This window comes from Arachis ipaensis, chromosome B5, assembly GCF_059453495.1.
Source record: "Arachis ipaensis isolate K30076 ecotype BB chromosome B5, ASM5945349v1, whole genome shotgun sequence".
Taxonomy (NCBI): Eukaryota; Viridiplantae; Streptophyta; class Magnoliopsida; order Fabales; family Fabaceae; genus Arachis; species Arachis ipaensis.
In genome coordinates, this window is record NC_142440.1 from 11,573,882 (window position 1) to 11,644,945 (window position 71,064).

At 34.3% G+C, this 71,064-nt stretch overlaps 7 protein-coding genes, 1 non-coding gene and 2 pseudogenes across 9 annotated transcripts; 5 read left to right on the forward strand and 5 right to left on the reverse strand.

Annotated features, from left to right (window-relative positions):
* The first annotated feature begins 4,777 nt into the window (after positions 1–4,777).
* On the forward strand, positions 4,778–10,514 carry LOC107641692 (NAD(P)H dehydrogenase (quinone) FQR1 pseudogene; annotated as a pseudogene).
* Positions 10,515–14,423: 3,909 nt separating this feature from the next.
* LOC107642891 (Galactose mutarotase-like superfamily protein) lies at positions 14,424–17,409 on the forward strand. 2 transcript variants are annotated; one of them, XM_088488094.1, is made up of 10 exons: positions 14,424–14,754; positions 14,836–14,961; positions 15,050–15,163; positions 15,248–15,299; positions 15,586–15,723; positions 15,850–15,948; positions 16,158–16,255; positions 16,664–16,771; positions 16,859–16,940; positions 17,116–17,409. In XM_088488094.1, the coding sequence occupies exons 1-10, from the start codon at positions 14,702–14,704 to the stop codon at positions 17,179–17,181; spliced, it is 936 nt and encodes a 311-aa protein (XP_088344220.1). In that variant the 5' UTR covers positions 14,424–14,701; the 3' UTR covers positions 17,182–17,409. The 2 variants fall into 2 exon arrangements, with proteins under 2 accessions (XP_088344220.1, XP_088344221.1); XM_088488095.1 differs by having other exon boundaries at positions 14,447–14,754; positions 14,842–14,961.
* LOC107642890 (Tetratricopeptide repeat (TPR)-like superfamily protein) lies at positions 17,318–19,152 on the reverse strand. The gene has a single exon (XM_016346393.3). The coding sequence runs from the start codon at positions 19,029–19,031 to the stop codon at positions 17,475–17,477; it is 1,557 nt and encodes a 518-aa protein (XP_016201879.1). The 5' UTR covers positions 19,032–19,152; the 3' UTR covers positions 17,318–17,474.
* Positions 19,153–19,691: 539 nt separating this feature from the next.
* SYP112 (syntaxin of plants 112) lies at positions 19,692–21,254 on the reverse strand. The gene is made up of 3 exons (XM_088488562.1): positions 21,146–21,254; positions 20,818–20,896; positions 19,692–20,668 (listed from the first exon to the last, which is right to left on the reverse strand). Exon 3 carries the CDS (start codon positions 20,638–20,640, stop codon positions 19,738–19,740), a length of 903 nt encoding a protein of 300 aa, XP_088344688.1. The 5' UTR covers positions 20,641–20,668; positions 20,818–20,896; positions 21,146–21,254; the 3' UTR covers positions 19,692–19,737.
* A 797-nt stretch (positions 21,255–22,051) lies between these two features.
* LOC107640141 (phosphopantetheine adenylyltransferase) lies at positions 22,052–24,987 on the reverse strand. Its single transcript, XM_088488563.1, has 7 exons — positions 24,738–24,987; positions 24,527–24,654; positions 24,370–24,441; positions 23,273–23,332; positions 22,787–22,881; positions 22,518–22,587; positions 22,052–22,406 (listed from the first exon to the last, which is right to left on the reverse strand). The coding sequence occupies exons 1-7, from the start codon at positions 24,772–24,774 to the stop codon at positions 22,290–22,292; spliced, it is 579 nt and encodes a 192-aa protein (XP_088344689.1). The 5' UTR covers positions 24,775–24,987; the 3' UTR covers positions 22,052–22,289.
* Positions 24,988–25,429: 442 nt separating this feature from the next.
* On the reverse strand, positions 25,430–27,257 carry LOC107642892 (alpha/beta-Hydrolases superfamily protein). The gene is made up of 4 exons (XM_016346396.3): positions 26,415–27,257; positions 26,209–26,311; positions 25,939–26,120; positions 25,430–25,844 (listed from the first exon to the last, which is right to left on the reverse strand). Exons 1-4 carry the CDS (start codon positions 27,065–27,067, stop codon positions 25,571–25,573), a joined length of 1,212 nt encoding a protein of 403 aa, XP_016201882.1. The 5' UTR covers positions 27,068–27,257; the 3' UTR covers positions 25,430–25,570.
* Positions 27,258–28,181: 924 nt separating this feature from the next.
* LOC148563381 (phenylcoumaran benzylic ether reductase TP7-like) lies at positions 28,182–41,708 on the forward strand (annotated as a pseudogene).
* On the reverse strand, positions 34,988–35,095 carry LOC148563382 (small nucleolar RNA R71). The gene has a single exon (XR_015885585.1). It is a non-coding gene; the product is annotated as a small nucleolar RNA R71 (small nucleolar RNA).
* Positions 41,709–51,341: 9,633 nt separating the features above from the next.
* Positions 51,342–53,115, forward strand: LOC107642893 (phenylcoumaran benzylic ether reductase Pyrc5). Its single transcript, XM_016346398.3, has 5 exons — positions 51,342–51,775; positions 51,895–52,029; positions 52,103–52,340; positions 52,435–52,638; positions 52,744–53,115. The coding sequence occupies exons 1-5, from the start codon at positions 51,593–51,595 to the stop codon at positions 52,908–52,910; spliced, it is 927 nt and encodes a 308-aa protein (XP_016201884.1). The 5' UTR covers positions 51,342–51,592; the 3' UTR covers positions 52,911–53,115.
* Positions 53,116–53,626: 511 nt separating this feature from the next.
* Positions 53,627–55,087, forward strand: LOC107642894 (isoflavone reductase homolog A622-like). Its single transcript, XM_088488038.1, has 5 exons — positions 53,627–53,981; positions 54,064–54,198; positions 54,321–54,558; positions 54,639–54,842; positions 54,918–55,087. Exons 1-5 carry the CDS (start codon positions 53,799–53,801, stop codon positions 55,082–55,084), a joined length of 927 nt encoding a protein of 308 aa, XP_088344164.1. The 5' UTR covers positions 53,627–53,798; the 3' UTR covers positions 55,085–55,087.
* The last annotated feature ends 15,977 nt before the right edge of the window (positions 55,088–71,064 follow it).

Genomic DNA, 71,064 nt, shown 5'->3' on the forward strand with positions numbered 1-71,064 from the left:
GAAAACTTGAGACTGAGCGGTTAAAGTCAAGGTCCAAAGCAAAAAAAAGAGTGTGCTTAAGAACCCTGGACACCTCTAATTGGGGACTTTAGCAAAGCTGAGTCACAATCTGAAAAGGTTCACCCAATTATGTGTCTGTGGCATTTATGTATCCGGTGGTAATACTGGAAAACAAAGTGCTTAGGGCCACGGCCAAGACTCATAAAGAAGCTGTGTTCAAGAATCATCATACTGAACTAGGAGAGTCAATAACACTATCTGAACTCTGAGTTCCTATAGATGCCAATCATTCTGAACCTCAATGGATAAAGTAAGATGCCAAAACTATTCAAGAGACAAAAAGCTACAAGTCCCGCTCATCTGATTGAAGCTATGTTTCATTGATAGTTTGGAATTTATAGTATATTCTCTTCTTTTTATCCTATTTGATTTTCAGTTGCTTGGGGACAAGCAACAATTTAAGTTTGGTGTTGTGATGAGCGGATAATTTATACGCTTTTTGGCATTATTTTTAGTATGTTTTTAGTAGGATCTAGTTACTTTTAGGGATGTTTTCATTAGTTTTTATGTTAAATTCACATTTCTGAACTTTACTATGAGTTTGTGTGTTTTTCTGTGATTTCAGGTATTTTCTGGCTGAAATTGAGGGACTTGAGCAAAAATCAGATTCAGAGGTTGAAGAAGGACTGCTGATGTTGTTGGATTCTGACCTCCCTGCACTCAAAATGGATTTTCTGGAGCTACAGAAATCAAAATGGCGCGCTTCAAATTACGTTGGAAAGTAGACATCCAGCGCTTTCTAGCAATGTATAATAGTCCATACTTTGGCCGAGTTTAGACGACATAAAAGGGCGTTGAACGCCAGTTCTACGCTGCTGTCTGGAGTTAAACGCCAGAAACAAGTCACAAACCAGAGTTGAACGCCAGAAATACGTTACAACCTGGCTTTCAACTCCAGAAAGAGCCTCTGCACGTGTAACATTCAAGCTCAGCCCAAGCACACACCAAGTGGGCCCCGGAAGTAGATTTATGCATCAATTACTTACTTTTGTAAACCCTAGTAGCTAGTTTATTATAAATAGGATCTTTTACTATTGTATTAGATATCTTTGATCAATTGTATGCGATCTTTTGATCATTTTTAGATCTCTAGACTCCCATGGGAGGCTGGCCACTCAGCCATGCTTACCCTCTATTATCACTTATGTATTTTCATACGGTAGAGTTTCTACACTCCATAGATTAAGGTGTGGAGCTCTGCTGTTCCTCAAAGATTAATGCAAAGTACTACTATTTTCTATTCAATTCATCTTATTTCACTTCTAAGATATTCATTCGTACTTCAACCTGAATGTGATGAACGTGACAATCATCATCATTCCCTATGAACGCGTGCTTGACAACCACTTTCGTTCTACCTTCGACTGAATGAGTATCTCTTAGATTTCTTAATCAGAATCTTCGTGGTGTAACCTAGAATGATGGCGGCATTCAAGAGAATCCGGAAAGTCTAAACCTTGTCTGTGGTATTCCGAGTAGGATTCAATGATTGAATGACTGTGACGAGCTTCAAACTCGCGAGTGCTGGGCGTAGTGACAGACGCAAAAGGAGGGTGAATCCTATTCCAGAATGATCGGGAACCTCAGATGATTAGCCGTGCCGTGACAGGGCATCTTGGACCATTTTCACAAGAGGAGGGGATGTAGCCACTGACAACGGTGATGCCCTTGCATAAAGCCAGCCATAGAAAGGAGTAAGACTGATTGGATGAAGACAGCAAAAAAGCAGAGGTTCAGAGGAACGATTGCATCTCCATACGCTTATCTGAAATTCTCACCAATGATTTACATAAGTATTTCTATCCTTCTTTTATTACTTATTTTCAAAAACCCCATAACTATTTTATATCTGCCTGACTGAGATTTACAAGGTGACCATAGCTTGCTTCATACCAACAATCTCCGTGGGATTCGACCCTTACTCACGTAAGGTATTACTTGGACGACCCAGTGCACTTGCTGGTTAGTTATGCGAAGTTGTGAAGATATGTTTAGACCATGGTTCTGTGCATCCGTTTTTGGTGCCATCGCCAGGGAATCAATTTCGAACAATAATTCACAACCTGAGTAACAATTTCGCATACCAACCATATAAAGATCTTTGCAATTTAACTGAGTATAACCCCTATGAATATTCATTAAATGGTTTAGATATCTTTAATCCTTCAGGGACTTTCATATAGATATCACGATCTAATGATCCGTATAAATAGGCTGTTACCACATCCATTAAATGCATATGAAGTTTATGGTATGCAAATAAACTGACCAAATAACGTAATGTTATCGCATCCACTACAAGGGAATAGGTTTCTTCATAATCTAGCCGGGCCTTTGTGAAAAATCTTGTGCCACAAGCCGAGCTTTGTAGCGTACAACTTCATTTTTCTCATTTCGTTTTCTCACAAATACCCATCAGTATCCAACAGGTTTTACATCTTCTGGTGTATGGACTACAGGTCCAAAGACTTCACATTTTGCAAGTAAGTCTAACTCAGCCTTCATGGCTTCTTTCCATTTTGACCAATCATTTCTTTATCGACATTCTTCGACTGATCTTGGCTCAAGATCCTTACTTTCATGCATAATATTTAATGCCAAATTATATGCAAATATTTCATTGACAATTGTCTTATTTCGATCCCATTTCTCTCTTGTAAAGACATAATTTATCGAGATATCATCATTTTCATAATTTTTAGGTACCTGAACGTCTTCTGGCATTAAAACTACATCAGAGTTTTGGACAATTGTAGGTGTCTCTACTATGTCTTTTTCAATAGGAATAGTATTTACCTCTCTTCTTTTTCGAAGATTTTTGTCTTTGTAACCGACAGGCCTGCCACGCTTCTGGCGTGAATTTGCTTCGGTGGCAATTTATCCGACTGGAACATCAACTTGAATCAGAGCATTTTCAGCCGGTATATAGGATTTAGTAATCCTTTTCGTATCAGAAAATGCGTCAGACGATTCATTTGCTATTTTTTGCAAATGTATAATCTTTTGAACTTCTAGTTCACATTGCCCTGATCGAGGATCTAAATGCATCAAGGATAAGGATGGCAATTTTCCCTGGCGGGGCGGGTATCTGCGGGGATTTACCTGCCGGGGAGCAGATATGGAGAGTATTTTTTCCCCATGGGGGGCGGGGACGGGTACCTGTCTATTAAATGGAGCGGGGACAGGGGAAGAGGTACCCGCCCCGCGGGTACCTGTATAAGACCCACAAATATAAAATTACATAAATGCCCATATATATATATATGTTAAAGTTAATAACCCTAATGTTACCCTAGCAGCCTCACACTCACGCCCTCACTTCAGATTCACTCTCAGGCTCTCTCCTTCACCCAGCACCAGCAGCCTCACTTTGACCTAGCCACCTCCTTCTTCCTCTGCCTCCAGCTGCTGCTTCTCTTCTCTAACAACAGCGTCGCCACCGTCTTCCTTCTACATCGTCACCTCGCCAGCCACTCCAAGGTTCTCCACTACTTACAAGTCTCACCGTTGGTCACTGCCTCCCTCCCTCATTCACATCGCAAATCACCGCCGCCTCATCATCGCCGCCTCCTGCTCCTTGCTCGTTCATCATCATTGCAGCCTACTAATCGGTCTTCCTCATCTCTGCCTCCTCAAGCAGAATCGTCACCGCCACCAGCACAATCGTCACCGCCACCAGCACAATCGTCGTCGCCTCCAACAGCCTCTTCGCCGCTCATCGTCGCTGTCTCCCGAAGCCTCGTCGTCGCCGCATCAATAAGCCCCTTTCTCTTTGATTAGTTTCTTTCAAGTTTTTTGTTTCAACATTTGGGGTTTAGGGTTTGTTCAACGTTTCAAATTGTTTATCTTCTGTGTTTATATCTTTATTTCTGCAATTGTTGTTGAATTTTAATTTGAGAATTCATGATTTGTTCAATTGCTAATTTTCTGTAATTGAAATTGTTTGAAATTGTTAATCTTCTGAATTTTATTTCTGTTTGGACAATTGTTGTTAAATTTTTATTTGGAAATTTAGGATTTGTTCAATTGTTAACGTTCTGTGCTTGAAATTGTTAAGGTTCTGTGTTTGAGATTGTTAATTTGTAAAATCCGCGGATATCCGTGGATATCCAGGTCCCCGGCGGATACGGGGTCCCCGTCACCCGTGGCGGAGACGGGGCAGGGACGGGGGGCAGATTGTGGTGACGGGGGCGGGGGGCATGTCCCCGCCCCCATGGGGACCCGTTGCCATCCCTAATCAAGGATGATGCATTCCAATTAAGTTCCTTTTCAGGAAGCTTATTCTCTCCCCTTAATGTTAGAAATTTTGATTCATCAAAATGACAATCTGCAAACCGGGCTTTAAATACATCTCCACTTCTCCAGTTTGTATCTCAAGATACCTCACTATAGAGAGAGAATCATATCCAATATATATCCTAAATTTTCTTTGGGGTCCCATTTTGGTGCGAGAAGGTGGTGCAATGAAAACATATATCGCACACCCAAATATTCTTAAATGGGAAACATTTGACTGCTGGCCAGAAGCTAATTGCATAGGAGAGAACTGATGGTAACTCGTTGGCCTCAAATGAATAAGTGTTGCAGCATGTAAAATAGCATGCCCCCAATCCGAAGTTGGGAGATTTGTTCTCATAAATAAAGGTCTAGCAATTAATTGGAGGCATTTAATAAGTGATTCTGCTAACCCATTTTGTGTGTGAACATAAGCTACTAGATGTTCAACATTTATTCCATTAGCCATACAATAAGCATCAAAAGCTTGGGAAGTAAATTCACCAGTATTATCAAGACGAATTGCTTTGATTGGATTTTCTGGAAACTGTGCTTTTAATCGAATAATTTGAGCAAGTAATCTCGCAAACGTCAGGTTGCGAGAAGACAATAAGCACACATGTGACCATCTCGAAGATGCGTCTATTAGGACCATAAAATATCTAAAAGATCCACATGGTGGATGAATAGGTCCATATATATCGCCTTGAATCCTTTCTAGGAATTCCGGGGACTCAAATCTAATCTTTACTGGTGATGGCCTTAAAATTAACTTTCTCTGAGAACATGCAGCACAACGAAATTCACTAGATTTAAGAATCTTCTGGTTCTTTAGTGAATGTCCATGGGAGTTTTCAATAATTCTCCACATCATGGTTGTTCCCGAATGACCCAATCGGTCGTGCCAAATTATGAATTCATTTGCGCTGGTAAACTTCTGGTTTACAATGGCATGTGATTTAATTGCACTAATTATAGTATAATACAACCCAGATGAAAGTGGGTAAGTTTTCTAATATAACCTTTTTATTTGAATCATGGGTTGTGATATACAAATACTCATGATTTCCCTCATTCATTGTTTCAATATGATATCTATTTCGGCGAATATCTTTGAAACTCAACAAGTTCCTCAGAGACTTGGTAGATAATAGTGCATTATTTATTATGAATTTTGTTTCTCCAGGAAACAAAATTATAGCTCTTCCGGAGCTACCATTACATAAAAAAAATTCAAAAATAAATTCAAAAAATAGGTATTCAACTAGTGCTATATTTTTTGTAATCAACTCAAAAACCATTATCTCAAAAAGATTATCATATACTTAAAAATGTTTCATCAACTTTGAAAAACAAACAAAAAATTTAACTCGTTACCTATTTTGGCATATCAACTTCAGGCAGCGAGGCGCGGCCCGGCGAGGGAACGCAACGAAACCCACGAACGAATAACGTGGAGCAGAGCAGAGCAGACGGACGAATAGTACAGAGCAGACCAGAAGCGACGGAAGACCACCACCCGACGTACGCTTACATCTCCATGGACAATGACGCAGATGGACGATGACACCAACGAACGGAGGAGAAACGCCAAGAAGATGGAGTGCGTATTTGGCTTGGTGGGTAACGGGTTCACGATCGTGGTGGCGGACATGTCGGCGGTTCACAGCGTCCTTGTGCACAAGTCCAACGAAGACAAAGAAAGTTAGGGCTGGCAATGGATCTCTCATTTTGGGAACCAAGGGTTGTTTTGGTATTTTAAAAAATAAAGGTGTGTTTAATTAGTTATTCTAAACTAATTATGAGAATATTCGATTTTTAACAGAATATTCTGTCATCTCAAATGGTTTTGTCATGAAAGAGACTAAATTGAAAAAAATTTAACATCTAGGGACCCAATTGAAAAGAAAAAAGTATAGGGACCTAATTAAAAATTCGGTGAAACTATAGGGATCTGCACAGTAATTAAACCTTATCCTTAAAGACAAAATGGGAGTATATGCCGAGTAGTCTATCACGTTCCTATTCAAAACAAGCAACAACCAATCCGAGTATGATGCCTTTTAGCCGGTCTACAGCTGGCCAAAGAAATGAACATTCAGCACCTTAAAGTCTACTGCGATTCATTATTGATCGTCCAACAAGTAAATAGTAACTTTCAGGTAAGAGATCTCCTCTTAGAACAATATTTAAACATTGCAAAAAGCTTGATTCAAACTTTACAATATTTTGAGATCACTCATATAACTCGAAAAGATAACAATAAGCCAGATATTCTATCCAAATTAGCTACCTTTAGGACTTTAGACGCAACACCAACTTTATCACAACTAACGCTTGAGGAACCGAGCATATGTAGTATCCATGTTTTTGCTTTATCACATACAACAGATTGGAGAACACCCTACGTTGACTACTTGAGATCGGGAAAGATCCCAGCATCAGAAGAAAATCCAAAGCTGTTCAAGAAAAGGGCAAGTCATTTCACCTTAATTGGAGATGACCTATACAGGAGAGGATTCTCCAGAACATTGTTAAAATGCCTCAGAACCGATGAGTCTGACCTTGCAATGTCGAAAGTACATGTAGAAATTTGCGGAACATACATCGGAGGACGAAGTCTAGCCTCAAAGCTTCTACGAGCAGGCTACTTTTGGCCCTCACTCAAAAGCGACTGTATGAGAAAACTACAACACTGTGACAATTGCCAGAAATTTGCACCAACAATTCATACTCCTGCCGAGCTGTTGCATACGTCTGATATAGGATGGCCTTTTCACAGGTGGGGGCTCGACACTCTTGGACCCTTTTCAGTATCCAGAGGTCAGGTAAATTTTTTACTAGTTGCCATTGATTACTTTACAAAATGGATAGAGGCGCAACTGCTAGCCAAAATAACCTCGAACAAGGTACGATCTTCCATATGGAAATTTATCATATGTAGATATGAGTTACCACATGATATTGTCACTGACAATGGTAGGCAGTTCATTGATAAGAAGATAGCATCTTTCCTAAATAATCTAAATATTAAACATCATTTCTCCTCTATTGAGCACACACAAACTAATGGGCTTGCCGGGGCTGCTAACAAAATCATTTTGCAGGCCTTATAAAAAAAATTAGCAGACGCCAAAGGGCAATGGGCCAAGCTCATCCCTGAGATTTTGTGGAGCTATAACACCACACCACATTCAACAACAAAAGAAATACCTTTCCGACTAGTTTATGGAGCATAATTGTAATACCCTCACTATCAAAATGTCACACTTCTAGCTGCGTCATTCTGATAGTGAGAATATCATGACGACTCCCATATATTTAATAATAAGATATGAGTTTTTAACTTGAAACCGTATCGCTGTTTTCTTTGAAAAACCGGAAATACTTTTTATTTCAATCAAACTTGCATATATAATCCATTTCAAATCACAATTTCATAAGATAGATACATATACATACAAAACTTCTTATACAAGAAACTTACAAATATACATACATACATATCATTACAATTCCTATCCCTCTTACAAATATAGTAACAAAGGCGAGGAAAAACTATAACTGTATATACAATAATATAGAATATAATCGGATGTTAAAAAAACACTCCTTAATCAACTCAAAACACTTCATGAACCACTTCCATTAATCTACCCATAGCAACTCTAATCGTAACATATAATAACCAAAACTCAATCTTATAGCAATTAACGCCACAAAACCTTAGCGTAAGATAACAAAACAGCGACAAAAAGGGTTTCCGAAATGAAAATGCTTACCGTACTAAGAAGTAACAACTGAACCAAGTAGCAACAGCTCCGGAGGTGCCTCCGGTGGCCACAACAACTTCCCTGGTGGCCATACGCGACAGAAAACAACCACTGCAGTAGTTGGGAGGGCGGCGGCCATGGTGGCAGCTTCTAACAGCGATAGGAGCTCCTTCGACGGTGACGATCGAGGGCTCAACGACGACGGCGATCGGCATCTTTTTCTCCTATCTGGCGCGACATTCTTCTCCGTCTTTCCCCCTGTTTCGTGCGATGGCGGCGGCAGCTCGATGGAACGGTGGCGACAGATCAGTGGCGTGGTCTCCCTTCCCTTTGCTCGACAGATCGGCGGCGGCAGTAGCAGAATGCGGTGGCGGCGAGCTGGGCGCGACAATGGCGCAGTGGCGACATGACGACGACGCTCTTCCTCCCTCCTCTTCTCTGCTCTCTCGGATCTCTCTCTCTTCTCCCCTCCCCGATCGGTTTTTTCCTTTTCTCTCTTCCTTTTTTTTTTCTTTTTCTGTTTTTTCATGGGTGAGGGTTTTGGGGGGTGAGTGGCGACTGAGAAGAGAAATTAGGGTTAGAGTTGTGTATGTTGAGTTTTAGGGTTAGGGTTTGGATAGTTTAGGCAATTTTAATAAAATTTAGGGTAATAGAATAACTAAAAATCAATTTAAATCAAACAAATAACTATATATAAAAATATCATTTATTCATCAACTTACAATTTATTTTCAAATAGTATTTTAATTTAGTAATTAGAAATTATCAAATTAATTTTTTTAATTATAAAATAAAATTTAAAATTTTAATTATTCAAATTAAAATATATAAAATTTTTATTATTTTTAAATTATTAAAATTTTAAATTAAGAATAAAAAAATGTTCAATTAATATAAGAAAAAATATATGAAACCAAGAATAATCGGCCAATTTTTTAAACAACTTTATTTAATAATTAATTTTAAATTTTTTAAATTTAAATTTGAATAATTAAAAACTGATTAAATAAATCCTAATTAAAAAGGGTAGAAACTCTTCCTTTTCTCTCTCTCATTTTCATAGCCACGGACAGAAACTCTTTCCCCTCTTTTCCTCTCCCACTCCCACAGCCGCACCCTCCACACTCCTCTCCAATTGGCACAGCCACCACGACACCCAGAACCGCGCCATTAGGCGACACCTCACATCCGCCTCTCCTCCGTCGCGAAGGAAATCAGAAATAGCTCCGGAAGGAGCGCCACCGGCAACCACCGTTCAACAGCGCGGGCATCGTCCTCTCGCGCCGCAGCCACCTCCGCACACCACTCCTATCACGGCTTCCTCCACTGTCGCAGCAACCACCGACGACGCAGCAACCTCCGCCTTGACGTGTACCCCAGTCGATCAACCGCGTCTCCTCCCCAGCGACCTGGGTTTTTTTTCCTTCCCATCTTAGAACTTTAGTTTAACTTGTGTTTTTTATTATGAATGTTTTTTTTTATGTTTTTAATCGATATTGTTTTGAGAATTAAACTCTTATAGTGTTGGATATTTCTTTTTGAGATAATTTGTAGTTTCTTTTTAGTGTTACTCTTTCTTTGTACAGTTTATTTCTTTTTCACTTAGGGTTCTCCATGCCTTCTTTATTAGGTTTTAGTAATCAGGATTTAGTTTAGAATAATTCATTCTTCTAAATTTGATTAATTATTATGCATTTGTGAATGAAGGTGGATGTTGGGGATTAACTGAATACATTTAATCTTTGATTTAATAACTATTGATAGTGTTTACTTGGTTTCTATATTTTTTATAGGTTCTGAGATATTCTTGATTGAATAATGTGTCTTTGCTTATGGCTAAATGCACCACCAAAGAGTAATTTACCAATCATTGAACCTAATATGCTCAATAGAGCTGATGGCCTTATCTTTGGCTTTCCCACGTGGTTCGGAATGAAGGCTGCCTATTTCATGGATTTTCTTGACAAAACTAGACCTCTTTGATTGCAACAAGGCCTTGTAGGCAAGCCTATTGGACTCTTCTACAGCACCAGTTTGCAAGGCGATGGACAAGAAACAACACCGTAAGAAAACAAGCTTTGATATTTATCTTAACCCTGTTCCTTATTAGATATCACTATGTAGTATGTACTTATTAGTTGCTGATCAAACTTGTCATGATTTATGTATAGCCTTACTGCTATAACAATGCTGGCACATCAAGGAATGATATATGTTCTCATCGGATACACGTTCAGCCATTGCATGTTCAAGATGGAAAAAGTGAAAGGTGGTGGAAGCCCTTATGGAGCAGGGACTTATGCTAGTGATGGAACAAGACAGGTTTCTGAGATTGAATTGCTGCAAGCATTCCACCAGGAGAATATTCTTGCCACCATCACCAAGAAGCTCAAAGATGCTGCATAAAGCATATAATATTTTTGTCTCAGTGAAAGAAACACTATACCATCACAATGATCGAAGGATTTTGGCAATTTTTTCTTTTCAAGGTAATATTGATTTGGATGGAGTTCTATTCTAGTACTTCTTGTCATCTTTTGTATTCTGTGTTTATCAAGCACACAAATAGATTAAAGTTTTATTTTAGTCCTTTAAACTTTATGAATTAGTCACTTGTCATGGATGAGGTTGAGGATGAGGACTTTATATTTACTTTGGAGACAGTTATAGCCAAATTTGGGAAAGAAATGGCACTATATGCATTGGGCTGCTTCTATAAATATTTACTATATTCAAATATTAGATTATTTTAGGTTGAATAATAATTGTGTCTTTTATTTTTAAAAGTAGATGTTTTTTTGTATATGATTGTTGATGTTTCTTTGTTTTTATAATTGTCATTAGATGGCTGTTTCTTTGTTTTTTAGATAGAATTTCTTTGCTTATGGCTGCATATGTGTCTTTGCTTGTGGTTGGAGATGGATGATTGCAGAAAGTCTACTTTAAAATGATTGATAAATTTGAACTGATTGAAAAGGAATTTGAAACAGTTGATGAATTGGATGAAGTGAAAGAGACGTGATCCAAGTGTAGCAACTAGAAAGTTATTCTTTGTTTAGCTAGTTGTATAGTAATGATATACCCATTTTCTAAACAATGTAACTTCACTCCCTCTAACAAAATATAAAGTTTACTAAACGATGTAACTTCACTTTCTAGGGGCATCCTGAAGAGGCGAAAGCAATATGCAAAAATCTACGTCAGATGTTTCTTTTGTTAAACAAATAGATGTTTTTTTTATACTAAATGGATTATTCTTTTTGTATTACTTTTGGTCATGATGAATTCTTGTATCGACAGTGTTGCAAATTGTATGGATAAGTTGAATGAATATCATGATTCCTTTCATTGCATTTTAGCATGATGACAAATTTATAGTTACTTATGTAGAATAAGCTTTTTTTATTTTTCATTACCATGGCTTCTGATAAAGTAACATCTATTTAGTATGAAAAAGGAACATCCTGATGCTTAACAGAAGTAACATCCACTTAGATCTTTGCAAAAATAATTAGGTACCTAACAGAAGTTACTTGTATTTATTCTTTACTACAAAGATGATTCAATTGATAGTGAATACAAGTATCATAAAAGAAAAAAAATTTTTTTTGTCTTTATCCTAATGCTTGTTTAACAAAATTTAAAGAAGGAAAAAAAAAGATTAAAAAAAAGAACAACAACAGTATCTGGTTATTTGCTTTTTCAAGAGCAATCAAAGTGTTTTGACAGTTTTTCTTTTACCCACTATTTGCTTTATGCGATTATTATACTTGAACTTTGGACTCCAGAGTCCACATACACAACATACTATTTGGTACTATTTAGTGATGAACTTATTAGACAAGTATTACTTCCATGATTAAATTTATTATCTAGTGGTCAGGGTGTATGCAAAAAATGAATAGCCATCTATGCCTATTATATATTAACTATAAAAATGCTCATAAGTCACAACAATTGAATCAATAAGTACAATATATGTTCAATTACATCAAAGTTAGTTTCCACCTAAAATGATGATTCATTTCAAAGAATCATCCATTTAGTATAAAAAGAATCATCCATTTGTTTAACATAAGAAACATCTGATGTAGATTTTTGTATAGAGGAATGCTAGGGGCCAGCAATTTTAGTGTTTTGTAACCATCAATTGGTCATCAATAGTGTTTTTAATGGTGTGAGATTACATCTAATGGTGGGAGATCACTCACTTTTGTTTTGATGGTTAAGTGCTGGCCAAAAAACACAAAAGTTGCTGGCCCCCTAGACTTTTCCTTTTGTATATTGCACTCGCCTCTTCAGGATGCCCCTGCAAAGTGAAAGCAAAACAAAGCATTTATGGTCAACGTGTATGCAATAGATTAATAGCCATCTAGTCTATTATATATTAACTATAAAAATATTCATAAGTCACAACAATTGAATCAATAAGTACAATATGGATTCAATTACTTCAAAGTTAATTCCCTTCTTAAATGATGATTCCTTTTAAAAGAATCATTCATATAGGTATAAAAAAGAAGCATATATTTGTTTAACAAAAAAAATACGTGACGTAAATTTTTGCATAAACATTCAAGTTGCCTACAAAAAGAAAGATATTAAGCCATATGAAACCATCTTAGATTTTCTCCCCTGCCTCAAAAATGAAAAGCCAAATCTTTGTCCTACTTTTAACATTCATATTTTTTTTACCATATTTTTGCACTCGAAGAATTTATAGTGGTGTAAACGCTAGCTTCAATGTTGTTGACTATAGTGCTTTAGAAAATGGTCAAACTGATGATTCACAAGTATATGTTTTTAATTTATATGTTAATATATAAATAATATTATTTGAACCTTTTGCTTTTTTTTTTAATTTCATTCTTGTTTTATCTTTTTTCTTCATATAATTCTAATTAAATGGCAATGTTTGAAGGCATTTTTGAAAGTATGGTAACAAGTGTGTGGAGCAACTCAAGAAATTCCAACACTCATTGTAAACTTAGTCCATTACTTGGCATGTTAACAACAAATCATTTCTATCACAGTATCATAGTTATAAGTTTAGTTTCATATATCCTAAGCAGAAAAGGATTAATGTTGTTGTTGTGCTACCCAACCACAGATTAAGAAAACAATCACTAGAGTGAGTTTTTCTAGTTCAGAAAACTGATATCTGATAAGAATTTAAAAAACTAGATTCAAGTCAAGGCAAGTTGAGGCTAAACTGACAAAAATAAAGGAATTTTAGGACAAATTCTAAGGCAATTAATCAATAGTTAGAACATATATTATAATTCAATCAAAATTATTCAATGTGACAAAGCATATTGATATTACTAAGCCTATAAATTCACAAGACAAGCCCTATTACAAATATCTAGTAGCTCAAGCCAATGAACTAGTGTTTATACCAAAAAAGAACAACAAGATTCATACGAGTAATAACATATTTTCATCTTGTCTTACCTTAATAACAAGTATTGTGTAGTCACCACACTCAACAAAGTGACACTTTTTTAAAAAGGAACAGCCAACACCGACATGCAAGGGAATTCGAGGTTGGAGAAGGGGACGTCCTACTGCGTTCGGCGGAGCAGAGCAGGGAGGCTTCAACGGCACTGCCAACACCGACATGCAGCAACAGCAGCAGCGGCCTGCCCTGAGTAAGAAGGAGAAACACCTTGTTCCTCGTACCTGGGTGGAATGACATCCCTGTGGCTGAGATTGGGGAAGCTCCAATTAACGCGCGAAGAAGCACGTTGAGGAGATGGGAGCGTCGCGGCGTTCTGGAGCGGTCTACCTGCCGACTGTTGCCATCACGTGGTGGACGGAGGCGCGACGTCTGATGAAGGCAGAGGAGAAGTTTACCCGATGATCCTTGTACTCTGGCCCGGCCGTGGATGGTTTTCAAATTCTGCTGCAGTGAAACGGTGAAAAGAGAGGATAGGGTTTGGTTAGGGTGATTTTTGTTTACCTGGGTGAATTTTGGGATGTTGCTGAAATGAGGTGGATTTTGAAGACCCAACCCAAGAAGAATTGGCAAATTTTTGGCGGGAGTGAATCATCTCCAATGAAAAAAAATTGGATGGTGTCTAGTGTTTAATCTCATTCTTTATTGCTCTCTCTCCTATTTAATTTTAGTCTCACTTATAGAATTAAAGGTGAGAGATCACACTTTATTCTCTCCAAGTATTAAAAACATGGAGAGAACATTTCTATTTCTGGCTGAACCCGTCTTGGTCCTAGCATTATTGTTAATATAAAAATTTTTAAAAATATATTTTTAAATAAATAAAATGAATCATAAATATTCTAGTATTTAATTTCGAGAAATCTAGGGTCCTGAGATTATTCATGTGGCACGCTAAATCTTGTCGCATCCCTTTGGAACATAAATGGTGGAGCCAAGAGGAAGAAGAGGCAATTGAGTAATAGGGGAATATCCGAATTTGCGCAGGCACAGATAACATTAACAAATAGCAACAACACAACAACCATAAGAAATTCAGCTGAAAATAATAATAATACGAAATATAAATAGTGATGGTCGAGTGACGAAGAATTGAAGTGATTCATTTGCCAGTTAGCGATAGCATCCATCATCCATGGCATTCTCCGTCAACACCATCACTTTTCCCAACATTAGTCGAGTCAACAGGTTAGATTACTCTAGCATACAATTTCGTTTCGTCCGTAATTTCTTAATGATCTAATAAAGTTTGGATTTTGGAATGTGTAGAAGCAGATACCCAGCAGGAATGGCATTCGCAACTATGAGCAACAAAACAATCACCTCTTCCGGAGTTCAACTCACTGAAGGCCAAGGAAACTTGCCTAAACTTGTTCTTACTTCACCCTCTGGTAGGTACGTCATACATGTAACTCTTTCAAAATTCTGATCAACTTTTCTCTTCAGTTTCGCTTGAATCTGAATTCAAGTCTGTTGGTTGCAGTGAGGCTGAGATATACTTGTATGGAGGGTGTGTTACCTCTTGGAAACTTCCCGCTGGCAAGGACCTTCTTTTTGTTCGCCCAGATGCTGTTTTCAATAAGAAGAAACCAATCAGGTGTTCTATTCATACACCCCTCATGCAAAACCATATATAGTTTCGATTTTTCGCTGTATACTGATTAGTTTTCTGTTGGGGCAGTGGAGGTATCCCACATTGTTTTCCTCAGTTTGGTCCTGGCTCAATTCAGCAGGTATCACCCTCTAATCAACTCTGTTTTCTTGTACTCCATGTTATTCTGTATGAAAAGTAAGAAATGAGTGTGTTCTGAATGAACTATAGCACAGACTAGATGGGCTCTAGGAGTATACATGTATTCTGTTTTTTCTAAGATGATTTTCTTTAGATAGATGCAAAAAGTCTGATTGAATTACAGTGGTTCTGCACACTTCTTTGTGGTAAAATCATGAGTGCTTTGTTGACTATACTGCTCTTCTATTCCATTGTATACTAAATTTGGTTGCTTGAGTTCTTGGCAGCATGGATTTGCACGGAATATGGATTGGACCGTTGCTGATTCTGAAAATGTGGAGGGAGATCCTGCTGTTACTCTGGAACTGAAGGATGATTCCTATAGTCGCGCTATGTGGGATTTCGGTTTCCATGCCTTATTCAAGGTCAAGGGCTTATTTTCTTTGACCAGAGTTCTCTCCCCTTTGCAATGCTGCCGTACTGCTAGTACTCATTCTTGACATGTTTCATTACCTGCTTGATGATAAAATTTCGTGCTTCCTGTTTTGCAGGTCACACTTAATTCTAAGAGTCTTTCGACTGAGTTAAAAGTTAAAAATACAGACAACAAGGCATTTTCATTTACTACTGCCCTGCACACGTATTTTAGTGTAAGATTTTATATCTGTTCTTATATGTCATCATTATCATTTTGTATAGGATTTTCCCGAGTTATGAGTTCAAATTAAGTGTCCAATCCAATGAAAATTATGTTCCTTTCAATAATTAGTTTAATTAATTAGAATTCTTCTAATACAAGTTATTTTGACTCAATTTATTGCTTACAATTAGAAATAATCATTTTAGCATTGTCACACAGGCTTCTGTGAGTGGTGCATCAGTAAAGGGATTGAAAGGATGCAAAACACTGAACAAAGATCCAGATCCTAAAAATCCAGTGGAGGGTACAGAAGAAAGGTCTGTATGTTATTTTCTGTCTGTGAATTCTTATAAAGAAATAAAACATAGTACTATTTGCTACGAGATTAGAATGAAACTACTGAAGTTGCTTTCCTTAGTCCAAAGGTTGGATAAAAATCTGCACTAGCTATTGAGTATCTTCAACTATCTTTACATGTGGGATATACAATGACATTCGTTTTTTACCTAAGGTCTACTTTTATTTCCCTTATTTTGCCTGAATTTAAACTAGAGTTCTGTAACATTGCATCCACTTAGTGGCCAATTTTTACCTTTTTCCTAATAGACAAGTATATTGTGTCAATATAACTTATTTAATACCAGAATTGCCTTGAATAAGGACCAGTCAAATCTTAGCTTTGAGTTTGTAAGTTTGCAAAATAGACAATAATCTTTATAATGCAGGGATGTGGTCACTTTCCCGGCATTTGTAGATTGCATTTATCTTGGAGCTCCTGATGAGTTACAACTTGACAATGGCTTGGGTGATTTAATATCTGTCAAGAATACAAAGTATGTAATTTGCAACTTCTATCATAATTTTATTATTTGGTTTTCCCAAGTCTCTTGCTTATGATCCTTTGGCTCTTGCCCATGTAGTTGGTCAGATGCTGTGTTGTGGAATCCACATCTTCAAATGGAAGCGTGTTACAAAGATTTTGTTTGTGTTGAAAATGCTAAGGTAATGAATTACGCTTTTAAATAGGGTTCAATGGTTATTGAGTTTAAATGGACAATTGTTTTTGAACATATGCGTGAGCATCCTTCAGAAATTGAGCATTCTGGTTACTGACTCTAGTTTTCAAGCCTCCCAGTTGACTCTTACGAATTTTAATTTTATGCTATCACTGTTTCAGATTGAAAGGGTCCAGCTAGAGCCAGAGCAAACTTGGACAGCTGTGCAGCATCTTAGCATTGCTTGAACCGCAACTGAGCTTCTTTATTGTTAAATATTTTTTGTCTTGATTTGTAAACAATACCTTATGTATTAATAATTTCCCGAGCTACTAAGAGTGTAACTGGTGGTGAGGAGTTTATGTAGTTTTGAGAGAGGTCATGTCTCAAAAAAGAAAAATCTCATTGCATCTGTAACATCTTTGTGATGAAAATAAAAGATAAGATAATTTTTCTTTCCACAAGATGGAAAACTACATTCTTCTCATTTTCATTACTTCCATTTTATTCTCCTCTAAACTTCCTCCCAAACGTATCATATCTATTCCTCAATAATATTGGGCATGTCATATATCTCTTGTATATGTGGGTATGAGGATCCAATCCCAGCAAAGAACTCGTGTTCAACCCCATTTAGTGTTATGCTGCTGTATCCTGGAAGATTCAGCAGTCCCCTATGTTTGATCTGGTTTCTTACTTTAACTGCTTGGTTCCATTCTCCGGCTGCAGCAAGAATGCTTGCCAGATGAACATAGCGGCCGCTATGATCAGGGTCCATCTCAATAAGAATTTTGCCAACCTCTTTTCCAAGCTCAATTTGTTTGTGCAGGTAGCAGGCATTGAGCAGTGCGCCCCATATTACAGCATTTGGCTTGAAGGGCATTGACTCTATGAACTCCTTTGCTTCTTTCAACAACCCTGCGCGACCGAGAAGGTCCACCATGCATCCATAGTGTTCCATAGAGTGTGCAATGTTGTAAGCAGTACTCATGCTATCAAACATGAACTTTCCTTCTTCAACAAGTCCTGCATGACTACATGCAGTCAAAATCGCAGTGAAAGTTATGGAAGTTGGCTTGATTCCCGCTTTCTGCATTTGGGTAAACCAGTCTAGGGATTCTCTACCCTTCCCATGGACTGCAAAGCCACCAATTATTGCTGTCCATGCATAGACACATTTATTCTCCAAGTTAGTAAACACTTGTAGGGCTCTTTCCATTTCACCACATTTTGCATACATGTCTATAAGAACAGAACCCAAAACTGGATCTATCTTTATTTCATTTATATTGATGTAGTTGTGAATCCACCTTCCTTGCTCCAATGAACCAAGGCCTGCACATGCTGAAAGCAAGCAACTCAGGGTTATTCGATCAGGTTTGATGCCGGCAACCAGCATTTGCTGAAAGAGAGACAGTGCTTCTTTGTGCATGCCTTTCCTAACAAAACCAACAATCATGGTTGTCCAACTGATGACATTTTTCAGTGTCATGTCTTGAAACATCTTATGAGCCACGTCTAAGTTTCCACATTTTATGTACCCATCAATCATTGTATTCCAAGAAACAATATCTCTAGTTGCAAGCTGGTTAAATAGGATGCGAGCCAATGCAATATAGCCTGAAGTCGCATACACACGAAGGAGGGAGTTTGTGGCATAAACCTCAGATCCATAACCCCTTTTGAAAATTTGAGCATGGATTTGCTGGGTTTCTTCAAATGCTGAGAGTGCAGAACATGCTTTGAGAAGGAAAGGGAAAGTGTAGGCATTGTGAGGCACCGAATGGTGAAGCAGTTTATGGTACAAAAGCAGAGCTTCTTCCGGGTCATCACTGTTCGAGTATGCTCTGATCATGGTGTTCCACATGACAATATTAGGTGAATTTATTCTGTCAAAGAGCATACGAGCACAGAACAAGTTGCCAAACTCTTTTGATGCATATGAAGCAAAGAGCCTGCTGGCTGTCATCTCATGCATCATGGTGCCATTTTTCAGTATTTGGCCATGAATCTGCTTCAGTTCTTTTAAGCTTGAACACCTCTCAAGCAGAACCTGGCTCTGCTCCACACTGGGTTGCATTAGCAGCATAGCCACCATTAACAATTAAGGAAGGGAATTGTCCTTCTAATATAAGTTGAAAGAAATTGTAGAAAAGGGAAGAATACATTCTAAATTTGTGGCTTTAAATTGCCAGCACCGCTTTGGGATAAGATCACAAGATATTTGTAGACCGAATAGAATATCCTGTTTAAGACGATAAGAGTTAAAAAAATTAGACTTCCTTCTGCTTCCATGTACCTAGTGTCGTTTATTGACCATTTGTTGAGACAGTTCTTTTCATATTATTGAAAAAGGAAGATTTTCTTCACCTAAGTTTGTATATGGTAACTTATCTTAACATATTCATCCCGTTTTTAATCTCCTACAAAACACACTGCAAATAACAAAAGGAAAGAAGGTGGGTTCTACAAGGTGCTGTAGTAATAAGAATAATTGGCGTTTTGCAGGTTTAACTTGTAATTTCACCACAAAATTTAAGTTAGGGAAAAAGGTCACTGAAAGCGCAACAGAACATGTAAAAAGTGTAAATAGCAGATGCATTTAAAAGGTTCCAATTTCCAAAATTTGTCAATGAATTCTACTAGAGTACTAGTAATATGAAAATTTAATTCTCCAACAATCTGAATGAATTAACAGAACCTATTCCCACAATTCTAGAAAAAACCAAGCATTAGGAGGAAGTGGAAAGAGCTTTTTACAGTCTCAAAAACTCGAAACCTCTCTCCTCAAAAAATTACTCCAGTCAAGAAGTCAACATTGCTATGAAGCACACCAACAGCACAATCAACCCAACAGCACAAACCCAGCACCACCATTTATGGTTCTTCTTCTTCATCTGATTGGCATAGTAAAGACTATTAGTTCCACCATGGATGTAGTTACCAGCACTGGCCATATTATCTTCAATATTGTCCAATTTCTCCCCTTGTGTCTCAACCAGAATAGCCATATCAAGAAACACTTGGTGAAGCTTGTTCAAACTCCTCTGAATATCCATCACAGCCTCATGTCTAACCTGAGTTCCCATGTCAGCATCTGTTTTCCCAGCCAAAAACTCAACTTTGAGACTCCCTGAGATCATCTTGTCCATGACCTCTTCACTCGGAACCTCGCCGGTCGCACTGTAGTACCTTCTCTTCAAATCTTCCTTGTAATCAGACAGTATCTTGTCCCTCAAGGACTGAAACTCATTCATCATGTCCCTAAGCTTGACCCTCAAACCATTTGTGACAGAACTCCTTGTCCTATCAATTGGTGTACCCTCTTTATAGGACTCTGATAAATTTCTATTGGCTATGTTGGATTGGTCCAGGACCTCAAGCCTTGCCTTGATGATCTTGGCCTTGCGAAGCACCGCAACCATGTCAGATTCCATGCGGTCTCTTAGTCCACGGAGGACTTTTGCACTGTGTGTGGACTTTGCTTCTTCATTCAGTTGCTGAAGATCAAATAAGAGATTGGTGATCTCTTCCATTTCAACCTTGATTGCATCCACTTCTTGGAAGAACTGAGTGAGATTAGGGTCTTCTAGTTGTGTGGGGTTGAGTTGCCCTGCTTCAATATCACGTTCATTTTCAAGGTCCTTCATGACCTGTTTCTTCAGTTCAACATAACTTAAGAACGATTTCGTCATCAGATCATTCATCTTTGAAAAAAAATTCAAAACTCAGCACCTGAAAAAGAAAATCAAAACCTACAGAATTAATGTAATGATTTAAATGAAGAATGGAAACAAAACAATAACAACCAAATGAGAATATCTAAGGAAGAAAGCAAGAAACTTGAACGGCTCTAGGTTACATGAAAAGAAAATGAAGCATACCCTCTTGGACAGATTCAAGAAATGAGACAGTTTCTCAATGGATGAAAGTTCTTGTCATGAAGCAAATGCCCAAAGTGATCTAAGAAGAACAAAGATAACAAAATCAGAAATGAGAACCAACAGCCATTTTCAATGCACAGAGAGCCAAGAATTAAGGAAATCGATCATCAAAAATCAAATCTTTAGCGCCATGCATGGAGAAATGCGGTCTCAGAAATAATTTTTACACAGCATGTATGAAAAAAACTTAAGAGATGGTGTCTAACAAAGCCATGCACTTTGAAGAAGAAGAAGAAGAAGAAGAAGAAGAAGAAGAAGAAGATTGAACCTTTGATGAAGGGACGTGGCTATAAGACTTGAGTGACAATCTTGAATGCAATTTTCAAACTTTGAGTCTGTTTTCGTTAAACAAAAACAAACGCATGCATATATGTGAGTAAATTTTGAAATTAATTTGTAATTCTGAAACAAAAGTATCCGTTGCCCTATAATATAGTCTCCTCTTCACTCTTCACTCTTCACGTAACTGTTACAATTTCAACCGCCAAGCGGTCAATGCCCTTGATTTAAAAAAAAAAAAACTATTTTCCCATCATGATCTAATTTTAAACTAGCGTTTTTGAAATTTTTCTAGATTTATATCCAATCATATGTTATTTAGAAAAAAAAAATTATTTGCAAGAGAGTGAATATACTAAGATTACACTTAGTGGAAAAATATTTTTTAAATTGATTCTGAAAGAGTCCCACTAGGGAGACAATGGACTATTTGTACAATGTGACTATCTAGAATAACCATCCGAATACTAGGAATAATAAACATTTTCCCAAAAAGTTTAAACTGATTTTTGGGTTCACCAAGAATTGAATTCTTGACCTTTCGGATCTAAAACTCTAATACCATATCATGATATCACTCATTCCAAAAGCTTCAGCTGATGAAAAAAGGTAACACTAATGGTTATATCTCTAATACTCCCTAAACCTCCATTGTACACATTATACAAATATTCCATTAGCTCCTCATACTTTCCCATTCCGAAAATTCAGTAAACGAGACAAGAACAAAATTACACGAGTTAATCGTTACGCACCAACATCATTAATTAATTTTACCTTATCAGATACTTTAAAGAAAATAGAAAAATTAATTCTAGTAGAGAAAAAACATTCATAATTAAAATGGGTAAAATCAACGTTCGCTTGAAATAAACCACCGTATATGATCTTCGCCTTTAAATAATATATAGTCACATTTCATTAAATAAATTCAATGATACAAATATTATCTGCAGGGAGAAAAGTTCTTCCTTCTCAAGGATTTGCGAGTTTCTCCCTATTTTCCCCACTCCTAAAATGTTTCCTCCATTTTCTGAACTCTGATGAAACAACAACTTGCATGTTGCAATCATGGGCAGTGTAAACAATGTTTGAAAAATAATATATGTATAAGCTGAACAAATTCTTTGTTTCTAAGTCTGTGATATTGTGCTTTGCTGGTTGACTTTTTCAGCCTCAAGCTTCCTTAACATTGATGAACTCAGCTTAACTTCACCCGAACCTCCAGAGACCAAATCTACAACTTCAATCTGCATATGATACATAGAAACAATTTCTAATGTCATAGAAAGGTTTTGACAAATTAGTTTCTTACTTTTTCTATGGTGACAAAAAATAAATAAATAAATAAACAGCTATACCTTTAACTGTGAAAGGCCTCTTTCAGCTCTTTTCCTGTTTACTGCTAATCCTCCAGGTACTGTCTCTTTGCTGTATGAGAACCAACATGAGTCAGGTATCAAAGAATTCACAAAATTATGCTACAATTATTAGAAACCTAAAAGAATTCACAAAATTATGATAGTAATGAACTTGCTCAAGTCTCTATCAGAGCAACACTCTATGATCATGATCAAGATCAGAAAACAACAAATAAAACTGGCATAACACAACCTTGCAGATTACAAACCTTACAACCACAGCCTCCAAATCTGCATCCACGATAGAAGGCCCATAAGGATCTGTGATTGGTACAGCTTGCACTTCCAGTTCTGGCTTGATAGACTGCATGGTTTTGCATACCAATTTCAAATAAAAATTTATATAAGATATTTTTTTCTTTCAAATAAATCTTAAATGATATGCAACTGATGGATGGATGTAGATTAGGACATCATTCATTTTCTTTCCATCCACCCTCAGAAACTAACAATACAAAGACACACCACTTAAAATAGACATGCATATGTCAACAAAATAATATAATAAATAAATTCATCCATCATTAAGAGGGTAAACTTTTCTTGGCTAATAATTATGCTCATTTAAGAGAGAGAGAGAGAGAGAGAGAGAGAGAGAGAGAAGGGGGGGGGGGGTAAAGAAAAGTACATGAAATAGAGGAGATTATTTTTGATAAATTATGTGTAAGAACATAAGGAAAACATTGCCTTTGTACCTTTATGAAAGTTTTAACATTGTGTATCCTTTCCTCAATAGGCTGTATCAGTTCAGCAAACTGCAAAGTAGAGAAGGATCATATAAGGAAACTTCAAACCTAAAAGCAAAAGCAAAGCCTGAAGAGATGAGGGAAAGAGGCTCTTTTGTGAGTAAAATCCATACACCAAAAATTATAACTCGGTAATAAGTTGATCTTTCATCTTATAGTTGAAATTACCAGTTAACAAGCTCCATTATACAATGTTTAAATCAATGAGCTCCTATACAATTTAATAGAGAAACTTTTGTAAAAAAAGTATAATTCCCAAATTTCAAAACTGAATTTCTCTACCAAAAAAATTTCAAGAGACAAAAAATTGAAGTACTTAACAGTTTAGTCAGTTGTAGCATGATACTCAGTTTCACTACTTTATATTTTGCACATTGACTACTGAAAATGAATATATTGTCTGGAATTTGAATTCAGACATACTCTTCTGATTAATCTGAGCAATCCGAAAATAATTTGACTCAGACACCAATAGTAAGCTACAAGAGTTCAGTGAGAGAAGATGACACTGAAAGAGGGGGAAAAAATAAAAATGAAAAAATCAAAGCCTAATTGTTTCTTTCTTGTTTTAGCACTCAAGTCTCAACTAATGAATGATCATGTCTTGGAGGCTCTTCAACCATGACTTTCTGCAACACAAACCATACCTGATTGAAATTGAAGACACAGCAGTGTGGAGCAGATAGAAAAAATTCACATTTTCAATAGAACTAATAGGATAAAAAGAATCCAACTTGCAACAAATCAGCCGGTTCAAAAAAGTTAAATGTTACATAAACACATCCAAATCAAGAACTGGTTGAACTGTAATACTAAAAATTAGTAATCCACAGCATGATGGGAACTGGGTGGGATACACAGCTTAAAACATAAAATTGAAGCTGCAATTATACTACTGGCAGGTACATGAAAAATCTAATTTTGGACATTGACACAAATAAACAAATAAGTTCAGCACAGAGAAGGAAGCTAATCAATTTTGAACGAGACTACGAGAGTAACATTATGATATACGTAAAATGAAAAAAAAAAAAAAAAAGGCTAACCTGCTTCTTTGCGAGCATTGGTCCATCGCAAACTCCGATCACAATCCGGTGCCTTGCCAACTGTGCTGAAGCCTGCTAAAAAAGTTTCAACATTTCACATGACATAGATATATAAACTGGAAATTTCTAAATGAGAGAGAGAGAGAGAGAGAGAGACGGTGAGGAAGAGGCGGTGGCCATCGTGCAATCGGTCAAAGGTGCCGCCGTTGACGACAGCTTGGTAGGTGTTGGGGGGAGAGAGGGTGGGAAGCAGCATGGGATCATCTTGAGCGGCCATTGGAAGAGCTTAAATTCAAAACAAGAAAATGCTGAGGCACCATTTGCGCTGATTTCAAAACATAACTATTTCTAGTTCTAGTGTCACTTACCATGAGCCTCGCTTTTCTTCTGCTGCAGGTTCAACATAACAGCAGAGGCGTGCGATTCGAAAACAACGGTCCAGATCTTCCGGTTAGGTTGGTAATTCCTCCGGCCGTCAAAGGAGCTAGCACGGTGGTTGGTGAGAATACCATACGGTACAACTATTTGCGTGCCAATATTTAAAGGTGAGAATACCTGTGGCGTTGTTATGTATCTAAATGTTGCCACACGCTTGATGGTTAGGACCTAAAGAAAATCAGATTCAACTACCGAAACGTGCGGGAGATTTTAGCCGCACAACAAGAATGTTCAGCTCACCTGTGGTCCCTCACTACAATTACATAATTATCCCCCAATTCTGCTTAGGAATATGTCTCAATTCAACATTTTATCGTAAGATCATATTACTAATATTTTGCATCGGTACCTATATTTTTATCTTCCTACTTCATTAGGTGTCCGATTAACACTCTGATCATGGATTGTTTTGTAATTTGGTAATATATGTCAAGAAATCTAAGACATTTTACGATTTATTTATTCCTGCCAGTAAACTGACATTTAACAGCTGAGTTTAATGCCTTACGTGGAGATGATGTTGATGTAAATGTTACTATGTTAGTACCTTTAACCAATATTCCAATTAATCAATTTGTTTCAAGTCTACCACCCAAGTTCTGCTATCAGTTTGCCATGTCTATTTTCTTCATCAATCATCAAAAGAATCGATCTATTTCTGAAATTTTGAATGTTGCATACATGTTCATATAGCCAAAGTAAATAAATTCCACTTGGGACTAACCAATAAGCAAATAATTTTACACTTGAAAGGTAGTGACTCTCAAGATATGGAAGTGGTCTTGTTGGCTGTTGCAAAACACTCGTTCAAGAAATCAGTAACCTCTGATAAATACAAGTCCGGAAAAGTCCTGTAATGATCCACATGAGGGGATGAACCGAAGTTGAAGGACCTTACCCTCCTTCCCATCCTCCTTTGCTCCTCAATGAACCCTTCTATTGATTGGTACGGAACCACTTTGTCAGCGGTACTATACAGGTATAGCTGAGGGCAAGGTTGCTCCTTCAACAGCACATTCACAACCCTTGTTAACCTCCTGTTTCGGACACGATAAATTAGCTTACTATATATAGTACTACTAGAACAACAAGAATCACCAAGAAACATTGGCATTGAGAGAAGAGACTCACTGATTCACATCAGGCAATTTCAATAGAAATGAGAACAATTTCTCTAGAAGTGCCAAGACCACGATTTCCATTCTTGAAGGTTCATTTTGTTGAATGGTTGATGTGTTAACTTCAGTCTCAGTGGCTTGGGTCGAAGAGCTGCGCTTCTTCAATATGGCAGCAGAAAAACCAGCAGCCCATACCTACAAGATCAATATACAATAGCTCACCATATTCAATTTGATAATTCAACAACAAAGCCAAGAACAATGAACTAACACATCAAGTTACCTGTGGATTAAAGGGTTCTCCTCCTCCAGAATCAACAATGCATCCTTTAATCTTATCCATCAGATCCTGTCTATCGAGCATTCTCGCCAGAACGGAACCATAACTGTAATAAAAAGAAAAAGAAACGAATTTACAAACAATGAGTAATGTAACCACTCAACAAGAGTGAAATCATGAGGGAATGGAATGGGATTGGACATACATACGTAAACCAACCAGTGTTGCTGAAAGTGTGAAACACCAAACAGCGTTGTCTCCCATCCTCTTCGTCACGTGACACCCACGTGATGAGCTCATCCGTCAGCGCAGAGATTCGCCTCTCAAGTATCCTCCCAAGGTCGAAGGAGAGCAGCTCCCTCACATCAACCACGAACGTCATCGCGTGTACTCCACGCGCGTTGTACCACTCCACGTACCTCTTGAGGTGCTTCGTCTTCGCTCCCAGCCACCCCAACAACACCACCGTCGTAACCCTCCCTTCCGCCCCGCAAAATCCCATCTTTCCCCCAATCCTGTTCTCCGAAGCAGGGTTCCAAACGAATCCGCCACCATGAGAACGGGAGAGGAAGGGGCTGACATTATTTGTAGGGTGAGAAAAGTTGAGGTTTTGGGAGGCGGTGAGAGAGGAGAAGAAGGTGAAGGGATTGGGATTGGGATTGGGATTTGGATTTGGAAAGGTGGGAAATTGAGAGGAGCAGATTATGGGTGTTGCGTTACGGTGGTAGCAATAACGAAAAGGGAGAGCGGGTTTTGATTTCGGCAGATGGAGAAGAGAATGTGAATGTGAATGTGAAGTGGTTTTCTGAAGAAGGTGGCGACCAAGAATTGAGGGGTTCAGGATCCTCATATGAGCCTCCATTGCCGAATTAGAGGATGTTGATATTGCTGTGCTGTTTCGTTTTCACTGTTTTGATCGAAATTCAATCGAATGTTGAAGCAGCTTTATTTTCATCGTAAATGCGGACCATATTTCTCCATCCAAGGATGGATCATTACTCTGGTAGTATATGCTCCATGCTTATGCCCCAAACTAAGTGACATGTATGTGTAATTGTGTATTTCTGTAATTCTATATCTCTAAGAATTTTGTGCGGAGGAGTGTTTTTTTTTTTTTTTTTTTTTTTTACCAAAGATACGATACTCGAACCCACAACCTCTTAGCTGAGTATGGGGAGACTGTATGGGGAAACTATGTCATTTGAGCTATTACTCATTGGTTGCGGAAGAGTGTTTGGACACTAAATTTTTTTTATTTGTAATCATTAATTAATTATTATTGATATTTTTTTATTTATTAAGTATGCGACAGATTTTAATAAAAGTACTAACTTCTAAATTTAGTATTTTGTGTGTGCTCCAGAAACCAATATTTTATTTTTTGGAAAAATTACCATTTGTACCCATGAATTTTGCGAACGCTGACAAAAGTACCCATCAAACAAGAAAACTAACGTTGTACCCATGAAAGATGGGTTCCGTGTGACAATAGTACCAAAACCGTGATTTTTCATTTTACGTTGACTTTTTAATAAAATTCTCAAATTACCCCTTCTATCTTCTTCCCCAAATTCCAAATTTCACAACCATCATCCTTCGTCTTCCTCCTCTACTGCTGCCAGCCACCAGGCATGAAGATGTTTTCTCCCTCCGACACCTTTTACTAGTACAAGAATGAAGACGTTTTCTCGTACCGAGGTGGCTTGGAGCTGTGGAACCATCATCATCATCATCACCAACCGGAACACGACCTCATATCTCAAGCAAGGCCTCTCTTCCACCAAGATCTTTACAGCTCCGCGGCTGCTCTAGGAGTGGGTCCAACCACCGTGTCCGACGATCAGTCACCTTCGAGATCGGCCTTCCTGGTGACGGTGTCGGCCGTGGGAAGCGGAACAGCAAGTGGAGCAGGAAGTGGAGCAGGTGAGATTAGCTGCTAGGACTGTAGGAACCAGGCGAAGAAGGATTGCCCTCACATGCGGTGCAGGACATGCTGCAAGAGCCGTGGCTTCGATTGCCAAACCCATGTCAAGAGCACTTCGGTTCCCGCGTCCAAGCGCCGCGAGAGGCAGCAGCAACTCGCCTCTATCCAACAACAACAGTTTCTTGCTGCTAATGTTCTCAAGCGCCAAAGAGATCATGTATGGTGGCTGGCAACAGCAGAGAAGGAAGACGAAGGATGAGGGTTGTGAAATTTGGAATTTGAGGAAGAAGATATAAGGGGTAATTTGGAAATTTTATTAAAAAGTCAACGAAAATCACGGTTTGGGTACTATTGTCACACGAAATTCATCTTTCATAGGTACAACGTTAATTTTCTTGTTTGATGGGTACTTTTGTCAGCGTTCGCAAGATTCATGGATACAAATGGTAGTTTTTCCTTTATTTTTTTAGAGACCCAATTCGATCTGTATCGACCCTAAAATAGCACAAAGTGGTTTTTATCGAAAAAATACATTTATTTCGATTCCTGTCCATTTCCTGTGTGAGTTATAGTAGTTTTTCCATCTTTTTTTACTAAATTTAAGGGAAAATATCTACATGACACTTAGGCCCAGTTTGGGTAATCAACTTAATTAAGTTTCTTTTGATAAAATAACTTAAACAATAAATGACTATGTTAAAAGTAACTTATAAATAAGTTATTTTGTATTTGAATTTTTAACTCTAAAAGTGCTTATTTTATATAAATATAATGAAAAGTAGAAGTATTATGAGAGAAGTCATTTTTTTTAACTTCTCTGTAAGCTCCAAAATAACTTCTTAAAAAGTTGCAATTTGGTTTTGAAAATTGCACCAAACATTAATACTACTACTTTTCATAAGTCAAAAGTTAAAAAAAGCTACTTCTAGAGTTTTCAAACGGACTCTTAATATTACTAATGTAGACACTAAGTCACTATTAAATATGTTGGTGAATAAAAAATGGTCAAAAGTCAATTTATCTTTTTATGAATAATGATCAGAAATCGATTTATCTTTGTAGGAGAAATATTCAGTGATAGATTTGTTTTCTTATACGAATTTAAACCTTTAATTAACAAATTTTTGAAGATTATTATTGTATTTTCGACAGTAACTTTTTTCGTGCATATTTGTTTTTTGTGCGTTCTTTACTGTTATATTTATGTTATGGGATGACATTAAATATTTGAACACTTATAAAGATAAATAAAAATAGATTATTATGATTAATGTTTAAAATTTCTTCTATAAAATAAAACAATCATTTGTGCAAAGCAACAAAGTAGTAAATTAATATATTTAACATATATTTTTCTAATTTCAAAGAAAACATAGATATTCATATATTATATTGATAAGGATAATAAAGAAGGAATCTATCTTTAATAAGTTAACACCTAATGATAGCATAATATTGGTAACAACATGATTTTAAGACAAAAAAAAAAAAATCAAAACATTTGTCCCTAAACTAAAAATATTGTAAGAGTGAGAGGTTTTAAACAACAAAACATATGTTCTTAAGTCCTATAACTAGTATCCATACTAAAATCTAAATTATTCAATATCAATTCTTTTTAAGTGGTCTAAGAGGCTTTAAACTTGGAGTGGGTACAAATTAAAAAAGCTTTGATGATAGTTTCCGAGTTTGCAATAATTATTGTCTCTACTGATATTACACTATTTTTAATCGTTGAATTTTTATAACAGTTATTAGTCTATTTGATGAGTTTGGTGAATCATGAAGTCTCAATTAGTTGATTTGAAAGATGAATGAGAGAACTGAGATAAATCATTCACAAATAACATAAGTTTTGATTCAGTGAAGTATCTGAAATGACATCGTTTTTTTGTGGATAAAAGAAGACAAACTAACTTCTTATCATTGTCTATAGAGAAATAAATCGATTTTTGAGTATTGTCCATTCGCTAGCATGACACTTAACAGAAATTTAGCGTCTACATCAGCAACATTAAATGTCACATAGATTTTTTTTGTTAAGTTTGGTAACAAAAAATGACAGAAGAATTGTCACGACTCATGACAGATAGAGACAAAGACTAAGACAAATCTATTTTTTTTGTACAAAAATCGCCTCGTTTTATCTTATAATAGATAGAGACTGGATTTAATATTTACTCTGATTAAAGGCACAGGACACATTTGGAAAACACATAGTTGAGGCAACTGCAAAAGCAGGACACCCCACGATTGCTTTGGTTAGGGGAGAGCAGTGTTTCTCACCCTCAAAAGTTATGGAGTCACTCTTGTTTATGTTTGTATCTTCCAATCACCTACTAGTACCATCTCATTTTTTCTTTTACTCATTTGTATAGCTACTTCATATTAAAGTCCAAACAGCATAGTACTGTTAAAGTCCAAACAGCATAGTACTGTTAATATGTGATTACCGTGTAGGGTGATCTAAGTGATCATGCAAGCTTTGTTAAGGCAATCAAGCAAGTTGATGTTGTCATCTGCACTGTGGGTATACATCAAATAAATGATTAACTGAACATCATAAACGCAATCAAAGAAGCTGGGATCACCAAGGTACCTAAATCATGTGATCTTGACTTTTTAAACGGAAAGAACATACATAATTTGTTTCTTCTTGTATTGTTAGAGGTTCCTCCCAATAGAATTGGGTCGATATGGACCGTCATGATGCGGTCCAATCGGCTGCAAGCTTTTACAAGAAGAAAGTGAAGATTGGGAGGGCCACCGAAACCGCAGGGATTCCTTATACATATGTCAGCTCTAATTGCTTTGCTGGATACTTCTTAACAACATTGTCACAACATGCAAAATGTCACGGCTCCTCCTAAGGATAGTATAGTCATTCTTGGAGATGGAAATGTTAGACGTAACAATATAGATTATCATCCACTTTGTTTCATTTATGTAAGAATAAAATTTTGTATTCCAAATATATTGATCCATACCAAATATATCTATCTGCATTGACGTATGAAAAAAGAAACAATCATGCAGCTAGCTGAATTTGAGTAACGTATGCTTAAAATAATATTTTCAGCAATATACGTGGATGAGAAAGACATAGTGATGAGCGGATAATTTATACGTTTTTTAGCATTGTTTTTAGTATGTTTTTAGTATATTTTAATTAGTTTTTATTATATTTTTATTAGTTTTTATTTAAAAATCACATTTCTGGACTTTACTATGAGTTTGTGTGTTTTTCTGTGATTTCAGGTATTTTCTGGCTGAAATTGAGGGACCTGAGCAAAAATCTGATTCAGAGGTTAAAAAAGGACTGCAGATGTTGTTAGACTCTGACCTCCCTGCACTCAAAGTGGATTTTCTAGAGTTACAGAAGTCCAATTGGCACGCTCTCAATTGCGTTGGAAAGTAGACATCCTGGGCTTTCCAGAAATATATAATAGTTCATACTTTGCCCGAGATTTGATGGCCCAAACATGCGTTCCAAGTCAGCTCAAGAATTCTAGCGTTTAACTCCAAAACTAGCACAAAAGCTGGAGTTAAACGCCCAAACTGGCACAAAAGCTGGCGTTTAACTCCAAGAAAAGTCTCTACACATGGAAGTGTCAATGCTCAGCCCAAGCACACACCAAGTGGGTCCGGAAGAAGATTTCTGCATTAATTACTTATTTTTGTAACCCTAGGCTACTAGTTCTCTATAAATAGGACCTTTTGCCATTGTATTTTCATACAGTCTATCTTTTACTCATACTCTGATAGACCTTTTCACGTTTGGGGCTGGCCTCACGGCCATGCCTAGACTTTGTTCTTATGTATTCTTAACGGTGGAGTTTCTACACACCATAGATTAAGGTGTGGAGCTCTACTGTTCTTCATGAATTAATACAAAGTACTATTGTTTTTCTATTCAACTCAAGTCTATTTCTTCTCCAAGATATTCATTCGTTCTTCAACTTGATGAATGTGATGATCCGTGACACTCATCATAATTCTCACCTATGAACATGTGCCTGACAACCACCTCTGTTCTACTAGCAATGGCTTGAATGCGTATCTCTTGGGTTTCTAATCTAAGATTGGAACCTTCGTGGTATAGGCTAGAATTAATGGCAGCCATTCCTGAGATCCGGAAAGTCTAAACCTTGTCTGTGGTATTTTGAGTAGGATCTGGGAAGGGATGACTGTGACGAGCTTCAAACTCGCGATTGTGGGGCGTGTGACAGACGCAAAAAGATCAATGGATCCTATTCCGACATGATCGAGAACCGACAGCTGATTAGCCGATGTTGTGACAGAGCATCAGGACCATTTTCACTGAGAGAACGGGATGTAGCCATTGACAATGGTGATGCCCAACATAAAGCTTGCCATGGAAAGGAGTATGAATGATTGGAAGAAGGCAATAGGAAAGTAGAGGTTCAAGGGGAACAAAGCATCTTCATACGCTTATCTGAAATCCACCAATGAATTACATAAGTATCTCTATCTTTATTTTATATTTATTTTCATCACCTTAAACTCCATAACCATTTGAATCCGCCTGACTGAGATTTACAAGATGACCATAGCTTGCTTCAAGCCGACAATCTCCGTGGGATCGACCCTTACTCACGTAAGGTTTATTACTTGGACGACCCAGTGCACTTGCTGGTTAGTTGTACGGAATTGTGACAAAGTGTGATTCACGTTTAAGAGCTCCAAGTCCTTTGGCGCCATTGTTGATGATCACAATTTCGTGCACCAAGTTTTTGGCGCCGTTGCCGGGGATTGTTCGAGTTTGGACAACTGACGGTTCATCTTGTTGCTTAGATTATGTATCTTTTCTTCAGAATTTTTAAGAATGAATTCTAGAGTTTCAAGGTGATGTTCCCACCATCACAAAAGCTGATTGATTCTCATCAATTTAGCTATTGAATGTAATGTCCTGCTGAAGCTTGGCCAAACATGTCTAATCCTTTTTAGACTGAAGCTTTAGACTAACATTGCATGATTCCTGGAATTCTTATTAAAAGTTTTGATTCTCTTTATTTTATTTTCTATATAATTTTCGAAAAAAAATACAAAAAAATTTTAAAATCATAAAACCAAAAATATTTTATGTTTCTTGTTTGAGTCTATTATCTAATTTTAAGTTTGGTGTCAATTGCATGTCTTTATCCTTCTAATTTTCGAAAATTTATACATATTGTTCTTCATTGATCTTCAAGTTGTTCTTGATGATTTCATTGCTCTGATCTTCAAATTCTCTTGTTTTGTATGTTTTGTTGTTTCTTACATGCATTTTTACATTGTTATAGTCCTTAGTATACAAACTTTTAAGTTTGGTGTCTTACATGCATTGTTTATTTGATCTTAGTTGCATTTTTATTGATTTCCATCATCAAAAATTTAAAAATATTTTTTAAAACTATGTCTTTTCAAGTTTAATAATACAGAGAATTGAAGATTCAGAATATTCAGCAGAGGAATCAAACAGAAAAAGCTGGGCATTCAAAACGCCCAGTGAAGAAGGAAAACTGGCGTTTAAACGCCCAGCCAGGTACCCTGGCTGGGCGTTTAACACCCAAAAAGGTAGAGATTTGGGCGTTAAACGCCAGAATGGGCACCATTCTGGGTGTTTAACGCCAGGATGGCACTAGAGGGAAGATTTTGTTTTTAATTCACATTTTTTTCAAGTTTTCATAATTTTTCAAAATCAAATTTTTTTCAAATCATATCTTTTCAATAATATCTCTTTCAAAATCAATTTCTTTCCATTTTATATTTATTTTTACTATTTTCAAAAATCCTTGATATAATTAAAGATTTACTTCAAAATTTTCAAGTTGTTACTTGCCTATTAAGAAAGGATCAAACTTTAAATTTTAGAATCATATCTTTTAATTTCTTGTTAGTCAAGTAATCAACTTTAATTTTAAAAACTTTCTTTTTCTTAATTGATTTTCAATCATATCTTTTCAATCACATCTTTTTCAAAATTAATTTTCAATCATATCTTTTTAAATTCTGATTTCAAAATCTTTTTCAAAAATCACTTGATTTCTTTCTCAATCTTAGTTTTCGAAAACCAATTACCAAATTTTCAAAATCTCTTACTTTAATTTCGAAAATTTCTTCCCCTCTTCTCACATCCTTCTATTTAAGGGACTAAGACTCCTCATCAAGGTGCAATTCGAACTCTGTCCCTCTTGATAAGTTTGAATTCCCTCTTCTCCACCTCCTCCTTCTATTCTTCTTTTCCTCTGACACCTCAAGGAATCTCTATACTGTGACATAGAGGATTTCCTACTTTCTTGTTCTCTTCTCTTTCATATGAGCAGGAGCAAAGATAAATGCATACTTGTTCAAGCTGATCCTGAACCTGAAAGGACCTTGAAGAGAAAGCTAAGAGAATCTAAAGCACAATTCTCTCTAGAGGGCCTAACAGAGCTTTTCAAGGAAGAAGAAACCATGGCAGCCAAAAACAACAATGCCAACAATGCAAGGAAGGTGCTTGGTGACTTTGCTGCACCTACTCCCGAATTCTATGGGAGAAGCATCTCTATCCCTGCCATTGGAGCAAACAACTTTGAGCTTAAGCCTCAATTAGTTTCTCTAATGCAACAGAATTGCAAGTTTCATGGACTTCCATTGGAAGATCCTCATCAGTTCTTAGCTGAATTCTTGCAAATCTGTGACACTGTCAAGACCAATGGGGTTGACCCTGAAGTCTACAAACTTATGCTTTTTCCTTTTGCTGTAAGAGACAGAGCTAGGACATGGTTGGATTCACAACCTAAAGAAAGCCTAAACTCTTGGGAAAAGCTAGTTAATGCCTTCTTGGCAAAGTTCTTTCCACCTCAAAAATTGAGCAAGCTTAGAGTGGAAGTCCAAACCTTCAGACAGAAGGATGGTGAGTCCCTCTATGAAGCTTGGGAGAGATACAAGCAATTGATCAGAAGGTGCCCTTCTGACATGCTTTCAGAATGGATCATCATAGTAATCTTCTATGATGGTCTGTCTGAACTATCCAAGATGTCATTGGATAGCTCTGCTGGAGGATCTCTTCATCTGAAGAAGACGCCTGCAGAAGCTCAGGAACTCATTGAAATGGTTGCAAATAACCAATTCATGTACACCTCTGAAAGGAATCCTGTGAATAATGGGTCAACTCAGAAGAAAGGAGTTTTGAGATTGTTACTCTGAATGCCATATTGGCTTAGAATAAAATATTGACCTAACAAGTCAATATAATTTCTCAGAGTCTGTCTGGAATGCAAGCAGCAACAGGCAGTACTAAGGAAGCTTCCTCTGAAGAAGAAGCTTATGATCCTGAGAACCCAGCAATAGAAGAGGTGAATTACATGGGAGAACCCTATGGAAACACCTATAATCATTCATGGAGAAATTATCCAAATCTCTCATGGAAAGATCAATAGAGACCTCAACAAGGTTTCAACAACAATAATGGTGGAAGAAACAAGTTTAGCAATGGCAAGCCTTTTCCATCATCTTCTCAGCAACAGACAGAGAATTCTAAGCAGAGCCCCTCTGACTTAACAACCATTGTCTCTGATCTAATCAAAACCACTCAAAGTTTCATGACTGAAACAAGGTCCTCTATTAGAAATTTGGAGGCACAATTGGATCAGCTGAGTAAGAAAATTACTGAACTCCCTCCTAGCACTCTCCCTAGCAATACAGAAGAGAATCCAAAAAGAGAGTGCAAGGCCATAACCACATCTCACATGGCCGAACATGGAGAGGAGGAAGAGGCAGTGATTCCCACTGAGGAAGACCTCAATGGACGCCCACTGACCTCCATGGAGTTCCCTAATGAGGAACCATGGGAATATGAGGCTCACACTGAGACCATAGAGATTCTATTAAATTTACTTTTGCCATTCATGAGCTCTGATGAGTATCCTTCCTCTGAAGAGGATGAAGATGTCACTGAAGAGCAAGTTGCTAAGTACCTTGGAGCAATCATGAAGCTAAATGCCAAGCTATTTGGTAATGAGACTTGGGAGAATGAACCTCCATTGCTCATCAAAGAACTGGATGACTTGACTAGGCAGAAATTACCTCTGAAGAGACAAGACCCTGGAAAATTCTCCATCCCTTGTACCATAGGCACCATAACCTTTGAGAAGGCTCTGTGTGACCTAGGGTCAAGTATATACCTCATGCCTCTCTCTGTAATGGAGAAGCCAGGGATCATTAAGGTACAAGCTGCAAGAATCTCACTGGAGATGGCAAACAATTCAAAGAAATAGGCTTATGGACTTGTAGAGGATGTCTTGGTAAAGGTTGAAGACCATTACATCCTACTGATTTCATAATCCTAGAAACTGGGAAGTGTATGGATGAATCCATCATCTTTGGCAGACCCTTCCTAGCCACAGCAAAAGCTGTGATTGATGTTGACAGAGGAGAATTGATCATTCAAGTGAATGAAGACTCCCTTGTGTTTAAAGCTCAAGGATATCCCTCTATAACCATGGAGAGGAAGCATGAAGAGCTTCTCTCAATACATAGTCAAACAGAGCCCCCACAGTCAAACTCTAAGTTTGGTGTTGGGAGGCCACAACCAAACTCTAAATCTGGTGTTGAACCCCCACATTCAAACTCTAATTTTGGTGTTGGGAGGTTCCAACATTGCTCTGAACATCTGTGAGGCTCCATGAGAGCCCACTGTCAAGCTATTGACATTAAAGAAGCGCTTGTTGGGAGGCAACCCAATCGTTACTATTCTATGATAATTTTCTATTTTCTATTGTTATTTTGTGTTTTCTGTAGATTGATGATCATGTGAAGTCACAAAAACAATTGAAAAAGCAAAAACAAAGTGAAAAATAGAATGAAAAACAGAACACCCTGAAGGAGACAGTTACTGGCGTTTAAACGCCAGTAAAGGTAGCAAAATGGGCGTTAAACGCCCAGTCTGGCACCATTCTGGGCGTTTAACGCCAGAAAAGGGCACCAGACTGGCGTTTAACGCCAGGAATGGGCAAGAAGCTGGCGTTAAACGCCAGAAATGGGCAGCAGCCTGGCGTTTAACGCCAGGATTGACAGCAAGGAGCGTTTTGCACGCCACTTGGTGCAGGGATGAGATATCCTTGACACCTCAGGATCTGTGGACCCCACAGGATCCCCACCTACCCCACCACTCTCTCTCTCTTCTTCACCCATTCACCAATCACCTCAATACCTCTTCCCCAAAAACCCCTCACCTATCAAATCCTACCATTCTCTTCACCACTCACATCCATCCTTCATAAAACCCCACCTACCTCACCATCCAAATTCAAACCACTTTCCCTCCCAAACCCACCCATAATGGCCGAACCATACACACCCCTCTCACTCCTATATAAACCCATCTTCACTCCTTCATTTTCACACAACCTAAACACCACTTCTCCCCCTTGGCCGAAACACAAAGCCCACTCCATCTCCTCTATTTCTTGTTCTTCTACTCTCTTCTTTCTTCTTTTGCTCGAGGACGAGCAACCTTCTAAGTTTGGTGTGGTAAAAGTTAAAGCTTTTTGTTTTTCCATAACCATTTATGGCACCAAAGGCCGGAGAAATCTCTAGAAAGAGGAAATAGAAGGCAAAAGCTTCCACCTCCGAGTCATGGGAGATGGAGAGATTCCTCTCAAGGTTACATCAAGACCACTTCTATGAAGTTGTGGCCAAGAAGAAAGTGATCCCCGAGGTCCCTTTCAAACTCAAAAAGAATGAGTATCCGGAGATCCGACATGAGATCCGAAGAAGAGGTTGGGAAGTTCTCACCAATCCCATTCAACAAGTCGGAATCTTAATGGTTCAAGAGTTCTATGCCAATGCATGGATCACCAAGAACCATGATCAAAGTGTGAACCCGGACCCTAAGAATTGGCTTACAATGGTTCGAGGGAAATACTTAGATTTTAGTCCAGAAAATGTAAGGTTGGCATTCAACTTGCCTATGATGCAAGGAGATGCACACCCATACACAAGAAGGGTCAACTTTGATCAAAGGTTGGACCAAGTCCTCATGGACATATGTGAAGAAGGCGTTCAATGGAAGAGAGATTCAAGAGGGAAGCCGGTTCAACTAAGAAGGCATGACCTCAAGCCCGTGGCTAGGGGATGGTTGGAGTTCATCCAACGCTCAATCATTCCCACTAGCAACCGGTCCGAAGCTACTATAGACCGGGCTATCATGATACATAGCATCATGATTGGAGAGAAAGTGGAAGTTCATGAGGTTATATCCCAAGAACTCTACAAGGTGGCGGACAAGTCCTCTCCTTTGGCAAGGTTAGCCTTCCCTCATCTCATTTGTCACCTTTGCAATTCGGTTGGAATTGACATAGAGGGAGACATTCTCATTGATGAGGACAAACCCATCACTAAGAAAAGGATGGAGAAAACAAGAGAACCTCATCAAGAGCATGAGGAAATTCCTCATCATGAAATCCCTGAGATATCTCAAGGGATGCATCTTTCTCCACAAAACTATTGGGAGCAAATCAACATCTCCCTAGGAGAATTGAGTTCCAACATGGGACAACTAAGGGTGGAGCACCAAGAGCATTCCATCATCCTCCATGAAATTAGAGAAGACCAAAGAACCATGAGAGAGGAGCAACAAAGGCAAGGAAGAGACATTGAGGAGTTCAAGCACTCCATAAGATCTTCAAGAGGAAGAACAAGCCGCCATCACTAAGGTGGACCCGTTCTTTAATTTTCTTGTTCTTTATTTTCTGTTTTTCGAAAATTATGCTTTATGTTTATCTATGTTTGTGTCTTTATTACATGATCATTAGTGTCTATGCCTTAAAGCTATGAAAATGAATCCATCACCTTTCTTAAATGAAAAATGTTTTTAATTGAAAAAGAAAAAGAAGTGCATGAATTTCAAATTTTAAAACAGTTTAATTATCTTGATGTGGTGGCAATACTATTGTTTTTCTGAATGAATGCTTGAACAGTGCATATTTTTGAATTTGATTGTTTATGAATGTTAAAATTGTTGGCTCTTGAAAGAATGAAAGGAAAAGGAGAAATGTTATCTGATGATCTGAAAAATCATAAAATTGATTCTTGAAGCAGTGAAAAGCTTGCAAAAAAAAAAAAGCAAGCAGAAAAAGCCAATACCCCTTTAAACCAAAAGGAAAGGGTGATAAAAAGGATCCAAGGCTTTGAGCACAGTGGATAGGAGGGCCCACAGGAATAAAATCCTGGCCTAAGTGGCTAAACCAAGCTGTCCCTAACCATGTGCTTGTGGCGTGAAGGTGTCAAGTGAAAACTTGAGACTGAGCGGTTAAAGTCGAGGTCCAAAGCAAAAAAAAGATTGTGCTTAAGAACCCTGGACACCTCTAATTGGGGATTCTAGCAAAGCTGAGTCACAATCTGAAAAGGTTCACCCAGTTATGTGTCTGTGGCATTTATGTATCCGGTGGTAATACTGGAAAACAATGTGCTTAGGGCTACGACCAAGACTCATAAAGTAGCTGTGTTCAAGAATCAATATACTTAACTAGGAGAATCAATAACACTATCTAGATTCTGAGTTCCTATAGATGCCAATCATTCTGAACTTCAAGGAATAAAGTGAGATGCGAAAACTGTTCAGAAGCAAAGAGCTAAAAGCCCTGCTCATCTAATTAATACTGATCTTCATAGATGTTTTTGGAATTCATTGTATATTCTCTTCTTTTTATCCTATTTGATTTTCAGTTGCTTGGGTACAAGCAACAATTTAAGTTTGGTGTTGTGATGAGCGAATAATTTATACGCTTTTTGGCATTATTTTTAGTATATTTTTAGTATATTTTAATTAGTTTTTATTATATTTTTATTAGTTTTTATTTAAAAATCACATTTCTGGAATTTACTATGATTTGTGTATTTTTCTGTGATTTCAGGTATTTTTTGGCTGAAATTGAGGGACCTGAGCAAAAATCTGATTCAGAGGCTGAAAAAGGACTGCAGATGCTGTTGGATTCTGACCTCCCTGCACTCAAAGTAGATTTTCTGGAGCTACAGAAGCCCAATTGGCACGCTCTCAATTGCGTTGGAAAGTAGACATCCTGGGATTTCCAGAAATATATAATAGTTCGTACTTTGCCCGAGATTTGATGGTCCAAACATGCGTTCCAAGTCAGCTCAAGAATTCTGGCGTTTAACTCCAAAACTAGCACAAAAGCTGGAGTTAAACGCCCAAACTGGCACAAAAGCTGGCGTTTAACTCCAAAAAAAGTCTCTACACATGGAAGTGTCAATGCTCAGCCAAGCACATACCAAGTGGACCCGGAAGAAGATTTCTGCATTAATTACTTATTTTTGTAACCCTAGGCTACTAGTTCTCTATAAATAGGACCTTTTGCCATTGTATTTTCATACAGTCTATCTTTTACTCATACTCTGATAGACCTTTTCACGTTTGGGGCTGGCCTCACGGCCATGCCTAGACTTTGTTCTTATGTATTCTTAACGGTGGAGTTTCTACACACCATAGATTAAGGTGTGGAGCTCTGCTGTTCTTCATGAATTAATACAAAGTACTATTGTTTTTCTATTCAACTCAAGTCTATTTCTTCTCCAAGATATTCATTCGTTCTTCAACTTGATGAATGTGATGATCCGTGACACTCATCATCATTCTCACCTATGAACATGTGCCTGACAACCACCTCTGTTCTACTAGCAATGGCTTGAATGCGTATCTCTTGGGTTTCTAATCTAAGATTGGAACCTTCGTGGTATAGGCTATAATTAATGGCAGCTATTCCTGAGATCCGGAAAGTCTAAACCTTGTCTGTGGTATTCCGAGTAGGATCTGGGAAGGGATGACTGTGACGAGCTTCAAACTCGCGATTGTGGGGCGTGTGACAGACGCAAAAGGATCAATGGATCCTATTCTGACATGATCGAGAACCGACAGTTGATTAGCCGATGTTGTGACAGAGCATCAGGACCATTTTCACTGAGAGGACGGGATGTAGCCATTGACAACAGTGATGCCCAACATAAAACTTGCCATGGAAAGGAGTGAATGATTGGAAGAAGGCAATAGGAAAGCAGAGGTTCAAGGGGAACAAAGCATCTTCATACGCTTATCTGAAATCCACCAATGAATTACATAAGTATCTCTATCTTTATTTTATGTTTATTTTCATCACCTTAAACTCCATAACCATTTGAATCCGCTTGACTGAGATTTACAAGATGACCATAGCTTGCTTCAAGCCGACAATCTCCGTGGAATTGACCCTTACTCACGTAAGGTTTATTACTTGGACGACCCAGTGCACTTGCTGGTTAGTTGTGCGGAATTATGACAAAGTGTGATTCACGTTTAAGAGCTCCAAGTCCTTTGGCGCCATTGTTGATGATCACAATTTCGTGCACCACATAGCAGATTACATAATCAAAGCAGTAGATGACCCAAGTACTTTGAAAAATTCTCTACCTGAGACCCCCTGCCAATGTTTTGACTTTCAACAAACTTGTGTCTGTGTGGTAGAGAACAAGATTAACAAGATCCTTTACAAAATTTACGCTCCAGATGGATCAAATTCTTAAGAGCATCCAGGGTGAGTAACAAGTAACAACAATATATATAACCATTTCTTAAGTGTTAACACTCAGCTATGTAGTCACAAATTAATCTTTGATTATTTATGCTATGGTGTGCAAAGAGTCAGAGATTCCTTCGACTATGCTATGTGTACACTAAAATTAGCCACTTGATGGTTTTCAGTGGCTAAGAGAAAGGGGTTGAATATTAGCCCCCTTTTTTGGTTATAAAATTTGCTGGTCTTTGAAACAACTTCAGGAGACTTTTTTATTTTTGTCTCGTACCCAGCCACGAGACTTTTTTTTTTATCTCATCACCCGACACGAGATATTTTTTGGTTTTATCTCCTATGCAGCAGAAACAGAAATAGAGTAGGAGAAAGAGAGATAATCACACCACGATATATCCTGGTTCAGCTGTCCAGTGCAATGCAGCCTACATCCAGTCTCTATCACAATAATGATGGAATTTCACTATAATCTTCATGATTACATACACCAATTTTCCCTAGGAACTACCCTTCCTATCCAGGACAAGTCCAGAATCTAAACCCCAATCCTGAACTTGACTTGGTCACAACCAAGCTTTCAACTGCTAAGTGCTACCTAACTTGCAAGGGGATTCTTACAGAATCATAAAACACAACACAGTGCACAAAGAACCTCTAAGGATATCTATGGCTTTTTCTTTCAATTTTGCACTCTTTGCCTTTTTTCGCTCTATGGCTTTTTCTTACAAACCTCACTGTTTTCCTTTTTCCATGAGACTCAAGACAGACAAAATCAAACAGAAAAATACAAACTGATAAATATTGAAGGAGAAGAACTTCTGTTAGCTTAGGTAGCTATGAGAACACTGTGCTCACTCTTTTCCTTGCTTCAAGCCCTGGCTGTTCTCCCTTATATATAGAGGGGGAAGCCTCCACGGTTGAAACCAAATGAACCAAGCTAAACTTCTTCTTCTTCATGCAAAACCGGTTCGGCCAGAGAGAGAGGAGAGATAATCGAATGCTAAAACTAACATGCAATTACCTCTGAGTCTTCTCTTTACACCAAGCTTCATCAATATGAGCCATCCAACTTGACTTGCACTCCAAGAAGGACTCCTAGCCCTTGATGCTTCTTGATGTATGACAGCTCCTCCTGCTCCACTTTTGCTTCCTCCTTCACGTAGCCACCCTAGCTACCTTCTGTGATGAGTGAACACAAAAGCAGAGACGAGCCATCCCTCTGAGATCTCTTTCTCTGACCGAAATCTTCTTCATCCATTTTTGGTATGGAGAGGTTGAGCTTACTTCACCAAATCTTACCTCCTTTAGTGAAAATCTCAGCCACAACATACTTTTTGTTTTCTTTTTTTGCCATCATTGCAATGGTCTTGTTGCTTGCTTCTTCTTCTCTTCGGTAGCTTGCCATAACTTCCATGCTTTCTCTGTGAAGTGACCGAATGAAGAAGAAAGATGAGAGAGAAGAGAGATTAGAAAGAAAGGCATGTAATGGATTTGAACAAATTAAATCAAGCTGAATTAATTCCTACTCGCCTTTCTTTCTTAGTGGCGTGTAACATTAATGAGGTCATCAAATCAATTGCATATTCTCTCTCATGTTTCCAATGCAAGTTAATTCAAGTTAATTGAATTTGAAATCCACCACATGATGGAAATGAGTTCCGTTGGAAGCATAAAGCAAAACATTTGTTTTCTCTCAAAATTGGTTTCGAACCAAGCTTTGGGTTTCCAACTAAAATTTGAGTTGGGCTAATAATAATGTAAATAGAATTTGGCCCATTAACAAAATATTGATTCAGCCAAACAATTTAACCAAAGCTGAAAGTAAAATTCATATTTGGGCTTGCAACAATTTTTCTTTTCTTTTTCGGCCTAATCAAAACCTGCACAGCAAAATTATTTAGTTAACACATATGATCAAAAATCAAATTAATAATTTTGTAATTATATTAATAATGTTTGATCATCACTAAATTAATTTGGAATTTTCCAAACTCATCAATCTCCCCCTTGATGACAAACATTATTAAAAATTGAAATGGAAATAAATCAAGGATTAGAGTACTCCCTTTGAATACTTGGATTCCTTCCTTTCCAATTGTTACATGGCTCCCCCTTAATGTATGCTATTTTACCAAGGGAAGCTTTACTTGTAACTTTTGAAATCAAGCTTAAGGCTACTATGTTATTCAACATATAAAATTCTGCAATGTTGAATGGCTTGATTTATGAGAAGAGTTGAGGATAAACAAATACTCAATTTGTCATCATAAAAATTTTTTGCTCAATCAAAACAGTCAAAAAGTAAAGCATGCTTGAGTACCTTCAGAGTACTTTTCAACATATATTAAAAACTCAACATACTTTGGATCAAACTAATTCTTGTAAAAGCAGTTTCTTGCCAAAAGGATTTGCCAAACAATAATTTACAGTCTATAAAACTGTTTCAGGTCATCATTCAAACTGAATAAGATTTGCAGATTATTAAACTAAAATTATCAGAGCTTAAACAAACTTATCACAGCCAAAACAGATCATGATAACCATAAACCTGTATAATTAGTATAAAAAAAATAAACATAAAACAGAGCAACACATAGCAACACAATCAGTGTACAGGGGTAATCATGAATCAACTTGATTTCAGCCCCTATTTTTAGTTCTAGCTACTTTTCAAGCAAAGCAACACAACCTTTCAATTTTTCAGCTTTTTCTCTCTCTTTTGTCATCAAAGGGGACCTGCAAAGAAATGACAAAGGTATGCAAAATATCCAAAATATCACCAGCAGCAAAATAACAGAGTATCACAGATCTAAAGTATCCATAACAGCCTACAATAGTATCAAAATAAGCCAAATAAAGCCAGAAATCAACAATAAATATAGTGATCAATCATCAGATAAATTGTACTCAGAGCCATCTGCATCATCATCATTGGCACCCCCCATCTCTTCTTCTAAATTCTGCAGCATTAGGCCCACTCTCTCTTAGCATTTCATCCACGCCCTTTCATTTTCAAAAGCTTGTTTGCGTGCAGCCTTGTATGAATCCACCATTAGTTTAGACATATTCAAAAACTCAGTGAGTATTTCTCTTATTGACTCTGTCACTTTGGATGGTTCGACCGGTCAGCTCTCTAGGTCACTATCAGAGGGCATTGACTTTTTCCCTTTGGTGCCTTTCATTGTACTTGAAACTCCTCCTCCCTTAATGATTGAGACCTTATTCTCTACAGCTTCATTTGTTAGATCAACTTCAAAATATTCAAAAATGCTGGTGAGAAACATGCCATAGGGAAGATTTGCCTTTTTGGTACTTTTAACAGCTTCCCACATATGCCTTATCAGAAGGTATGCAAAAGAAATAGAAGAGGAAGTAACAATAGCAAAAAGCATAAGAGAGTCAGAAACAGTTACTATGTTGTGTGAACCACTTTATGGAGTCAGAATATGAGTAATGATTCTGTGCAGCAATGAGTTTGTGGGACCGAGGGCCTTGTGAGTGGGGATGGTGCCATCCAAGCCAGACAAGTTCTCACAGATTTGTTGCAAGGCTAGCTTGTATGTGACCCTAACCTGAGAGTCCCATTTTTCAGTCATGTATGCTCTTGGTCCCTCATCTGTGTAGCCTAAGGCAGCGCTGATTGTCTCCGAGTTCAGAGTCATGTATACCCTCTTTACGTAGGAATGAATGGTACCATCGATCAGCCTCATATTAGCATAAAATTCTCGTACCAATCCAGGGTAAACGGGTTTCTGAATATGGAGCAGAGGAGTCTATTTCAGATTCTCAAACAGAGGAGAGAAGTTGATTCCTTTGGCTGCCAGTGAGTCCAGATTCACTAGGTGTGAGACACATAAGTGACGTTTCTCCAATACTTCCTTGTGGAACTCATAGGAGGCACACGAATTGAATCTAGCAGGATCAAAGTGAGAATGAGGCTTGTTGAATTTATTTTTGAATTCCAATGATTCCAGCTTGGCTAGTTCCCTCGTGTCATGTAACACAAAGCTTTTAGTCTTTTGTGAACTGCGTCCAGGGGTTGCCTTCTTCGGTGGTGAGGGAGGTGGTGAGGTGTGAGATTCCTCTTCCTCTTCAACCAATGGTTCTTTCTTTTTTCTTGATGAAGTCTTTGTTGCTATCACTTTTCTCCTCATGGTGTCCGTTTGTTTGGATGATGGTGAGAGATATGATGCAGATGTAGAATGAATGTGTATATGAGTGTGGGTTTGAGGGGTGGAGGATTTTTTGGAGAGAAGAATTTGTTCACTTTTCTTTGGAGCCGTTTCCTTTTTCATGATATTAAAAATGGAGAAGTGGAGAGGGAAAGGTGAAGAGAGAACCGAAGTAAGTGGAGAGATGTGGGAGGTTAGGGAAGCATTAAATGCTAATTGGAGAGAGAAGTGGGGTAGTTATTACCCATTATGGCGCAGTTATTAACCAAGGGAAGTTTCCTTTTTTTAAAAAAATAAAAACTAAAGAGTTAGCTCCTAGAATCAAGGGATGAGGGAAGGATAAGGATTTGATTTAACAATAGCCTCTTCCAACAAGATTTGATATGACAACTTCCAAAAAAATTATGATTAACACAAAGAGGAACTCAAAATAGGTCAAAGTAAGGTCAAAGAGATTTAGTGGAGCCCAAGATAATTAACATCTGTTCAGTCTCCCCCTCTATCATGGCCCGTTCATCACAGCCTGAAATTTGTCTCCTGCTTTCCTATGAGACAAAACCAAACAGAATCAAAAAATTCACAAATTATCAACAGAGCTTAATTCTATCATACCCAAATTTTTTCTCAAAGAGCAGAATTTGTCTTCACACAGTGGTTTTGTAAAAATGTTAGCAAGTTGATCTTCAAATTTTACAAATTGAATATCAATAGTACCCTTTTGCACATGTTCTCTAATAAAATGATATTTGATTTCAATGTGCTTGGTTCTTGAGTGTAGAACAGGGTTCTTATAAATATTTACAGCACTCATATTGTCACAAAATAAGAGTATACTATTGATTTTTAATTTGTAATCTTTCAACTGAGTTTTCAACCAAATTAATTGTGAGCAACATGCAGATGCAGAAATATATTCAGCTTTGGCTGTGGATAGAGCCAATGTGGCTTTTTTTTGCTTGACCACATGTTGAGTGAGCTTCCAAGGAAGCAACACATGCCGGATGTGCTCCTTCTATCCACCCTATCTCCCGCATAATCTGCATCACAAAACTCTACTGCACAAAAATCATCAGATTTTGGATACCATAAGCCATAATCACTAGTTCCCTTAATGTATCTAATGATGCGTTTAACAGCCGAAAGATGGGATTCTTTTGGGTGAGATTGAAATCTTGAACATACACCCATACTTTGAACAATATCCGGTCTAGAAGAAGTAAGATACATGAGTGAACCTATCATTCCTCTATACTTTGTTTCATCCACATCTTTACCATTATCATCCTTTTCAAGTTTAGTGTTTGGATGCATTGGAGTTCCCATTGGTTTGGAATTTTCTAGGATAAATTTATTGATTAATTCTTTGGCATACTTTCCTTGGTGAATAAAGGTGCCACTAGGAGTTTGTTTAATTTGGAGGCCAAGAAAGAATGTTAGCTCTCCCATTAAACTCATTTCAAACTCACTAGTCATGAGTTTTCCAAACTCTTTACACAAGGATTCATTGGCCGACCTAAACACAATGTCGTCCACATAAACTTGAACTAGGAAAATATCATCATTAGATGCTTTAATAAATAGAGTAGTGTCGGTGGTACCCCTTTGAAACTGATTTTCCAACAAGAAGGCACTAAGCTTTTCATACCAAGCTCTTGGAGCTTGTCTAAGACCATAAAGAGCCTTTGAGAGTTTGAAAACATGGTTTGGAAATTCTTTATCTTCAAAGCCAGGGGGTTGTGCCACAAACACTTCTTTATCAATAAAGCCATTAAGGAAAGCACATTTGACATCCATTTGAAACATTTTAAAACCCTTATGGGCAGCATAGGCAAGAAGCAACCTAATTACTTCCATTCTAGCTACCGGAGCAAAAGACTCATCAAAATCTATACCCTCTTCTTGATCGTAACCTTGGGCCACTAATCTAGCCTTGTTACGAACAACTTTTCCATCCTCACTTAGTTTATTTTTGAAAACCCACTTAGTACCCGTTACCTTCTTACCATCCGGATGAGGTACTAATGTCCAAACCTCATTCTTGTCGAATTGAGCAAGCTCTTCTTGCATGGCTTTGACCCATGATGGATCTTCAAGGGCTTGCTTTACATTGTTGGGCTCCATTTGTGACAAGAGGGAAAAATTGCTTGGTTCACTTTGCCTTTTGGATGAGGATCTTGTTGTTACACCTTGTGAGGGATCACCAATGATAAAGTCATGAGGATAACCCCTCATGGACTTCCATTCTCTTGGCTTTCGAAGTGGTGTTGAGCTTTGATGAGCTTCAGTGGGTTGTTCTGTTCCAAATTCTCTTGCTGGCTCAGGAGACAAAACAGAAATGTCTCCTCCATTCTGACGAGACAAAACTGGACGGACAGATTCTTCATTTTTGCACAAAAATTTTCATTCTCTCCTTCCAATAGGTATAGTTTTTTCCATTAAAAAGAGGAGGTCTGTTGCTTGACTGTTATTCTGTCAGGTTGTAAGACACCAGGTTTGAGCCACTACTTTCTGCCATCTGGATCTTTTCTCCAAGCTGCAAAGCTTGATCTCTTTGAGACAAAGCTCTGATACCAATTGATGATTTTCAGTGGCTAAGAAAAGGAGGGTTGAATCTTAGCCCCCTTTTTTGGTTATAAAACTTGCTGGTCTTTGAAACAACTTCAGGAGACTTTTTTATTTTTGTCTCGTACCCAGCCACGAGACTTTTCTTTTTATCTCGTCATCCGGCACGAGATATTTTTCGCTTTTATCTCCTATGCAGTAGAAATAGAAATGGAGTAGGAGAAAGAGAGATAATCACACCACGATATATCCTGGTTCAGCTACCCAGTGCAATGCAGCCTACATCTAGTTTCTATCACAATAATGATGGAATTTCACTATAATCTTTATTATTACATACACCAATTTTCCCTAGGAACTACCCTTCCTATCCGGGACAAGTCCAGAATCTAAACCCCAATCATGAACTTGACTTGGTCACAACCAAGCTTTCAACTGCTAAGTGCTAACCCAACTTGCAAGGGGATTCCTACAAAATCATGAAACATAACACAGATGTACAAAGGACCTCTAAGGACATCTATGGCTTTTTCTTTTAATTTTGCACTCTCTGCCTTTTTTCGCTCTCTGGTTTTTTCTTACAAACCTCACTGTTTGCCTTTTTCCATGAGACTTAAGACAGACAAAATTAAACAGAAAAATACAAACTGATAAACATGGAAGGAGAAGAACTTCTGTTAGCTTAGGTAGCTATGAGAACAATGTACTCACTCTTTTCCTTGCTTCAAGCCCTGGCTGTTCTCCCTTATATATAGAGGGGGAAGCCTCCACGGTTGAAACCAAATGAACAAAGCTAAACTTCTTCTTCTTCATGCAAAACCGGTTCGGCCAGAGAGAGAGGAGAGATAATCGAATGCTAAAACCAACATGCAATTACCTCTGAGTCTTCTCTTTACACCAAACTTCATCAATCTGAGCCATCCAACTTGACTTGCATTCCAAGAAGGACTCCTAGCCCTTGATGCTTCTTGATGTATGACAGCTCCTCCTGCTCCACTTTTCTTCCTCCTTCACGTAGCCACCCTAACTACCTTCTGTGATGAGTGAACACAAAAGCAGAGACGAGCCATCCCTCTGAGATCTCTTCCTCTGACCGAAATCTTCTTCATCCATTTTTGGTATGGAGAGGTTGAGCTTACTTCACCAAATCTTATCTCCTTTGGTGAAAATCTCAGCCACGACATACTTTTTGTTTTCTTTTTCTTGCCATCATTGCAATGGTCTTGTTGCTTGCATCTTCTTCTCTTCGGTAGCTTGCCATAGCTTCCATGCTTTCTTTGTGAAGTGACCGAATGAAGAAGAGAGATGATAGAGAAGAGAGATTAGAAAGAAAGGCATGTAATGGATTTGAACAAATTAAATCAAGCTAAATTAATTCCTACTCCCCTTTCTTTCTTAGTGGCGTGTAATATTAATGAGGCCATCAAATCAATTGCATATTCTCTCTCATGTTTCCAATGCAAGTTAATTCAAGTTAATTGCATTTGAAATCCACCACATGATGAAAATGAGATCTGTTGGAAGTATGAAGTAAAACATTTGCTTTCTCTCAAAATTGGTTTCGGACCAAGTCTTGGGTTTTCAACTAAAATTTGAGTTGGGCTAATAATAATGTAAATAGAATCTGGCCCATTAACAAAATATTGATTCAGCCAAACAATTTAACCAAAGCTAAAAGTAAAATTTATATTTGGGCTTGCAACAATTTTTTTTTCTTTTTTAGCGCAATTAAAACCTGCACAGCAAAATTATTTAGTTAACATATATGATCAAAAATCAAATTAATAATTTTGCAATTATATTAATAATGTTTGATCATTACTAAATTAATTTGGAGTTTTCCAAACTCATCACCACTAAAATCAGTCACCAATATAAAATATATATTAAAATATAAATATATATTGAAAATAAATTAAATTATATATATATTTATGTACAAATATAATAGTGACTGATTTTAATGGCGAATTTTGGTGTACGAGTAACATTTTTGAATTAATTACGTTGGTTACTATCATGTAAACTAGTGCTAAAGTTTTCAGTCTCATCACAAGATAATTCTAGAGTATTCTTAAACCAACCTAATGCAAGGTTCAAGCACCTTGCGGTGGGTGACTATTTTCCAAATTTCCACACAATGCGTTTTTCTTATTCTAGAAACGCATACTTTTCTCCCACACAGAGATTGAAATTGGGAAATTCTCATTCAATGGCCGGCCCTTCTTTTCTTAATATATTGCATGCAAGATGCAAAGTGCTCTCTCTGGTCAATGGCAATGCTGATGCTTTAATTTGGGCCTTTGCATTTCGTTTGTGACGAGAACCTTGAAATTAGGATGGATGCTAGTGGCTATTATTTATAGTTTTAGTCAAATTTTATATCCGTGACCGTAACTCCAACCTGCCTGAAATTGTCAAACTATCAGAATATTTATTTAAATTAACTACGGTTTATTCTTTTTTCTTTTTTTTTGGTGACAAACTCCGGTTTATTCTGATTAGTAGAAAATATATCTGAACAGAAATATCCGCTATTTCATCACTTTTTCATCAATAAAATATAAAAATGACAAAATAAAATACACTACATCCGTATACTATAATACTATTTCATATAATATTAGAGAAATTAGAGGGTAACGACAGGAGCCATTTCAAATATAAATAGAAATTTTAAATTATTAAGTTACTCAGCTTCTCTAGTAATATAGTCCACTCTTATAGATCAGTTCCTACCTCGTCAAACATGCTTAATGGAAAACTTAGAGCAGATTAATTATTTTAATTTTAATATAATAAAAACTGGAAAACACTCCTATGTGATGTAATGTAATTATTTGATTTTTTTTATTAGTTGAAGAAAATACAAGACAAAAAATAATAAAGATCAACGGATCAATTAAATGTGATGGAATCACAATGAAACGGTTCGTAGATAAAAATAAGATTGTTGTTCGTATGTGATAATCAAAGCAAAGCGTAAGATTCGTTGACCATTGACTTTTGAGTTCTGTTTCATACATTCATACTTAGGCTTCTCTAGATGATAGTGCCGCACCAGTCACTACAAAAACCATATATTGCATCTCTTTGCTCTGCACAAAAGCATAATCAAACTAACTGAGCGCCTATTTTGGTTTGAGATTTGTAGTTTTTGTATCATGGCAACTAAGAGCAAAATCCTAGTGATTGGAGGCACAGGGTACATTGGAAAGCACATAGTTGTGGCAAGTGCAAAAGAAGGTCACCCCACTTTTGCTTTGGTGAGGGAGAGCAGTGTTTCTCACCCTGAAAAGTCAAAGCTCATTGAGAGCTTCAAGAGCCATGGAGTCACTCTTGTTTATGTTTGTATCATCCCTCAATCACCAGCCATCTCATTTTTTCTTTTATTTATTTGTGAAGCTACTACTACTTCAATTTCCAAACTCCAAACTAATTGGCACTTAATAATTGCATACTGTAGGGCGATTTAAGTGATCATGAAAGCCTTGTTAAGGCGATCAAGCAAGTTGATGTTGTGATCTCCACTGTAGGAGGACCACAAATAGCTGATCAATTCAACATCATCAAGGCGATAAAAGAAGCCGGGAACATCAAGGTATACAAACTATGTCAAAATATATTGATAAAAATAAAATCAAGAAACGATACTGATTTTTACATGTTACCAGAGGTTCCTGCCTTCAGAATTTGGGCTAGATGTGGATCGTCACCATGCCGTTGAGCCAGTGGTGAGCTTCTTTGGTGTAAAAGCGAAAATTCGGAGGGCGGTGGAAGCCGAAGGGATTCCTTACACTTATGTCAGTTCTAATGGTTTTGCTGGATACTTCTTGCCAACACTGTTCCAGCAAAATGTCACAGCTCCTCCCAGGGACAAAGTTGTCATTCTAGGAGATGGCAATGTCAAATGTATGATGTGTCACAATATCATTTCACATATTTTACAAACAATATTAATCGACATGCAACTGAAATAGTTTTGTTTTGGTTTGTTTTGTTTCAGCAATTACTGTGAAGGAGGAAGATGTTGCTACATACACAATCAAATCAGTGGATGATCCAAGAACTTTGAACAAAATTCTGTACCTGAGGCCCCCTGCCAATGCTTTAACTTTCAATGAACTCGTTTCCTTGTGGGAGAAGAAGATTAACAAGACCCTTGAGAGAATTTACCTTTCAGAGGATCAAATTCTAAAGAGCGTTCAGGGTGAGTACTGAGTAATAAAGCCTAACAATAATTTGTCACAGATATTTGATTTATTTCATAGTGTGAATATATATCCTTTAATATTATTATTGTTGTTGTGTGCAGAGACTCCTTTTCCCGGGAACTTGATGCTGTCATTAGGCCACTCAACTCTAGTAAAGGGAGATTCAGCAAACTTTGAGATTGAAGCTTCATTTGGGGTGGAGGCTTCTCAACTTTATCCAGAGGTGAAATACACCACGGTCGACGAATATCTGAATCAGTTTGTTTGAAATTTAAGTGTGTAAACTCTGGCCAGAGTCAATAAGTCAATAACACTTATCACACTCACACACCATAGTCTCTACTCTGTGTTATTGTATATTTGTATCTCCTAGTCTTTATTTCGTTGTGTTTCTGTTAATAACTTGTTTGCGTTGTTGTGTACTATTATTGTTCAGAAATCTTAATAATATAAACATCGTATTCATATCAAAACTATAGCGTGTATCACTTTGTTTCTATGGCTGTTCATATTATTTTTGTACATTTTCTATTCTTGACTGTTTTACCAATATGCCACTGCTACTAAAATTTGTTATTAAAATGTTATTCTCTTTTAAACTATCCAACAAGTGAAATGCTAATCAGAAAATGTATTTAATTTTGTAATGATCGATATTTCAGATCAGACAGTTATTTTTAAATACAAAGTAGATAATCTAAATAAATCAGGTTATGCAATTCAATTTAGTATTTTTATACTCTTACAGATCATCTCTTACTTCGTCAAACACCGCTTATTAAAAAGAGGGAAATTAAATATGCAATTCTTCAATTTATAACGAACTACAAGACAATGAATCAAATGTCATGAATGACAACAAAACGCTTCGTATGAACAATAATAATGTTTGTAGTTCGCATATCACAATCAAACCAACGTAAGATTCCAATTGCCAAACATGGGGTTTTCTAAATATTAGAGCAGCACAGAGTCACCACTGTTAATGTTGCAAGTGTGAGGAGTGTTGAAGTTAGTCTCACATTAAAGAAAGCAAAGAAGAGTGAGGAGTTTATAATAGGAGAGCTCTCCATGGTTCGCCCAACAACCACAACTAAGTGACTAACATGTATTAGCTCTCTTTCTTATTTACTTGTGCGTTGTAGTTTCTGTTACCATGGCAGGAAAGAGCAAAGTCCTAGTGATTGGAGGCACAGGGCACCTTGGAAAATACATAGTTGAGGCAAGTTCAAAAGCAGGACACCCCACGTTTGCTTTGGTTAGGGAGAGCACTGTTTCTCACCCTCAAAAGTCTAATCTCATTGAGAGCTTCAAGAGCTATGGAGTCACTCTTGTTTATGTTTGTATCCTCCAATCACATATCAGTACTCATTTGTATAACTACTTCAAATTACAGTCTGTTAATGTGATTTATTGTGTAGGGTGATCTAAGTGATCATGCAAGTCTTGTTAAGGCAATCAAGCAAGTTGATGTTGTCATCTGCACTGTAGGTCCATCACAAGTAGATGATCAACTGAACATCATAAAGGCAATAAAAGAAGCTGGCAACATTAAGGTGCATACACGCGATATGTCCAAATATATGTATTTTTGTTATGTAGCAAAAGGAAAATAGAAAGTGGTGTTATACTTTGAAACAGAGAAAACACAAACATAATGTGTTTTTTGTATTATCAGAAGTTTCTCCCATCAGAATTTGGGGTGGATGCGGACCGGAATGAAGCGGTTGAGCCGGCGGCGAGCTTCTTTGAGAAAAAAGTGAAAATTCGAAGGACGATCGAAGCCGAAGGAATTCCTTATACTTATGTAATTTCCAATGGCTTTGCTAGATACTACTTAGCAACAATGTCACAGGAAAATGCCACGGCTCCTCCAAAGGATAGTATAGTCATTCTAGGAGATGGAAATGTCAAAGGTAATGACTCTCATTGATTTATGTAAACTGTAGTTTTGTATGCTGAATTATATTAAGTAAAGTTGAAATTGTTGTTTCAGCAATTTATGTGGAGGAGAAGGACATTGCAGCATACGCAATCAAAACAATAGATGACCCAAGAACCTTGAACAAATCTCTCTACCTAAGGCCCCCTGCCAATGTTTTGACTTTCAACGAGCTTGTGTCCTTGTGGGAGAACAAGATTAACAAGACCCTTCACAAAATTTACGTTCCAGAAGATCAAATCCTTAAGAGCATCCAAGGTGGGTAATTAGCAGCAAACTAATTTGTTCACAAAATTAAATCAACTTATAATAAGAACTATTTATGGTGTGCAGAGAGTTCTTTCCCTAGGAACATGATGTTGGCGGTATGCCACTCACTAATAGTAAAAGGAGATTGTGTAAACTTTGACATAGAGCCTTCATTCGGGGTTGAGGCTTCTGAACTTTATCCAGAAGTGAAGTACACAACGGTCGACGAATATATGAATCAATTTCTCTGAAAATCTAAATCTCTAATTAATAACAATAACAATAAGCATATCAGATGGACTAGTTCCTGCTCCTGCATGCAATTATAAATCTTAAGACTGAGTTAATCAGATGCGCAGTTACTAGTTAACACTTTATTTTCTTGGATGATTGACTACCAATAATATAATGTATTTCATTTGAATTATGACATAAATTATTTTTTTTATGGAAGTTAAGGTGGTGTATTGGCCAAATATTGGGAATGTAGGTATATTGCTGAATGGTGGGATTCAGTTTCAACACAGTGGGGGCGTGTTGACAGGGGAATGGATGCTCTCAATTTTTTTTAACAATTGAGTGAGTAAAGTGTGATCTTCCACCATTAATTTTATAAGTGGGACTAAGAATAAATATGAGAGAGAAAACAATGAATAATTAGAAATTACACTTTACACTTTCAATTTTTTTAACAATTAAGAAGATTCATTTCCTGTTGTTGATAGTGCTGAGAGGCATGTCAGGTAATGAAAACACTTATTATTTAAAATATTACTATATATTAGCTTTTTCCAATTGACCACATGGCACATTTACATATATAGAGTAGGATAGTAAGCAAACCAACTTTGACAAGAGAGCAGCGAAATGTTTTGTTTATTATTCTGCAGAAACTCGCACATATGCACCATGGGTTAGTCAATTTTGGTGCGAGCGGGGATCAATGCACGTATCAATTATTTGATGAGTAGATACGATGAGCTAGATAGATTAAGTTTGATGGAAGTAACGGGTGCATGATCTTAAATAAAATGTAATATTTTGAGATTAATTTTGAAGTAGTATCCACAAAAAAGGTTATGAATTATACTTACGTAGATACGTGTACACACCAAATTAATGACTATTTTAAACTATATATTTAAATATAAAATATATATTAAAAATAATTTAAACAACGCATATTTATACACAAATACATATTAATTAATGAAGTAATTAATTTTTTGTGTATACATAATATTTTTTGTTATATTTATTAGGTTTTTAAAAGTAACAAGCCATATTCAGCTAAATATTATATTTTTAATGTAAAATAATAATAATAATAATAATAATAATAATAATAATAATAATAATAATAATAATTAAAAAGAGATTGAAATCAATTTTTCTTACGTATTTTTTCCCTTTTCTTAATCTTTTTACGCATCTACTATTATATTAGTTGATTACTTGATTATTGGTTTAAAAAAAAGTTAATTTTCTAGAAAAACCAAATTAATTAAATGTGTACCAGCGAGTGAGAGAGTAAATGTTAAAAAAAAATGTACTTATTAGATGGCAAAGCAAAATAAACCATGCACAAATTTAAATAGACTATATTGTACTAATAATACTGACAAGAATTTTGTATTTCATACCAAAGATAGAATCTCTCTTGATATCAATTTCATATATAATGAGTTTAAGTTATATTATTTTTTTAAATATACATAAATAGATCAAATAATATAAAATTTAAATATTTATAACTAAAATTTTTTATAATTATTATGATATTTTTAATATAGATATTTATTATATTTAATTAATACTTAATGTTTCACCTAAATAATAATAGAGTGAAGTATATTTTTTCTCTCTAAAATTTGGCAAGAATTTTAAAAATATTTCTAAGTTTTATTTTATTTTAATTTTATCCCAAAAGTTTTCAATTTGCATTAAACATATTTTTGGCAGCTAATTTTTCAAAATATTTAAGACTAATTCAACAACAATTTCATAAAAATAACTCTCAACAAAAGCAAATTAAGCATAATTTTCATGCATTATTATTAGATTGGTCTTAGTTTTTTTGAAAATTTAGCTGTAAGAGGTATATTTGATGTAAATCGAAAAATTTTTAGACAAAATTAAAACAAAATAAAATTTAAGAATATTTTTAAAATTTTTAAAAAATTTTAAAAATAAAATATATTTTACCCATATAATGATAAATTATAAATTTAATTGATTAAAGAAATTAAAATTATAAATTTTATTTTACTTAAAGATGATTATCTTATCATTATTTATTATCATATTTTTAAAATTGCTGACATAATATTATTAAAAAGAAGAATAATGCTACAACTAAAATATTATAAATAATAAATAAAAATATATAATTAATAACATTTTTACTAATAATAGAGTGCAAATCAAGAGTTTTACTCTGTTTTGTTAGAATTTGTAGAGTAATCCTAATTTTGACCTAAGGTAGTCAACGCAATTGAGTGAGGACACTAGTTCCTAAGGGTATAGTGAACAGTGCTCTATCTGATCCTCGTAAAAACTTAACTAACTTATTCTACTTTCAATAATGCTTTACGTGTATATGTTTGGGCGCTATTATTTTAAAAAAAGATTTTTCTTTTATTTTTAATATGTTTAGTAAATTTTTAATAATAAAAATAAAAGTACTAGTAAAATAAAAAAAAAATTTTAAAAAATATTTTTTTTTTAAAAAAAATATTTTTTATGTAATAAATAAATAAAAAAATATTTTTATATTGTTATATCTAAACATAATTGATTGATAAAAAAAAATTTTTTACATGAGATATCTAAATATAAAATTACTTTTACTTCTCTATAAAATCTTTTAAAAAAAATAACTCAAAAAAAAATCTTTTTTTAAAAGCTCACCCAAACAAACCCTACGTCTATAATAAAAAATCTATCCAATTCATTGATCAAGTTTTTTTTTTGTTAACGGGTCTTCTCTTTTTTCGTAAATTACGTGAAATACACGTGTCTTTCTCTCCTATCAACACAACAAATTTACATAAATATTTTTTTAACGTAATTTTTTTTCTTTTTCTCTTTTTCAGCGTTAACAATTTGTATTATAATTTTTAGATGGGAAGTGTTAGGAGAAGAATGAAAATTTTGAACAACATAAATAATCACCAATCAAATAAAAATACACTACATCCTAATTTAATGTTACTAATTAAATTTATTCTTTTAGCCCTATTAATTCACATTGTTTACACATTGTTCAAAAATCTTATTTATTACCTATACTTTTCCTTTTTAGATTTACAATTTTTATTGTTCATTGTTCTTCTTTTTCTTTTCTTTTGTTCATTGTTCTTTTCTACTATTCGTCCTTCTTTTTCCTATTCTTGTTCGTTTTTTTCTTTGATTTTGTAGATTTATCTTTTTTGTTTTTGGATTTCAATATTCTATCAAAATAATGAATGATTTAACTTCAAATTAGTTGAATGAGAGCGTTTTAGATTATTCTTCTGAAATGAATCAAGTAGACGAGGTTTGATTTTTTTAATCCAATTGAATAAAATGTAATTGTTAAATTAAATTGAATTGAATAATGTATGTATGTGTTTTGAATTGAATTGAATTGAATTCATAATCTCTCAATTGTAAAAACAGGTGTTTTGAATTTATATAATGGATAATGTTCCGTTCATTTAGTACTATACAATTGTTTCACCTTAATAATGTGTTCGGTTCATTATGCAGAAAACTGTTTGAATTTGATTTTATATAATAGACAATGTTCCATCTACTTAATATACTAAAACTGGTTTTCCTCTAACTAATGAAAGTGAGGTGTCGATCCTTCGTGACTCTGTTTTCCTTCCAAAATGAATATACTTTTTTCTATTCTAAATTATTTTATACAAAATATCTTTATTATAATTATATTATAATTAATATTTAATGAACAATACATAATTATACTAATTAAGAACATATCTTTATTATAATTATATCAAATCAATATTTAATGTATTATTAAACTACTTATCAATTGTCAATTAAAAATATTTTTAATTATTTTAATAATAATAATAATAATAATAATAATAATAATAATAATAATAATAATAATAATATATGATAATGATATGATAATGGCACCGGTCGTGGTAATCATGATAAAAATATTTGATTCTAATCATAAAATGATCAAATCTTATGATATTAATAACGCACATTGATTTTAAATATTTTTGGTCATTTTAATTATATTACTTTTAAAAATATTGATATAATTCTAATTTTTATTCATTATTCAATAATAATAATAATAATAATAATAATAATAATAACTTGAAAAACCCATATATAATCTATTTCAATTACCCGTGTATTATTATTAAAATTCTATATGTTCCTAAATATAAGTCTTGAAAAATATGACATGGCACGGGCTATTAGTGTAGAGTTGTTTAGGTTTGTTTAGGAAGATATAATAGAATTTATATTTCTAAATCTACTTAATATACTAAAACTAAATTTTCTCTCGACTAATGGAAGTGAGGTGTCAATTTTTCATGAATCTATTTTCTCGCCAAAATGAATGCACTATTTTTGCTTCTAAATTTATTTTATAAAAATATCTTTATTATAATTATACTATAATTAGCATTTAAGTAATAGAACATATTATACTAATTTAAAAAAATATCTTTATTATATTTATATAAAAATATTTATTATAGTTATATAAAATCAATATTTAATGCATTATTAAACTGCTTATCAATTATCAATCGAAAATATTTTTAATCATTTTAATAATAATAATAATAATAATAATAATAATAATAATAATAATAATAATAATAATAATAATAATAATAATTATATGATAATGGCACCGGTTATTAATAACCAATTTATATTTCTCTAAATAAATTTATTTTAAAAAATATTTTTATTATAATTATATTATAATATTACAATTAATATTTAATGAATAATGCACAATTATACTAATTTAAGAAAATATATTTATTATCTATTTATTCTATTATATAAAAATAATATTTTTGCACTTAGTAACAGAACTGATGCGAGATGCTCTTAAGGTGTTTCTTGATTTATTTCATTGAATTCGTTAAAGCAAATCAATTATAATTAATTAATTATATCAATTAATTAATTTGATTAGACATTTAAATTTTACCATTTATTATAATTAATTATATTAATTAATTAATTTAGTTAATTATATTAATTATTTGATTTGATTGGAGTAAATATCGAATTATTTAATAAATAATAAATATGATAACGAAACATATGAATTAATTTAATTAGTTTATTTTTCTCAATACCCTCTATTTATACAAGATCAAATATTTTTTATGTATTCGCTTTCTTTTCCCTTTCTCTCCCTCCCCCCTCTCTCGTGTTTAGGTATAATTTTTGTAATTTATTGAATTTTTGTTTCTTTTATCTTTATTTATACATTTTATTTTTTTATATATTTTAAAGTTTTTGTTTATTTTAATTGCTTATTATTAGGCGCACACCTTTTTTTTATTTTAGCTTCTGATTAACAAAAAAATGTGTGATTTTTATGTTATTTTTAAATAATCTTACTATAATTTTGTTTTGTAATATTCTATTTTATCATGTGTACTTCAATTCATATATATATATTGTTCGTGTATGTGGTTTATATGTTAATATTTTTATTGATTCTCTTTATTTTATTTTATTTTTTGTGTGTCTCTTTGTTGCTCTTTATTTTAGTTATATATATTCATTGATTTTTCCGTATTGATGCTCTTTTATTTGAAATATCGTGACAATTTAAAGTGTATGTTGTGACCCATGTGATATTCGTTAAATTAGTGTATCTTTTTAGATGGTTTATGTTATAATGTGTTTAAGGAGTTGACTTAAAATTATAATATGATATATAAATTTATAATATGATTTATAGTATGCTAAAATATTAAGACATTATCATATAATTTTTTTTATTTGTCCGTTAGATTTAACTATATAGGATCTTGAAAATTATGCAATTATGTAATGAGTTATTTTTTTATATAATTATTGTATTGATCATTTATATTAGTGAGACTATTTTTAATATTAATATTTATAAATATGCTATTATTTGTATAATTGATTGAATCATCTTATTCGTTTAAATCTAATTCTATTGAATTAATTATTCAAGGTGCCATCGCTGTTTCTATTTTTAAAGATTTTTTTAATATTATTTAATATTATTTAATAATTTTAATAATAACAATTAAAAAAATAAGACGGTACAAAATTACAATGATGATAATATTGAAATACCCGTGATAAAATTATGTTGATAATATACACTTGGGTATTACTAACAACTATGTTAGTAATTACTTAAAATAAATAACAAAATAAATTATAGGATATTATTTTATTTAAATTATTAATAATTAAAAGAATAAAAAGTCAGTAATTATTTTTAAAATAGACATTAAATTTAATTTTATGGTACTAATTTATTTAAGTTGTTAATAAAATTTATATTTTTTTAGATTTATATCTACTCAATTTATATATTTTATTTTATTTTACTTTAACACAAAATTCAGAAGTGTATTTTTAATTATTTATTTAAAAAGTATAGCAAAATGAGTTATATCAATTATAATTAATTATCGATAATTGATATCAATAAATTGATTGTATTAATTTATAAGATGAATAACGTGTAATAAATATTGTGAAGTTAATTATAATAAATTAATAATTAATAATTAATAAATAAAAAACTAAAAAAAGACTTTTTTTATTGCTTTTTAATGGATATATATTTTTTTAATTTTACTTTCTCTTTATCTCTTCCTTTCATATTTATTTTTTTTAATCTATTGAACTAAATCAATTATATTAATTATTTGTATTAACTAATTAAGTACTTTTTAATGAGTTATTATAACTGTGCCTTTAAACCATAAGTTAAAAATATTATAAAAAATCTTTTATAAAAGTTGCAAAATAAATATTTTTAAAATGTGTCCTTAAGACGCAAATTAACTAAATTATTTTTTAATTTAATGTGTTTGATTCATTCAATTGTATTAATTATAACTAATCAATTATGTAATTTTATTTGATTAGGATAAATATTTCATCATTTAATATTTTATTTGATTCATTAAATTACATTAATCATAACTTCAAATATTTAATTTAATTAGAGTAAATATCAAATTATTCTAAATTTTGTTTGATTCATTAAACTAAATTAATTATAACTAATTTTTTATTTAATATGATCGAAATAAATATTAAATTATTTAATAAATAATATATAAAACAATGAAATAAATGAATTCAATTAATTCAAATTATTATCTTATTATTTTATATATCCCTTTTCTCCCTCTCTATTTTGTACTTCAGGTAAAATATTTGTAATTTTTTATTTTTGTTTTTTTTATCTTAATTTTACTAATATTTTTCTATGATTTTATTTTATATTAAATTTTTTTATTTATTTTGATTAATAATTCTTAAGGGCATTATTATTTTATTTAAAGATAATTTAAATTTTTTGTAATATTTTTATAAAAGTTGATTAATAGGTTTTTTTTTTAACTTTTTAATAAGATCGTATTTTAATTTTTCTCTTTCATCTTTTGTATTAATTAATTATATTAATCTTCTATTACAATATATTTTTTATCTACTCCACATATTATCTTTTTTATCTTCTTTAACTTTTTTTAATTGCTCTTTTTACTTTATTTTTAATTGTATATTTTACTTTTACTTCTCATATATAGATTTATTATAATTCATCACAGGTTCTTTTTGAATTTAAGTAATTTTTTAGGTTATATTTTACCATTGATGATTTTATTTTGTTTAGTGTATTTTTTTAGTCTATGTTTTATATAATAATCTGTAAATATCTATTCTATTATGTAAAAATTAAATTTCTGCACTTAATGATAAAATTGTCGTAACATGTTTCTGATGGTGTTTTTCGATTTATTTCTTTTAACTCATTAAATTCATTTTATTATAATAAATTAATTATATTAACTAATTAATTTGGTTAATTTTTTAAATATCATACAATTTATTATAATTTCTATCAATCAATTAATTGTAATTCAAATGGAATGATTATTTTGTTACGAAATTATTATTTTTTAATATATTTATGGGTAATACATATATTAATTATAATCGTAAATTAAGCTATTTTAAATTAAGATATTTTGTTGACTCAATTTATATATTACGACTATTTTTTTAATATATTATTTTTATATTTTTAATATAAAATTTCTTTTTTTTTCTGATTTTTAAGTTTATTTTCTTTCTCATTTTATATTTCAGATTAGTAATGTAATTATTAAGAAAAATGTATTTAAAAAAAAGAAAAAAATATTAAAATATCACTATTTAAAAAAAAGAAAAATACGTGAAAAAAAAAGAAAACAAAAAATTAAAACATCACTATTAGAAAAAAAATTGTTAATATGCGTATGAATAGAGTCAGAATTGAGGAATATATAAAGATATAAAAAATAAAAAATTATTGCACAATTGTAGAATAAAAAAAGTCATGTATATAAAACGAAATAATTATAACAAAAAAATAATTAATATATGTGATTTAGATGTTTTTAATAACCAGTAACATAGAGTTTAACAATTTATAATTCACATATATTTTTTATTTATGTATATGTATAGAATTATTTATATATAAGTATATATATTAATAAGAAAAACTACCGTTATATATATATATAACAAAATTAATGTATAAGGTTATGGAAAGTTCTATCCAAATTTGACGAGAACAAGATAACTTACATAGAAATGGTTCTCATGGATAGTAAGGTAAGTTGATTATTTTCCCTGATTCTTTCGAGTGATGTTAGGTCCATTTTATAAATATTTTTTATTCATATATTTTAATATTTTTAATAATAACCAGTAACATAGAGTTTAATAAAATATAATTCATATATTTTTTATTTATGTATATGTATAGAATTATTTATGTATATGTATATATATTAAGAAAAACTATCCTAATATATATATAAACAAGACAATTTACATAGAAATGGTTCTCATAGATGATAGGGTAAGTTGATTATTTTCCATTATTCTTTCAAGTAATGCTAGGTCCAATTTATAAATATTTTTGGTTCATATTTTAAGTTTATTTGATAAGTAAATCCTTGCACGCGAACAAAGACAGTGCGATTTTATAGATTTATAAGTGCTAATAGCCTTTATATTTAATTTGTTTTACAGTGTGATAATAACTAATATATTTATTGGTGGATTTAACTATTACTATATTATTTATGATCACATTATTCAGTATATATGTCTGATTTATTGAAAAAAGTAGATTATTAAAACCGATTAATAACTATTTTAGAGCTAATCCAATTAACACTAAATTTAAAAAAAAATACATAACATGTTACTTTTTTACCAATTAAATTATTATAATTCAAATTAATTTTAAAAAAAAATTAAAATTATAATTTCAACCTTATCACATGCATGACACGGGTAATTATACTTGTTCATTTAGTATTATACAATTGTTTTACCATAATGATGTGTTCGGTTCATTATGCAGAAAGCTATTTGAATTTGATTTTATTATGCAGAAAGCTATTTGAATTTGATTTTATATTATGGATAATGTTCCATTCATTTAGTATTATACAATTGTTTCACCATAATGACGTGTTCGGCTCATTATGCAGATAACTGTTTGAATTTAAATTTATATAATGGATAATTTTCCATTCATTTAGTACTATACAATTGTTTCACCATAATAACATGTTCGGTTCATTCTGCAGACCAAGTGTGTTGTGGATGAACAATTTATCCTAAAAATCGGGATGATTTTCAAGACACTAGAAGAAATCGGAAAGTTCTACAAAAATTATTCCAAACTTGCTGGTTTTTCTACCAAAATAAGGAACATGACTCCGAAGGGAGACGAGATTAAGAATCAACTAATCGAATGCAGCAAAGAGGGGAGGGGAAAATCCAAGATATCTCTAACTCTGAATAGTCATTTTTTTGTGTTAGTCTTTATTAAATAGTCAATTTTTTGTGTTTGATATTAGCTTTTTGAATTTCTTTATTGAATAGTCACTTTTTTGTTTATTGAATAGTCAATTTATTCTATTATGTCAAAGAGTTCAGGTGTTTCTGAAACTAAATACTGATAGAAACTTTTTTTTTTAAATTTAGCTCTCTGCTATATTGATATATGAACTTTTTCGGTTTATTCAGTGTATTAATTTCGGTTTATTTATTTTTTTTGGGGCTCTTGATGTTTGATAAATACTCTAATTTCATTCACTGTGAACCTGGAACAAAATAGCAGCCAGACAGTTTCAACAGATATATATATTAACATCTCAAACTGACAAAACAAGGACTAATCCATGTTGAATCAGATATATACATTAACATTAGATTTCCAATAACATTTACGTTAATATTCTCATATATACATTGAAAGAAGCAGTGTTTGCTTTTTTAAACAAGTTAAACAAAATAGTCTTAATTATAACCAGTCAAACAAAGTATATCCTATTTACTATTTATATCCCCACATGTGAATTTACAATAAGGGATGAAGAGGACAGCAAATGGCTTTGGGAGTCTTATTGCTTCATATGCTCGAATCACGTAGTCTCTGATTTTGGTGATAAATATATTTAATGTGTACATATGCTTATGTTATAGCGCGGTTCTCCTTCTTTTGTCACCATTGTCTTCTTCATTTTTGCTATAAGGACGAAAAATTTGGTCAATACTTCACTTAATATACCAATAAGCACAAGCATGCATCTTTTAATCAAGTGAAACAAAATGGCCAACCCAACTGAACCGAACACCATTCATGTGCTGAATAAAACGTGATAAACATTCAATCATAGAGAAAAACTTTTCTGCATGCAAAAGAACTTAACTGAACACATAACAATCAGGTGAATCAAAATGACCAACACCACTGAACCAAATACCAATCATGCACTGAATAAAACGTGATAAACATTCAATCATCAAGTAAATCATTTCTGCATGCAAAAGGACTCAACTAAATACACTAACAATCAAATGAATGAAAATAATCAACTCCACTGAACTGAATTTCATTGATATTTTGAATAAAACTTGATAAACATTCAATCAACAAGAAAAATATTTCTGCATGCGAAAGAACTCAACTGAACACACTAACAATCAGGCGAATCAAATGACAAACACCAGTGAACCGAATACCAATCATGTGCTGAATAAAACGTGATAAACATTTAATAATCAAATAAATCATTTCTGCAAGCAAAAGGACTCAACTAAACACACTAACAATTAAATGAATGAAAATGAGCAACTCCACTAAACAGAAAGAAAGAACACATTTCTATTCCTATGCCCTAGTTACGCCAAAAAAATGGAACCAGATTAAGTCAATCTGCTAAACGAAGTAACTCAATTCGGTAAACCTAAAAGGCAACTAGGAGAAATGCGAGATTGTAAGATTTTAAATGAACAGTAGTTTTTATCATACCTTTCGCAGTCTCTGTTCTTATTTAATTTTCATTCGTTTTTTCTTCTTCCTTTCAAAATCTTCTCGCGATTCTTTTCCAGTAACAGTTTTTGCAGAAAACACGAATGAAGTTTGAGAGATTCAAAGTTCTCTAGTAGCAGTTTCAATGTTAAAAAAGGAACGTTGTTTCATATTCAAGGCGCGAGTGAATATGTTAACGTTTTCGGTGCTCTGGGCGCGTGTGATACATGCTCACTTAATGGTATTGAATTTTTTTAGTATTGGACCAACTTAAATGGATTTAGATAAAAAATTATATGGATGTGTAATACAACTATTCTGTTTTTCAGTAAGTAAATCTATATATTTTTTAGGCCAATTTTATGATACCTTCTGTTTGATGTCTAATTCATTTTGTATAATAACTTTAATATATTTAATTTTTTAATTTTTATATTTTTAAATTTAAAATTAATTATTTGACTTTTTTTAGTAATTAGACAATAATTTTTAAACATCATAACAAATATCTTTCTTTTAATACAACATAATAGATGTCACGAGACTTAAATACTACTATGACTTTTGGTGTCGTCTTTGGTGCCTAATATATTGCTGCCGAAAATGTAGCGACCCTCAGTTTTAAAAATATAAATATAAATAAGTTATAATTTATTTTATAAATTAGAGTTTTTTATACTTAGAAATTATTTTATTATCGAGTTCGATATCTGCCGATATAAGTAAATATTGGTACTTTTTACTGAGCTTAGCTTTGCTAATGTTTCACCAAATACTTTTCACCCTTAAGTTACTAATGTCATTTAGATTAGTAACTCATATATTATTAACTTTATATATAAATTATTATTATTATTATTATTATGCATGTGCTTTTATATATATATATATATATATATATATATATAAAAGGCGGCAGCCATTTACTTAAGGGAAAGTCATTGCATACGTATACATATATATAATATCTAGTTATGAGTTTCATTAGTCTTATTATGTCATTAGCTATATATATAATAGTATCAACCGAAGAAATTAAGTAACATCTATTTTATTATCATTATTATACTTGCGCCGCCATATATATATATATATATATATATATATACAGGAATGAAAGGTGAGAGAGAAGAGTAACCGAGAGAGAGGAGCGAGAGAACGTAAACTTCACTAAACTTCCGGCTTCGATTTCTTACAATATGTAACTCCAATCAAAAATCTAATCCGGTAAACTAAAAGTATTCGTATTCTCTTCCTCTACACGTTGGTACCACTTTTGATCGGTGGAAGTTGACGGTGACGTAACTCCTCTACTCTTTGAGTTTGGCCAACGGAAGTTTTAGGAGGCACAGACGATTCTGGACGTTTTCTTCTTCAATAGCTCGGTCAGAAAGTTTCTCCAGAGCTTTGAATATTTTGATTCCGTACGAAGGTATGGTTTTGGTTTCTCGTAGTTAATGTTTAATGTCACGTGAAAACTTAGGCTAGAAGACCTTAAGATAGGAATGAACTGAATGAATAATTGATGGATTGGGTATTCAGTATAAAATGTGTGGTTTAGTTGTTGTTAATAATTTGCTGTTGGAGTTGGTGGATTTTGGAAAAAGACTTAATATTGGTATTTGTTTGGTTTTGAAATAATTTGTTACTGGAAGTGATTTGAATGACTGAGAGGTGTTTGGTTTGAGATTGGGACCCTTGAAGGGTGGCAGAAATTCGAGTTTTAGAGGAGGTACTGCCAAAGTTTCTGTAAGAACTGAATGAAGTTTTGGATTTAAAGTGATATTTTAAAAGAAAGAGATTATCATGTAGCTTGTGTATTTGAGACTATTTGTTGACCCTCTGTCGCAAGATGTGACCGGACACTTTAACTCCCCGGATTCCCCCATGGGCATGCATATATATATGAACATTGAATATTATATTTGAGCTTGGAGTTTGATTCCATGAAATATTATTGAGCTTGGAGTGTGACTCCATGGAATATTATATTTGAGCTTGGAGACTGACTCCATGGAATATTATTGAGCTTGGGGATGCGCGCACAGAGGGACTGTCCAATGGTTAACTACCAGGACTTGTTGGGTTGGCTGTATAACCAACAGATGAGACTCATCAGCCATAGGACAAGCATGCATCATATGCATTTGTTTGCTTTGTTTGAGTGTGTGTCGTTTTAGTTTGCTTAACTGCTAAATTCTGCTTATCTGCTACTTGTTCTATTTGCTGTAAATGCTTCTCTATCTGTGTTTTCCTTGCTTGAATTATATGTGTATGTTTTTTGAGAAACCTCTCTTGGCGGAGCTGTGAAGAGGGTTATCCTATGGGAGATTCAGAGGATTAGAAGCGACAGAAAGTAGAATGTTAGGTTAATAAATTTAGATTCAGAACTTGAATACCTTAGATAACTTACCTAATTCTGGTTTAATTGAATCCTTAAGATGAAGTCTGAGTGTCGAAGTTCTAGGAATGCCTCTGGCTTTCCCGGGACCTTTTATATTAACTATGCAGGCACCTTTACCATACTGAGAACCTCCGGTTCTCATCCCATACTATGTTGTTGTTTTCAGATGCAAGTCAAGAGATACCTCGTTGAGCGTCTGGATATCCTCCTTTCAAGCGAAGAACTACATTTTTGACTGTCATATCTTGATTTTGGGCTATGTATACATGTTTATAGAATCTCCACATCTACATTTTGTGTTTTGTCCCTCCTAGAGGTCGACTTGGAGATACATGGGTTTATTTTGTGGTTTGAGTTTTATTTTGGGTTGTATATATATATATAATCATATACTCTGGCCGGCCTTAGTTTCGCAGGTCGAGTCTGGAGCTTGCTATCTAAGTTTTGGAACTCTAATATATATATATATATGTTTTCAGCTTTCTTTTGATTTTTTTTCTGTCTGTTTTACAAATATTCATGCGAGTGTAACACGATTTTCTATTTATCGTTCTTGTTTAACTAATTCTTCAAGGCTCTTGGATATAATTTCTTTCAACTATATTTATATGTCTTTTCTTTTAGAGGTCGTAATACCTTGCCACCTCTGCTTTACGACTTAAGCGTAAGGCTATGTGTGGTAGGGTGTTACAGAAAACTTGTAAAAAATATGTGATAAACTCTGATATTGATAAGTGGACAATGAAATTATGGTGCTTTTTATTTTTTGTGTTGCAATTCAGATGGTATTTTTTAATAATGTAAAAATTTTGTATATATATATATTTTGGACAAATCACTTATTTAATTTAAGGGGATCAAAAAATTACACGAATAAGTCAAATCAAAAATTTTTTCATGAATCAATCAGTTCACATTTTTATATAGTTCGAATCAGCTTAATTCGAACTTCATCTACATGTAATTCGAATCATACTCATTTGAATTACCTACACACGCACACACCCACTAATTCGAATCAGGATGATTCGAATTACACACAGACACGTGTACATAATAATTCGAATTGGGTAGATTCGAATTACTCAATTTAAAAAGTTTTTTTAAAAAAATTTAAAAATAACTTTAAAAAATTTATTAAAAAAATTAATAATTAAAAAATTAAAAAATGTATATTTTATTTCATACATTAAAAAAAAGCTAACAAAATATTTAATTACGAGACTTCTTTAAAATATTAATGGGCTATCAATTCGAATTTCATATAATATTCTGTTGTCCATTTTTAATAGCTCATGAATATTTTTTAATAAATTTATTTCAATTATATGGTGAGATATTACATGATTCAAATTACGCATGGGGAAGTTTGAATCACTCTGATTCAAATTATATGATGAGTAATTCAAATTCTATACAATACTCTTCTACTCATTCTTGATAGCTCATAAATATTTTTTAATAAATTTATTTAAATTTATTTAATATTTTTCTATACAATACATCTTTTAAGCCTTTTTTTTTTAATTATTTTGTATGGAATAACATATATTTTTTAATTATTTTGTATGGAATAAAATATATTTTTTAATTATTTTGTATGAAATAAAATATTTTTTTTAATTTCTAAATTATTATTGACTATGTGGAGTATTTTATTGAAAATTTGAGTACATGCATATATTTACCCAAGTCATTAGAACATTACAAATTTTTATAGTACTCCTAACATTTTTTAAGCCATTTTTTAAAAATTACTTTTCATAGAATAAAATATTTTTTGTAGTATAATTGAAATAAATTTATTAAAAAAATTTATTAAAAAATATTCATGAGCTATTAAAAATGGACAATAGAGTATTGTATTGTATGGAATTCGAATTGATAGCTCATTAATATTTTAAAGAAGTCTCGTAATTAAATATTTTGTTAGCTTTTTTTTTAATGCATGAAATGAAATATATATTTTTTAATTTTTAAATTATTAATTTTTTAATATAATTTTTTTAATTATTACTCAAGAAATATATATTTTTAAATTTAAAAAAAAAATTTTAATTGAGTAATTCGAATCTGCCCAATTCGAATTACTATGTGCATGTGTCTGTGTGTAATTCAAATCACCCTGATTCTAATTAGTGTGTGTAATTCGAATCAGGTTGATTCGAATTAGTGGGTGTATGCGTGTGTAGGTAATTCGAATAAGTATGATTCGAATTATATGT

Bases quoted from the DNA above. Each gene is read 5' to 3' on its own strand.
- SYP112 (XM_088488562.1), bottom strand. From the start codon at position 20,640: ATGAATGATCTGATGACGAAATCGTTCTTAAGTTATGTTGAACTGAAG.
- LOC107642894 (XM_088488038.1), top strand. From the start codon at position 53,799: ATGGCAGGAAAGAGCAAAGTCCTAGTGATTGGAGGCACAGGGCACCTT. The intron at 53,982-54,063 runs GTTTGTATCCTC...TTTATTGTGTAG, and splicing joins ATGGAGTCACTCTTGTTTAT to GGTGATCTAAGTGATCATGC. The intron at 54,199-54,320 runs GTGCATACACGC...TTGTATTATCAG, and splicing joins AAGAAGCTGGCAACATTAAG to AAGTTTCTCCCATCAGAATT.
- LOC107642890 (XM_016346393.3), bottom strand. From the start codon at position 19,031: ATGGTGGCTATGCTGCTAATGCAACCCAGTGTGGAGCAGAGCCAGGTT.
- LOC107642893 (XM_016346398.3), top strand. From the start codon at position 51,593: ATGGCAACTAAGAGCAAAATCCTAGTGATTGGAGGCACAGGGTACATT. The intron at 51,776-51,894 runs GTTTGTATCATC...TGCATACTGTAG, and splicing joins ATGGAGTCACTCTTGTTTAT to GGCGATTTAAGTGATCATGA. The intron at 52,639-52,743 runs GTGAGTACTGAG...TGTTGTGTGCAG, and splicing joins AATTCTAAAGAGCGTTCAGG to AGACTCCTTTTCCCGGGAAC.
- LOC107642892 (XM_016346396.3), bottom strand. From the start codon at position 27,067: ATGGAGGCTCATATGAGGATCCTGAACCCCTCAATTCTTGGTCGCCAC. The intron at 26,312-26,414 runs GTATGTATGTCC...TTTTTATTACAG, and splicing joins AGCAACACTGGTTGGTTTAC to TTATGGTTCCGTTCTGGCGA. The intron at 25,845-25,938 runs GTGAGTCTCTTC...TGTCCGAAACAG, and splicing joins AAATTGCCTGATGTGAATCA to GAGGTTAACAAGGGTTGTGA.
- LOC107640141 (XM_088488563.1), bottom strand. From the start codon at position 24,774: ATGTTGAACCTGCAGCAGAAGAAAAGCGAGGCTCATG. The intron at 24,442-24,526 runs GTCTCTCTCTCT...CTTTTTTAGCAG, and splicing joins GCCACCGCCTCTTCCTCACC to GCTTCAGCACAGTTGGCAAG. The intron at 22,407-22,517 runs GTATAGCTGTTT...TATCATATGCAG, and splicing joins GAGGCCTTTCACAGTTAAAG to ATTGAAGTTGTAGATTTGGT.
- LOC107642891 (XM_088488094.1), top strand. From the start codon at position 14,702: ATGGCATTCTCCGTCAACACCATCACTTTTCCCAACATTAGTCGAGTC. The intron at 14,755-14,835 runs GTTAGATTACTC...TGGAATGTGTAG, and splicing joins AACATTAGTCGAGTCAACAG to AAGCAGATACCCAGCAGGAA. The intron at 16,941-17,115 runs GTAATGAATTAC...TCACTGTTTCAG, and splicing joins TTTGTGTTGAAAATGCTAAG to ATTGAAAGGGTCCAGCTAGA.